We start from the raw sequence: 72,089 nt of genomic DNA on the forward strand, positions 1-72,089 counted from the left end.
CTAGGAGATTGACGACCTCTTAGTTGATTAAGCGCCAATTTACTGAGCCTTAGACCTAGTTTCGGCCTTAGGGAATCACGCGCTAGGAACCTCAGGAGGGTAAGTAGGGTTAATCGCCTTGAATACAAGTGACTTGGATTAGGTTTTACTCAATAGACTTGATAATCTATCTTAATTATTATCGATCATTCCATGTTCCTTCGAATAGTTTCATTAATGAAAGATCAATTAGGGGTAGAGTAATTTAGTTAGGCTTAGAATAACTTAGCTAGAATTAGATAACTTAGTTAGAATTAGATAATTTAGCTAGGATTAGCACAATTCAACCTAGGAGTAGATTAATTTAACAAAACCAAACTCAAAACCCCCTAAGCCTAGATAACATTCGAGATCGAGTAGCTTGATACTTGCAGAAATAAATCCTGTGGACGATAACCTGGACTTAAACTGGAAATTTATTACTTGATAACGACGGGGTACACTTATCCCTCAGATCGGGTTCTTCACGGAATCCGCATCAAGTTTTTGGCGCCGTTGCCGGGGATTTATTTCTTCTGCAATATCGAACCAAAGGTCGACTTGTTAGTTTAGGCATTCTTTGTGAATACTTACCTTGTTAATATCATCCATATTTGTATATATATATACTTGTTTATAATCATGATTCTTTGTACTACATACCTATACCGATTATATTTGTTTGTATACACTTATTTATATATATTCATTTATGATAGCCATCCTTATTTATACTTACGCTTGTATATATTTGTTTGTACGAATATGTAGCTATCAACTTCACCTATACGTGTCTGTATATGTTTATCTGTACCATTCTTATACTTGTACAAAACTGTATGATTTGTATGATTTTCTTTCAGCTTTCATTTATTTCTGTATTTATCTTTTCTCAGCGTATGCCTACGAGATCAGCAAAAATACCGGTTGTCCCTCTTAACCTTGAACTTGAACGTAGTCTTCGCAGGAGGAAACAGATCGGAAAGCTGAAGCAAGACGAGATCATCGAGCCTATCGAGCCTGTCAAGATGACTGACAATGAACGGAACAATGAGAATATCGGACCAGAGAGCGACACTCGTCTGATGAGTGAGATCATGGCACCCCACTGACATCAGCATCTGTCAGGCATTGCTGCTCCAAACATTCCAGCAAACACATACGAAATCAAGTCTGGTATAATTCACTTGATCCAACAGACTGGATTGTTTGGAGGAGAAGCACATGAAAGCCCGAATGATCATCTGGATCGCTTCCTAATGTGCGCAGACACTGCAAGGACCAACGGGGTTCCCCAAGATGCTGCTAGGCTGAAACTTTTCCCATTCTCTTTGACAGGGCAAGCTTTGGAATGGCTGAGAACACTGGAGCCTGGTTCAATCACAACATGGGCAGGGTTGGAGAAGGAGTTCTTGTCCTACTACTTCCCTCCCTCGAAAACAGCAATGCTCAGGGGTGAGATCACATCCTTCCACCAACCTGAACATGAGGCGCTCCACACATCTTGGACTCGATTCAGGAAAATGCTGCGCATGTGCCCTCATCATGACATACCCAAGCATCAGTTAGTGAGCGTCTTCTATCACGGACTGACACCCACCAACAGAGCCATTGTTGACTCCGCAGTGGGTGGAGATTTGTTTAGAAAGACAGCAGCAGAGGCATATGACATGATCAATGAGCTGGCCAGAAAGAGTGTGCAGTGGCAAGAACAGAAGCTCGCCGGCCCCACTAGGCAGCGGGTATTTGCTGTGGAAGAACAGGAGCAAAATCCAGTTGTTGCAGATTTGAGTAGGAAGATGGATGTACTGTTGGCTACGCTTAGCCGACCTCCCACCTGTGTGCACTGTGGCGGTGACCACAATGGTAAGGATTGTCAAGCAGGTAGCCCTTTCGCTGGAGATGGGGTGGAAATGGTAAATTATGTTGGGGGGCAACCAAGATATAATCAGAATTACAATAACGGTAACCCCAACAACTACAACTCCTACAACAACAATGGCAACTATAGGAGGCCTCAGCACCCGAACCTCTCTTACGGGAATTCAAATCAGAATGTGCTCCGACCTCCTAACGGATTTGTTCAAGAGCATAGAGAGCAGGGGCTTGGCATGCCCCCATACCAACAGCATAATCAAGGGCCAGTGCAACACCCTAAGGAATCTGACGAAGTGATCACCCTTCTGAAGGAGATCTCAGCTAGGCTTGCCAACAACGAAGCCTTCTGCAAGGACTTGAGCAATCAGGTGGCTCAGATTAATAGGGACAGGCAGGAAAGGCCACAGAGTTCTCTCCCGAGCACAACGGAGAAGAATCCAAAGATCCTGAGAAAGGATTGAGTAAGGGGGAGAAATCGGGTTCTCATCGGTTTTAATCCCAAGTTTGAACAATTTGATTCTGCAATTTTCTTTTCTCTTCTTTTATTTTGCTCTTATTTCCTTTTGTTATTTTGGTTAATTGAATTTTGATCTTGTTTGTTTACTGTCAAACTTTGTTCCCCCGCACTCTATAAAAAAAAAAAAAAAAAGAATTTCGCCCAGCCGAGGCGAATTGGGCACTGCCCAACTCACCGGGTTGGTCGGCCGAGCCAGCCGGCTCAGCCGACAAGGGCTGTTCGGGATTTTAAAAAAAAAATCCCGAACCAAAAAAATATGAAAGAAGGAAAAGAATAAGAAAAAGAAAAAAAAACAAAAAAAGGGGGGGATGACTCATCATCCCCTTCCCCACCTTCTTCTTCCCTTCTCTCTTCTTTCTTTTCTTTTTATCACAATTTTTTTTTTCTTTTCATTCTTCTCTTCTCCTTCTCTTTTGCTTCTTCAAAAACCTAACCCCACAAATCCTTCATTCTAACCCGAATTCAAGATATAAGGAAATATGGGTCGGAAAGGAAAAGCTAAGATCGTCGTCGAGAACGAAGCCGAATCGGAGGTCGAGTTCGATGAAAGCCTCCAAGCTAAGTATGATCCACCCTTTGGCCTTATTGATGAGCGTGAGGGTCTTTTGTATGATAGGTTTTCCAAGCAAGACCTTGCTACACATATAATTGTCGATCAAACCTATTTATCGAGTCTAGGTCTAAAGAAGGATTTCAATGAACTCCTCAAATTCCACGGCTGGTATAAACTAGCCACAACCCAGACTCCAGTTTATCACAATTTCACCATAGAATTCTTGACAACTTGGAAAAAGGAGCTACCCTTGGGCGGTGGGAAGCATTCCTTTAGGTTAAACAGTAAACCTTACCGCATTGATGCTACCACACTAGCAGCCTTAATGGGGGTTTATAATCACCCAGAGGCAATCTCAGACTTTGAATTGCCTCTAACAAAAGATATAGCTTGGGAGCAACTCACAGGCATATCAAGCTTTAACTCCCAGACTGCTAGCCCGGGCGCTCTCCGAGACCCGCTGCTCAATCTCGTCCACAAGTTTGTGGCCCATAACTTGTTGGGCAAAAACGAGAGCAATAAAGTCTCAAAGACGGAATTGCTCATATTATGGTGTGTGGCCAACCACAAACCCGTGGACACTGTCAAGGCCGTGTTTGAAGGCTTCTCGAGCCAAACAAGTAGAAAACGTGGTTCCCTAGGCCTTGGGCATCTAGTGACCAACCTGCTTGAGAGCCAATTCAAGAACTTAGATAATCCCGAAATTGCTATTTATCCTACTCTGCTAAACTCCAAGTTTTTGGGGAAATCTACTTTTCAAGAAGTTTTAAACAGGAACCCAACTAGAGGAGCGAGCTCCAGCGGAGGAGGAAGAAAAAGAGCACGAGTTCCACAACAGAGAAGGGATAAAGAACCTGAGGAAGAAGAACCTGCAACGGCAGGAGACCAAAGGGAACACCAAGCGTCAGGGACGGAGGCCCAGTTCCAAGCCATCAACACCATGATGGCAGAAATGCGGGATCTTAACCTTCGGACTTTTAACACTGGTCAACAGATGGACCAACGGTTCACCAACTTTGAGCAGAATATGGACCGAAGGCTTTCGGGTCTTGAATACGTAGCGGCTGATTACTGCGAGCGCTACAACATGCCTTGGCCTTACCCCCGGCCGATCAGTAAGTTGTCTTCTCCACCCTAACTTTTTACACTCGTATTTCATGATCTATAATGCAATGTTGGAACTTATTGCATATTTTAAGTGTGAGGAGGAGGGGTAGACAAACTTACAAAAATTGTATAAATTTTTAAATTTTTGCTGCGTCGTGTCTAGTTTAGGTTTGCGTTTTGGCGTTTTATTATGTTTTTGCATATTTAGGACCTAAAACTGTGAACCTCCTTCGAATCTAAACTTCGTTATTTGTCTTTAAGGGCTGAAAACCGAATCTAAAATTGCATGACAACTAGTTTAGGCATAGGACACAACTCTTGTATCTGTAAAAGCATGAGCTACAGTTTGCATTTAGACCATACTTTTGAAGAAATGCTAAAATCATTACTTAGGTAGATAACTTAAGAATTGAAGGCATGTGATATTAAACTTGAGTTTGGGGAAAACTAGTAAACACAAATTGAAACCCAAAGAATTGTGAGCTGAATTTGAGCCTAAGAGCGAACATCAAAAAGCTCTTTTCCTTGACATTTTTGTGTGAATGCTTTGACTTGTGGAAGATTACAGATTTTGCACCTAATACTGTGTTGAACCTACATGCAATGATTTGAGATGATAAACGATGAATCAGCCTCATTAGAATTAACCTTTTCTTTACCTTGTTTTTCTTTTTCATCCACTCTAGGAAGCCCCTTTGAGCCGACATTTTTGTAGTTTGTAGATTTTTCTTTCGTTCTAACCCGTTTTTGCGAACCACAACTTGGTTCGCTACTTAACCTTTGTTTTTGCAAAGCTCAAATTGAGCCTTTGTTTTTCTCTAGCGCTTTATCGTTGTTTATGGCATTATAGTAGCAAGCCAAAAGGCTAAGAAGTGAATGAGCATCACTATTCCAAAAGAAAAAAAAAGAGAAGAAGAAAAACAGAAAAAGAAAAAGGAAAGAAAAGAGACGAACAAAAGGGAAGAACTCCATTCCCCAGTTCTTAGAAAAATCAAAAACGTCTCAAAGAAAACATCCCAAAAAGAAAACAATAAGGGACGAATAAAAAGCTCAATCACTTCATATTTGCTAAAGCCATTTAAACTTTGTTGTTGTAGCGCTAGAACACTTAACCTTTGTTGTACCTTTAACCCTCTAACCACATTACAACCCCAATTAGAGGCTGTTTTTGATATCATTGGAGTCATATAGCATAGTAGAGGAACTCGGATGAACGTTCAAAATCAACGTAATCCTAAGCAAGAATATAAGCCGAGAGTAAACACTTTAGCCACCAAAATTGTGTGAATGAGTGAACTACCTATGGTGAGGTGTTTTACTTAGCGATCCCCTCAAGCTCGTTCAATTGAACATGTGTCCTTTTACTTAAAGCTATGACCTATTGTAATTGAAATGCGGCTTTTGGATATCGTGTCTCTACTTTGTATTTCCGAATGCATGTAATTACAGATGCTCGAAATTGTGTCAAGCACCTAGTCAAACTGGGAAGTTTTCTAGCTTGCTTGCGATGGCGGGTTTAGTTTTTTTTAGTTTACTTGGGGACAAGTAAAGTTTTAAGTGCGAGGAGGTTTGATAGGGGTCAAAAACCCCTATCTTTGGGTACGGTTTTAGGACGGTTTTTAGGTTTATTTGGCTAATAAGCGAGCAATTCTCGCATTTAAATGCTTTTGTGTGAGTTAGTTAGAAATTGGAAGCATTCTATTTACCTTTCGTCGTTTAGGCTCGTTTTGTGATCAATTTAGGCAAATACGGCCGAAATAACACGCATATTAGAATTCCGTTATCTTTTGAAGCTAATTGGTCCGTCAAAAGTCGCACCAAACGAAGCGTTTGCTCAAAATAAGCGATTGACGGATCAATTCGGCTTTTAGACTAATGTTTTCTGGAGTTTTTATGCGTGTGCAGGTGTAAGTTCGGACGAAAAAGGGTTTGGAAGTCATCCGGCACGGATCGAGCGCGCTTCGAGCGAAAACGCTCGGCGAGCAGGGCCCCCCGGGCCATTTCTACTCGCCGAGCAGGCCTCTGGAGGCCTGCTCGCCGAGCAGGCCGCCAGAGGCCTGCTCGGTGAGCAGGGCGCCAGGCGCCTGCTCGGCGAGCAGGGGCTGCTCGTCGCAATTCTGCTCGGCGAGCAGACTTGCAGGAATTGGTCAAAAAGACCAATTCCGCCCCCACGAAGCCACATTCGACCCCACGTCTTCCTACACCAACTAGAACACGAAAATAGGTCAAAACGAGGCTCGAGACGCGTCTATAAATAGGGTTTTCAATTGTAATTCATTATCTTTCGTTTTTGTAAATTATTTAAGCTTTCCCCTTGTAATTCCTCTCCATCTTCTCCATCTTCCTCAAACTCCATTGAAGCTCCTTCAAAGCTTTCTACCGAGGAATTATCAAGGTCCGTCCTTAAGATCAAGTCGCCGGCTGCAGAGTAAACAGGTTCCCTGAAAGGGATTTTTGTATCTTCTTTCATCTTTCTATGTTTGTACTCTTTGATACAGTTGCCGAACTTGTCTTATTGTATCTTGTGACAATCATCTCACCTTTAATAATAATTTAGCTCTTGTTTTGTTCTATGTTTATTGTCTAATTCTTGTCTTACGCTTTATTCAATTGGTTTAACTCATTCAAAAGCCCCAAAATCTAGTAGGCACATATTGCGAGCTGAATCTGACCTAGTCAGAGCCTAGGAGATTGACGACCTCTTAGTTGATTAAGCGCCAATTTACTGAGCCTTAGACCTAGTTTCGGCCTTAGGGAATCACGCGCTAGGAACCTCAGGAGGGTAAGTAGGGTTAATCGCCTTGAATACAAGTGACTTGGATTAGGTTTTACTCAATAGACTTGATAATCTATCTTAATTATTATCGATCATTCCATGTTCCTTCGAATAGTTTCATTAATGAAAGATCAATTAGGGGTAGAGTAATTTAGTTAGGCTTAGAATAACTTAGCTAGAATTAGATAACTTAGTTAGAATTAGATAATTTAGCTAGGATTAGCACAATTCAACCTAGGAGTAGATTAATTTAACAAAACCAAACTCAAAACCCCCTAAGCCTAGATAACATTCGAGATCGAGTAGCTTGATACTTGCAGAAATAAATCCTGTGGACGATAACCTGGACTTAAATCGGAAATTTATTACTTGATAACGACGGGGTACACTTATCCCTCAGATCGGGTTCTTCACGGAATCCGCATTAATATTCCTGTTGAGAAGAAATAGAGGCTTGCTTTTCTAAGGACGCCGATGCAGTAGAAGTTTGTTGGCGTTTGAAGAATTTCAGCTTGACTGTAGAGGGGTCCTTGGTTGGCTTTAAAATGACAAAGTCAGGAAGAGTTGGTGGTTGCACAGGAGGTTCACTGATAGGCTTCTCACTGGCCTTAACCAACTTTCTTCTTCTACGAGGTGGAGTGACAATTTGAATAGGATCTCCTGAGTGAGAAGGAGAAGATTCTTGTTGCTCATCATGAGGCTGGTCAGCTTGCTCTTGGACTTGATCAACATTGTGTTGGTCAAGTACTTGCTCATCTCCAGCAGCCAACCCAGTATCGGCATGCTCAGTCTCACGTTCACTGGCTGTCTCCTCAGAGTCCTCAGCATCATCCTGATCGTTGGCTTCTTCTTCTTCTTCTTCTGAACTGTCACCATCGAGTTCTTCTTCAACTTGTTCAATGAACTGATCGTCCAAATGCACCTCAGTTTCGTCATGCTCAGCTACTGTACCTTGACACTAGGTGAAGTGGGAGTCACCAGGTACAATGATGTCAGTAGGTATAGCGTCGATGGGAGTCAGTGTTGAAGGCTTCTGCTTCTTCTGAGGTTGCTCAGCAGCTTCCTCAGTTCCAGGCTCACCTTGCCTGCTTCGTTTCTCAGCTGAATTACCAGCTGACTTCTGCCTTTTAGCTGGAGACTCAACATCTTTGGAAGGAGTCTCAGCAGCTTTCCTTTTACGGTAAGCTGGGGCCTTAGTCCTTTTAACCTGCTTGGGAACATCAGTTTCCTCAGCTTGCTGTTCAACACCCGTAGCAGCAGCAGCTTTTGCTTTCTTCAGAGGTTGACCAAACTTTAGTGCTCTCAGCGAAGCCGCTGTCATTTCAGAACCCTAAGTCATCTCCTCTCCTTCGAGATCAACCTTGTGGTCAATTAGGATTCTAGTGATGATCGATCCTAACCTCAGCATTACCAGTACTGCGTAGGAAGCCATCGACAAGGAAAACTGGCATATTGATTGGCGTGTACGTCAGCATATGCCATATGAAGCATTGCTCGAAGTTCGTTGCTAAGGTAGTGCAGTTGATCTTCGGGTAGATGAAATAGGTCAGCAGATAATGAGCCATCTTCTGGTGATGACCCATAGACGAACTTGAGACTTCTCTTGAGTGGCCTTCAGGTTTACAGAATTTTACTTCGTACCCAGTTCCATCCTGATCTCCGGATCTCCTCAGCCTTGCTCCTTCAGTTTTTAATTTGAGCAGATTTCCTAAATAGAGAGGGTTGATGAAGATGGTTTTCTCTTTCACCACTGTACACAGATAGTCAGGGTTGTCATTAGCTACGCGGAGGTTGTGGTAAAACTCCTTTACCAGGTCAGGGTAGGTGGGATCCCTAATGGAGAACAACTCGGTCCATCCATTCTGTGAAATCCACTCACAAAAGGGTTGTTCGTTCTGTATGAAGGCTTCAGATACCCATCTTGAGGGCTCAACCTTCCATTCCCGTACGTTTTCGAAGACCTTTGTGTAGGTCCTGACATTCTTTCCCTTACCAGAAGAGGAATGGCTAGCTTTTCCTTTGCTGGGTGTGGGAGGATTTCGTGTAGGTTCACCGAAGCTGGGCTTTTGGTGGCCGGCATCGGACATGTTGAAGGAAATCTTAGTCATTGTTGGAGATGGGAAAGCTTGGAGGGTTTTTTAGAGAGAAAGAAATTCTTTGCCAGAGAGTTCGATAAGCGTAAAGAATAAAAATGGGGAATTACCCATTATTTATAAAGGTGAGGAATGGATCTTATCGAATCCATGTGTCAGTTTTGCCTCGGGATTGTGAACCGACAATAATCCTGGCGTTTATGACACATTCGGCGCGTACGTCATCCTAGGTGGCTATACGCGTGCTTTTGCATTTAATATAACGGATATAACACTCAGCATTTAGAATACTAATCGTTTGATATTCTGAGTGGCCAGTATTGCATAAAGGGATGATTTCTAAGTTTAGGTTTAACCTAACTTACTCAGTGTGCAAGTTTACTAAGTATTTGATATTCAAACAATTTCTATGAGTTACTCAGCAAAACCAATCATTCAGCATAGTAATTCACTCAACATGCATATTCATTTAGTACAGGAATTTACTGAAGAGGATTAAACATACCAATAGCTTCTCTCAGTATGCTGAACTGCTCACGGGCCAGTGGCTTCGTGAAGATATCAGCAAGCTGCTCGTCCGTTGGGACAAAGGTCAGCTTGATCTCACCCTTAAGTACATGGTCTCTAATGAAGTGATGTCTGATGCTGACATGCTTCATTCTGCTGTGTTGAATTGGGTTCTTTGAAAGATCAATTGCACTTTTGTTGTCACATTTGACTTCAATTGTCTTCGTTTGAACACCATAGTCTTCAAGCTGTTGCTTAATCCATAGGACTTGAGCAACACAATGACCAGCAGCAATGTACTCAGCTTCAGTGGTAGACAAGGCTACTGACGCCTGCTTTTTGCTGAACCAGGATACAAGACAGCTTCCTAAGAAGTGACATCCTCCAGAGGTGCTTTTACGTTCCAGCTTATCCCATCCATAGTCAGCGTCAGTGTATCTGATGAGTGTGAAATCATGAGTATTGGGATACCATAAACCTGCGTTCACTGAGCTTTGCAAATATCTAAGTATTCTTTTTACAGCAATGTAATGAGATTCCTTAGGGTTAGATTGATATCTAGCACAGTAGCATACTGAAAACTGAATGTCCGGTCTACTTGCTGTTAAGTAAAGTAGAGAGCCTATCATACCTCGGTATAATTTGCTGTCTACCGACTTACCATTCTCGTCAGCGCATAGGACAGTGTCAGTGCCCATAGGAGTGGATATTGGCTTGCAATTTTCCAAATCATATTTCTTTAGTATCTCCTTAGCATATTTGGCTTGACTGATGAAAATGCCATTCTTTCCTTGTTTAATTTGAAGACCGAGGAAGAAGTTGAGTTCTCCCATCATGGACATTTCGAACTCAGTCTGCATTTGTTTGCTAAACTCCTTGCACATTGATTCGTTAGTTGCACCAAATATTATATCATCAACATAAATTTGGGCCAGCAGGGTATCTTTACCCTTTTTCTTAATGAATAAGGTTGTATCAGCTTTGCCTCTGACGTAATTTCTAGTCAGCAGGAAACTGGTCAGCCTCTCATACCAAGCACGTGGTGCTTGCTTGAGGCCGTACAGAGCCCTTTTGAGTTTATAAACATGGTTTGGGAATTTTGGGTCCTCAAAACCTAGAGGTTGATTAACATAAACCTCCTCGTTTATAACTCCATTAAGAAATGCATTTTTGACATCCATTTGGAATAATTTAAAGTTCATGTAAGATGCATATGCACATAGAATTCTAATTTCCTCTAGCCTTGCCACTGGGGCAAAGGTCTCACCGTAGTCAATACCTTCTTGCTGACTGTAGCCCTGAGCTACAAGTCTTGCTTTGTTTCTGACCACGTTCCCTTGTTCATCCATCTTGTTTCTGAAGACCCATCTTGTTCCAATGGTCTTCTGACTCTTTGGATGAGGCACTAGCTCCCATACATAGTTTCTTCTGAATTGATCGAGCTCCTCTTGCATTGCGATCATCCAGAATTCATCGTACTCAGCTTCAGCAAAATTCTTCGGTTCTTGAACTGAGACGAAGGCCACGTTGCCGAGATACTTCTTGAGTTGATTTCTGGTCATCAGGGTATTCCCAGCAGAATCAAGGATCGCACTCTCTGAGTGCCCTCTTGGGATCCTTATCTCTTTAGGTAGATTGATGTCTTGTGCTTTCTGTGTTTCAACAATCTCTGCAGAAGTAGATGGGTCAGTGAAAGTAATCTTAGGTTCACTCTTACTCTTGGTTAGCCTTTCAGTGAATGACTCAGTAGCTAGTTCTGGGTCAGCGGGTACTGAGTGTGGATCATCTTCAGTCAGCGGCTGGTATCTACCTGCAGGGTTAGTTTCGTCGAACTCCACATGTATTGACTCTTCTAAAACTTGAGTTCGCTTATTAAAAACTCTGTATGCTTTGTTGTTTGTTGAGTAGCCCAAAAAGATAGCCTCATCAGCTTTTGAGTCAAACTTTGCTAAGCTATCTTTGGTATTTAAAATAAAACATTTACAACCAAAGGCACGAAAGTATCCAATATTGGGCTTTCGTCCTTTCCAAAGTTCATATGGGGGTTTCTTGAGTATAGGTCTAACTAGAGCCCTATTAAGAATATAGCACGCTGTGTTAACAGCCTCTCCCCAAAAATACTTTGGAAGCCTATGCTCATCCAGCATTGTCCTGGCTATTTCAACCAGAGTTCTGTTCTTCCTTTCAACAACCCCATTTTGTTGAGGTGTTCTAGGAGCAGAAAAATTGTGGTCAATGTCGCTGGCTTCACAGAATTCAACAAACTTTTGGTTCTTGAATTCTCCACCATTATCGCTACAGATGTGAGCTAATTTTAGGTCTTTATCATTTTCAATTTTTCTAACCAAATTTGAAAATGTCTCAAAGGTCTCATCCTTGCTACTGAGCAAGATGACCCAATTGTACCGAGAGAAGTCATCTACAATGACCAAGGAAAATCTTCTTCCACCCAGACTCAGCGGCTAGACTGGACCGAAGAGATCCAAGTGTAGTAATTCTAACGGACGCTTAGTTGAGACAATATTTTTGCTATGAAAAGATTTTTTGGTTTGTTTTCCAGCTTGGCAAGCGTGGCATAATTGATCTTTTTCAAATTTAAGTTCAGGCAGTCCCTCAACCAATTGCTTTCTTGCTAATTTGGTCAGGAGGTCCATGCTTACATGACCAAGTCTCCTGTGCCATAGCCAGGAATTTTCTTCCTTTGAAACTAAGCATACAGTTTTTGAAAACTTTTTCTCTAAGTCTAGCATAAAGACATTATCTATCCGATGGGCAGTTAAAATTAACTCATTTGATTTACCCTCGTATATTTTACATCCAGTAGCATCAAATATAACTTTTCTCCCATTGTCATATAGCTGAGCTACGCTGAGTAAGTTATATTTGAGTCCGCTGACTAGGGAGACAGATTCAATAGTAGGATTACCTCCAATGGTTCCTGGCCTTACTATCTTACCCTTCTTGTTGTCTCCAAAACTTACGCTCCCTCCTCGTTTACGCTCAAACGTGATGAACTGAGTTTCATCACCCGTCATATGCCTTGAGCATGCGCTGTCAATATACCACATCTTTGACTTCTCGGCACACCTCAGGCTTACCTGCATTGTAACTAGTTACTTTTAGGTACCCAATTCTTTTTGGGTCCTTGCTTGTTAGGTGCAACAGGTAAAGCATCATATTTTATTTTATGGCGACATACATGGACAGTATGGCCATTCTTTCCACAGAAGTCACAGCTGACCTTCTGTTTAGGATGTTTTACTAACTTGTCAGCACCCCAGTGCTGAGTGTGCCAGCACACCTTAGTGGTGTGTCCTTTCTTCCCATAAAAGTCACACTGGACTTTTCGCTGGGGATTCCATCTCTACTAAGTACCTTGGTACTGAGTTCTCAGAGGAATGTTACTTTTATTTGTTGGAAATTAGGCTAAGGTATAGCAGCGGAAATATAAAAATTTTAGCCTACTTCCTTTTAACCATAGGATCCGTTAATCGTTATTTCATATAAAGAGGGATAAGAAGGAATACCTCTTGAAGAACAATCTACCGTTGTTAGAGAAGCGCCCTTAATTCTTCTCCGAGATTCCAAGCACGAAGTATAACACGGTGAGGTTAAGATGGAATCAACCCTTATGAGATGCAACCAAAATAGATTGCCTCTAATTAACCAACACAAGATCAAAGAGAAAAGGAGATGAATGAAATTAATCAATTGACGGAAGCCGTATGAATTCTTGTCCAAGAACTTGGGGATGCGAATTCACTTTCTCGCTCTTAATGTAGGTTTCAAAAATCACATAGAGGGGAGGTTATTGGCTTGGTCAAAATTCACACATTAGGGGGTATATATAATAACTTGTATCTAAACCCTAGTTAGATAGGAATAGGTTACTTAATAGGAATTCCATTCGGAATAGGATTCCTATTTATTATCTTATAATATATCTAATATATTTAGGATAATAATAAATAACCTAATTGGATAATAATAGGAGTATATTAATCTAATTAAAACTCCTAATTTAATTATCTCTCTTAATTAATTTAATTCACAAACCCAATCAAATTAGGATTAAGAGAATTAAAATAATTCCTAACTTATTATGTACAAATTTCGGCCACCCCTAATTAAATGGGCCTTACTGGGCTCATTTGGGCTTCCATCTATTAATGACATCCATCTCTCTTTTGGTTCCAAGTCTTATGTGTGATCCATTAGGTTCTTACTACTTCTGGCCGTATGCAACTATTAAATTAATTTCTTCAAGAATTATATTTAATCCTTGCATAACGGAATGATGTACTGAGTATGTTATTGGCAAGTCTGTAATCATTCCCCCAGAGTCCGTTAAGAAGACAAGTTGATTCTGTCGTTAACCCTTCCATATTAGTTACAGTATAATTCGATCCTTTATCAACTACATCCTTGAACTGAATCTTATGACTATGGGTGATGTCAAGTCACATATAGCGAGACGTTCATTTTACTTGTTCAGGCCGAGTCAACTCAAATAGATAGGTTAAGTGAAATCTGTATTTCAAGTCTTAAGCTATCACCTTGCAAGGATTTAGAGCCGAGTCTTCCACAAGCGATCCTTGGATATATCTCCCATTAATCGGGAGTGATAAATGCTCAATCAAATGTATAACTACCCTGACATTACCTCCTGTGACACCCAACCTTTGCAGTTCACATCCCAGAGTCATATCTGTTAAGGATCGTGGGACCACAGGATCAAAGTCTCACATTCACTAATTCAGGATGACCAATTAACATTCCTTTGAGTCTGAGGATTACTTATACCTATTAATACCAATGAGATGAACAGGTGACAAGGATGAATCTACCCATCCTGTTATCTCAAATCGGATCCCCAATCCTAATGAACGACATTTCATCGGATCTATGTAACTGTCCAGATATCTATATATATGAAGCTTGTGAGATCAGCTTTCTGTCGGACAGAAGACATTGTTACATACAAGTCTCAATAGTGATATATCAATCCTAAACATATCACTTGACTTGGGGTGGTTTTAAGTTTATCAGTTTATTATAAAGTTTTGTCTCACTTCATGCTTGTATGAACACTTTATAATCACTTTAAACAAACTTACGGATTTCCTTTTATTAGACTTTATTTAGTGCTTAAAAGGGATTGCATTTATATAGTTATAAAACATATATCTCATTAAAACAAATGATATAAAGAACAATTCATTTACATTAAGTTTGTATCCTGCAACAATTGTCTATAGGACACTAAACCCCAACATACTCCCACTTGGACTAAAGCCAATTGTTTCTAAAACTTATCCTAGTAGAAGTTAAATGACGATCATGTACTTTCTGGGTTAAAGGCTTTGTCAACGGATCTGCAACGTTGTCCTCTGTAGGTACTCTTTCTATTCTCACATCTCCTCTAGCCACAATCTCTCTAATGATGTGGTATCGCTTTAGGTAGTGCTTGGATGCATTATGAGACCGTGGTTCCTTTGCTTGCGCAATGGCTCCATTGTTATCACAGTACAGAGTAATGGGATTGACAATGTCAGGCACCACACCTAGTTCTGTAATGAACTTTCTAATCCAAACTGCTTCCTTTGCTGCTTCCGCAGCAGCAATGTACTCTGACTCGGTCGTAGAGAAAGCTACGCTTCCCTGCTTGGAACTTTTCCAACTGACCGCGCCCCCATTCAAGATAAACAGGTATCCTGATTGGGATTTAAAATCATTCTCATCTGTGAGATGACTAGCGTCTGAAAATCCTTCAATTTTCAGATCTCCTTCTCCGTACACTAGGAACATATCTTTAGTCCTTCTCAAGTACTTAAGAATGTTCTTGACGGTAATCCAATGCTCGTCTCCCGGATTCCCTTGGTAACGACTCGTTACAGATAACGCGAACGCTACGTCAGGTCTAGTGCATAGCATAGCATACATAATCGAACCGATCGCGCTGGCGTACGAGACTACAGCCATGCGTCGTTTGTCATCATCAGTTTTAGGACATTGATGATTGTTTAACTTTACTCCATGTACCATGGGTAAGTTACCTCATTTCGATTCAAGCATGCTAAACCGATTTAGCACCTTTTCAATGTATGTAGCCTGTGAAAGACCAAGCAGTCTTCGCGATCTATCTCTATAGATCTTTATACCAAGTATATAAGCTGCTTCACCAAGGTCTTTCATTGAGAAGTTACCGGATAACCATACTTTCACCGACTGTAGTAGAGCAATGTCATTTCCCATTAATAATATATCGTCCACATATAGTATGAGAAATGCTATAGAGCTCCCACTTGCTTTCTTGTAAATGCAAGCTTCTTCGCAATTTTGTTCCAAACCAAATTGTTTTATGGTTTCGTCAAAACGCTTATTCCAGCTTCTAGACGCTTGCTTGAGTCCATAAATGGATCTCTGAAGTTTGCAAACTTTATTTGCATCCTTCGATATGAAACCTTCAGGCTGCATCATATATACATCCTCAAGCAGGTTTCCGTTTAGGAAAGCTGTTTTCACATCCATTTGCCAAATCTCATAATCAAAATGATCGGCAATTGCAAGCATGATTCTGATTGATTTGGACATAGCCACAGGAGAGAAAGTTTCGGCATAATCAATTCCTTGCTTCTGACGATATCCTTTCGCTACTAACCTAGCATTGTATGTGCTAATCTTTCCATCCATGTCAGTCTTCTTTTTGAAGATCCACCTGCACCCGATGGGTTTTATCCCTTCGGGTGGATCAACCAAAGTCCACACTTGGTTAGTATACATGGAATCAATTTCAGAATCCATGGCCTCAAGCCATGCTTTAGAATCTGGACTAGTAAGGGCCTCTTCGTAGTTTTCGGGTTCGTCGTCTAATACGGGAACCTCGTCATCATCTCCCACTAGAAAACCATATCTAACTGGGAGTTCACGAACTCTTTGTGATCTACGAATAGGTGGCACTGTAGTCTCATCTGATGGGACTACTTCGGGTACCTCAACCGCCTCCGTTGTTTCAGTCGGTGTTTCTTCCTCTTGAACTTCGTCAAGTTCAATTACGCTTCCCTTTTGTGTTTCTTTGAGAAACTCTTTCTCTAAGAAGGTTGCGTGTTTGGATACTATTACTTTCTGATCATCTGGATGATGGAAGTAATACCCTACGATTTCTTTGGGATATCGAATGAAAAAAACATTTATCAGATTCAGAATCTAATTTGTCGGACGCAATGCGTTTGAAAAACGCTGAACAACCCCATATTCTCATAAATGAGAACACGGATTTCCTACCAATGAACAATTCATATGGTGTGGAACTAGCGGATTTAGTTGGTACTCGATTTAGGGTGAAGAGGGCAGTTTCTAGGGCATAGCCCCAGAACGTCTTTGGAAGCAAGGCCATGCTCATCATGGATCATACCATATCTAATAGGGTACGGTTTCTCCTCTCGGATACACCATTGTGTTGTGGTGTATAGGGAGGTTTCCATTGTGAGCATATCCCACATTCAGTTAGATAATTCAGAAAATCATCTGAAAGATATTCGCCACCTCGATCGGATCGAAGTGTCTTTATTTTCTTTCCTAATTGATTTTCTACTTCATTCTTGAAGCATTTGAACTTGTCAAAGGCTTCTAATTTGTGCTTCATCAATTAGATGTAACCATATCGAATATGGTCATCTATGAAGCTTATGAAGAATCTGAATCCTCCTCTTGCTTGGACTGACATAGGACCGCATACATCTGAATGAATAAGTCCTAGAGTGTCTGATACACGCTCACCTTTATTGCTAAAGGGTGTCTTTGTCATTTTACCTTTTAAACATGATTCGCATGTTTCCAATGATTCAGGATCAATTGGATCTATAAGCCCATCTGAATGTAGCTTTAGCATGCGTCTCTTGTTTATATGACAATGCCACAAGTAAGTTGAATTATCTAGCTTATGTCTTTTGGTATCAATTGCGAAAACAGAAATCAACACATAAATCCCATTTTGTGATATTCCTGAGAAATAGAAAATCGAATCTCTATAAAAATTGCAACGTTTGTTCTTTATAGAACATACCAGATATTGGAGTACCGGCTTTTCCCTTATGGAGGGTAGCTCGGTACAAAGAACAATTTCTCTTCCAATGCCCCACGTCACCACAATAGTGGCACTTTCCTTTGGGCTTCTTCACTTCCTTTCCCTTAACTTTAGTGGGCATGGCTTTCTTACCTTTCTTGGGATGTTTAGGATTGGGAGAATTCCCTTTCCACTTCTTTGATCCCTCTATGAAAATAGCCGGTATTGCCTTGTCTTTCTTCATATTGGGCTCAACTGACTTGAGCATATTTGCAAGCTCTTCAAGAGAGGTTTGCAAGTCATTCATATGATAGTTCATGATGAACTATGAATAACTCTTTGGGAGGGATTGAGGAATTAAGTCTACACTTAGTTCGTTATCCATCGCGAATCCAATACTAGAAAGTTTGGTAATGTAGCCAATCATCTTGACACAATGTGTCATGACTGATGTGCCCTCTTGCATCTTGCAACGATATAACAGCTTGGATATCTCGTAGCGTTCGCACCTGGTTTGTTTCCCAAACAATTCCTTTAGGTGCATGATGATGGAATAGGCATTCATCTCCTCATGTTGCCTTTGTAATTCCGATGTCATCGATGCAAGTATGATGCATCTGGCATGATCGTCATCAGCCTTGTGCTTCTGATAAGCATCAATTTCCTCAATGGGAGCATCATCTTCAGGGACAGGGGGTTGCGGAACCAGTTTCTCGAACTTCAAAACAATTTTGAGGTTGCGGAACCAGTCGGTGAAGTTTGAACCATTCAATTTGTTATCGGTAAGAATGTTTTGCAGATTGGTTTTAGTCATGATTTTAAGAGTGTATGTTTAAACAAAACCTGAGAGTGAGAAAGAGTAAACGTATGTCATTCATTTGCTTTAAAGTATAACAATCTAAAATTACCGGCCTTTTAATTTATTTCAGATTGCTCCCACTATTTTGCCAAATTAATAACCCTCCATATTAATTCAAAGAATTTCACAAATCCTTTAGTGAGCTAGGATCCTAACTCCTGAGATTTCGCCTTGACTTTAGCCAACAAGCTAGTCCCATTTGTTAGGTAGATTCATGCAATCAATCACATCTCGAATGTGATTCCTAGGTTATTGGGTTACTAACCACATTAGTAACTAATATGTCATTCATATTAATCCCAACCATCTTGCCCATTAGTTTATGACAACATGAGTTTGCCCATCCAATTATCATAATCTAATTTAAGTATTACCCCATATTCATGAAAAAACGATTTTCGATAATTTAGGTGTTACCATAAGACCCCGAGCTTGAGTTTACCCAACAACCCAAAGGCCCCCAGTACTGCCGGCTGAATTATAATATTAGGGAGGGGCAACCGATTTTAATAACTTGCTTATTTACTTAACTTTTTAATGAGGGATTTTCATTTAAGTCTCATAATCTAATTTAGTCTTGATTTGCTTTAGCATACATCAGACACACATACATACATACATTGGCGTTATGGACATATCATCTAAATTATTTCGTCGAGCCAGAGACGGAATAAAAGGCCAAACCTAAGGAAATACTAACTATTACATATTTCTATTTAGGTCCTCTGTCTTCTCCATGGCGCCTTGAAATTACATATTAATTTCTATACTACTATAAGAAGACTTCAACTGAATTGAAGGAAATTAGATGAGAGGAGAAATTACAATAGATAGTAGAAAGGCAGGACGCGCATGCCCTATTTCAAAAATACCAAAAGACTAAAAGAGGGTCCAAATATGTCCATAACTCCAAACATGCAAAGACTCAATTAAATAAATTTAATTGGTTGATTACATAACCGTCTTATGTAATATTTAGGTTAATCACATTAACTCGTCAAATTAACTTTCATCCAATTTTACATCTTATCGTTTCGTATCTTTATATTAATCCTTAGATTAATATAACCATATAAAACGTCGATTATGCATGTCCCAATTATTTTGATTTCAATTCATTTAACGCTTTGATTTACAACTTGGTAAAAACAAACTTTTAAACGAATTTTTCATTCGATAATCAAAACAGAAAACTATTGATTTTCGAAACATATATATATATATATATATAAATTATTTACAAGCCGATTTTAACAGTTAAAATCAAGTGGGATTCGGGCCGGGGGCCCGAAACTGGGCTGCTGCCGTTTGGCAGCAGCCCCGCGGCTGCGCACGCGGCTGGTCGCGCCGTGAGGCGCGACCCGAGCCGCTGTCGTATTTTTTTTAAAAATATAAAAATATATATATATATATATATATATATATATTAGATTTTAAAATGATTTTAAAAACGATTTTCAGAAATAGGAAAAACTACAATAGATTTCCGTTTTATCTTTTAGAATTAATAAAACTAGTTTTATTAACCTAACTATAAAACAAATAGATTTTGTTGGAAATTAGGCTAAGGTATAGCAGCAGAAATATAAAATTTTTAGCCTACTTCCTTTTAACCATAGGATCCGTTAATCGTTATTTCATATAAAGAGGGATAAGAAGGAATACCTCTTGAAGAACAATCTACCGTTGTTAGAGAAGCGCCCACAATTCTTCTCCGAGATTCCAAGCACGGAGTATAACACGGTGAGGTTAAGATGGAATCAACCCTTATGAGATGCAACCAAAATAGATTGCCTCTAATTAACCAACACAAGATCAAAGAGAAAAGGAGATGAATGAAATTAATCAATTGACAGAAGCCGTATGAATTCTTATCCACGAACTTGGGGATGCGAATTCACTTTCTCTCTCTTAATGTAGGTTTCGAAAATCACATAGAGGGGAGGTTATTGGCTTGGTCGAAATTCACACATTACGGGGGTATATATAATAACTTGTATCTAAACCCTAGTTAGATAGGAATAGGTTACTTAAAAGGAATTCCATTCGGAATAGGATTCCTATTTATTATCTTATAATATATCTAATATATTTAGGATAATAATAAATAACCTAATTGGATAATAATAGGAGTATATTAATCTAATTAAAACTCCTAATTTAATTATCTCTCTTAATTAATTTAATTCACAAACCCAATCAAATTAGGATTAAGGGAATTAAAATAATTCCTAACTTATTATATACAAATTTCGGCCACCCCTAATTAAATGGGCCTTACTGGGCTCATTTGGGCTTCCATCTATTAATGACATCCATCTCTCTTTTGGTTCCAAGTCTTATGTGTGATCCATTAGGTTCTTACTACTTCTGGCCGTATGCAACTATTAAATTAATTTCTTCAAGAATTATATTTAATCCTTGCATAACGGAATGATGCACTGAGTATGTTATTGGCAAGTCTGTAATCATTCCCCCAGAGTCCGTTAAGAAGACAGGTTGATTCTGTCGTTAACCCTTCCGTATTAGTTACAGTATAATTCGATCCTTTATCAACTACATCCTTGAACTGAATCTTATGACTATGGGTGATGTCAAGCCACATATAGCGAGACATTCATTTTACTTGTTCAGGCCGAGTCAACTCAAATAGATAGGTTAAGTGAAATCTGTATTTCAAGTCTTAAGCTATCACCTTGCAAGGATTTAGAGTCGAGTCTTCCACAAGCGATCCTTGGATATATCTCCTATTAATCGGGAGTGATAAATGCTCAATCCAATGTATAACTACCCTGACATTACCTCTTGTGACACCCAACCTTTGCAGTTCATATCCCAGAGTCATATCTGTTAAGGATCGTGGGACCACAGGATCAAAGTCTCACATTCAGTGATTCAGGATGACCAATTAACATTCCTTTGAGTCTGAAGATTACTTATACCTATTAATACCAATGAGATGAACATGTGACAAGGATGAATCTACCCATCCTATTATCTCAAATCGGATCCCCAATCCTAATGAACGACGTTTCATCGGATCTATGTAACTGTCCAGATATCTATATATATGAAGCTTGTGAGATCAGCTTTCTGTCAGACAGAAGACATTGTTACATACAAGTCTCAACAGTGATATATGAATCCTAAACATATCACTTGACTTGGGGTGGTTTTAAGTTTATCAGTTTATTATAAAGTTTTGTCTCACTTCATGCTTGTATGAACACTTTATAATCACTTTAAACAAACTTACGGATTTTCTTTTATTAGACTTTATTTAGTGCTTAAAAGGGATTGCCTTTATATAGTTATAAAACATATATCTCATTAAAACAAATGATATAAAGAACAATTCATTTACATTAAGTTTGTATCCTGCAACAGTTGTCTATAGGACACTAAACCCCAACATTATTTGGAACCTTTAGTTGGTTCTGGAGTTGTGACGTCCTTTCTCAGTTTCTTTGAAACTGATTGGACTTCAGAGACAGACTCATGTATGATTTTCATGTTATCATGCAGAGTTGAATTGTCCTGAAGAAGGAATCTGAGGTAACTCAGTTTGACCTCTTCCACTTCGTCACAGCGCCTGCTGAGTGCTCTAACTTTCTTATTACACTTCTTGACAAGTGTGTAGAGATCACTCAGGGCATTAACCATATCGTTTCTGAGCTGGGGAAGAGAAATTACCTCATTTGATTGCTCCTCGTCATCTGATGAGACGGATGGGTCAGCATGCTCAGAGACGCATGGCTGAGCAAGTTCGTCAGCCATGAAGCATATCTTCGCTGACTCGGTGGCCTCAGCTTCTGTAGATGAAGACTCATCACTGTCGTTCCAAGTAGCCACCATTTCCTTCTTTCCAAGTAGCCACCATTTCCTTCTTCCCGCTCTTCTTGTCTTTCCTCAGTGTGGGGCAGCTTGACTTAATATGGCCAGTTTGATGGCACTCAAAGCATGTAATGGGCTTTGAGCTATCCTTTTTGTATTTGCTGTCGCTTGAGTCAGCTTTATACTTATCAAACTTTCTGTAAGGCTTCTTAGAATATTTGTCGTTCTTCCTGAATAGCCTTTTCATCTTCCTTGTGAACATAGCCATCTCCTCATCATCAGTTGAGCTCCTGTCAGTGGAGTCAGCTTTCATGACAAGTGACTTCTGCTTCTTGTCTTCAGATTTTTCTTTCACCTCGAAGTTCTTCATAGATATTTCATGGGTCAACAACGAGCCGATGAGTTCGTCATATTTGTAGGTGGTTAAATCCTGAGCTTCCTCAACAGCGGTCTTCTTTGCTTGCTAGTCTTTAGGAAGACTCCTGAGTATCTTTTTGACTTGTTCTTCCTCAGTGAAGATTTTCCCAAGTCTCTTGAGCTCATTAATGATGTTGGTAAACCTTGCATTCATGTCTGAAATTCCCTCATCATTGTTCATCTCGAACAGCTCGTACAGTCTCATCTGCTGATTCACCTTGGACTCCTTTACTTTATTGGTTCCCTCGTAGGTGACTTCCAGCTTTTTCCAGATCTCTTGCGCCGACTCACAACCTGAGATTTTATTATATTCTGCAGCATCAAGCGCACAGTGAAGCATATTGATAGCCGAAGCATAGTTTTGGATCTTCTTAAGATCATCCTCTGTCCATTAGGCCTCAGCTTTTACAACTGTTTGGCCAGCCACAACTTCGACAGGTACAAATGGGCCTTGGACTATAGATAGCCAGGCACTCATGTTTGTAGCCTGAATGAAATTTTTCATCCTATTCTTCCAAAAGGTATAGTTTGACCCGAAGAATAGGAGAGGCCTAGTAATGGACAGCCCTCAGGCAATATCTGAGTTGTTTGGTTTCCAGGGAGAAACCGAGTGCTGTTTTTGCCCATGGTAGGGATCAGCTCAAGGTTGTTAGACCTTTTATAGTGAGCTTTTAAGCTCTGATACCACTTGTTGGTCCCTTATAAGGTTGCAAGTATAGTTCCAAGGGGGGGGTTAGGAACTATTTAAACTTTTTCGCAATTAGGGCAGACTTCTTTTTCTAAGGAAAAATATTTTAATAGCGGCGCTGAGTAAACAGTAAGATACTGGCTTAGTCAACTGGTGACTAGGTCAGTTTCTTAGCTTGAGTCAGGAGATAGTACTTAGAGTCTATTCCTGAGCTCAGATGTTCAACGCGCATAACTCAACTTGACCTCTTTACTTGGTCAGTTTTGGTTATTTCAGGCAAGCAATATGTATAAGGAGTTAAAGGTAAGAAATACTTTACTCAGCAGATTTATCCAGGTTCGGCTTCTTCTAAGCCTACGTCCTGTCCCCGGAACACGTTCCGAGATTTCGAATCCTCTACTGAGCTCTTTAAAGGTAGAGCCTCAAACCTTTTACAATCTTAGCAACTGAGTATAACAAGAGTACCTTCCTCTATACCTCTACTCAATCCTAATCTCTCGCTGAGTACTATAACCGAGTACTCAGCCTCTCCTTTTTATTTTTAGAAATGATAAGTGTTTGTCCTATACAATGATTTGCTAAGACACTTTAGATGACTGAAATAATCACTCTAGACTTTTACACAAATATAAGAAATGTAGTGTAAGATTGCTTTGCTTCTTTGCTTGCAGAACTTGTGTAGAAATTTGGTCAGCGTAATGGCTTGATCAAGTTCTGTGTTGAATAAAGCTTCTGATGGCACTATTTATAGAGACGTCTTGAGGCATCGGTCATTTCGAATTTCGAAATAACCGTTGGAGGGAAACGGCTTCCTGTCGTTGTCATCCTGACTTGCTCAGAGCTCTCGGCCAATCAGATTCACGTATCTTCTGTCCTCGATTAGCTTTTGGTCAGCTCGGCAGAGTGTCTCTCCATTTATGGTAACGTCAACTAACAGCATACTGTGTGATGCGTCATCGGTGAAGACTCACTAAGGGATAAGTGTACCCCGTCGTTATCAGGTAATAAATTTCTGGTTTAAGTCCAGGTTATCGTCCACAGGATTTATTTCTGCAAGTACCGAGCTACTCGATCTCGGATGTTATCTAGGCTTAGGGGGTTTTGAGTTGGTTTGTTTATATTAATCTACTCCTAGGTTGAATTATACTAATCCTAGCTAAGTTATCTAATTCTAACTAAGTTATCTAATTCTAGCTAAGTTATTCTACGCCTAACTAAGTTACTCTACCCCTAAGTGATCTTTTACCAATGCAATTAACCGAAGGAACATGAAGGGATACGATGATAATGAAAATAGAATGTTTAAACAATTGAATTGAAACCTAAGTCACTTGTGTCCAAGGCGATTAACCCGACCTATCCTCCTAAAGTCTCTAGTTCGTGATTCCCTTGTAAGGCCGAAACTAGCTCTAAGGCTCAGTAATTTGGGCTTAATCTTCTATAGGGTTGTCAATCCTATAGGCACTGACTAGGTCAGATTCAGCTCGCAATATGTGCCAACCTAATTTTGGGATTATCGAATGAGTTAAACCAATCAGACAAAGCGTAAGACAAAGATTAAAACATCAAAGATGGAAACATTGTCACGAAGTTACAATAAACCTAGAATTCATAGCATGTATCAGAGGCTAGACAGAATGTAAAAGAAGAAAAATCCCTTTCAGGGAACCTGTCTACCAATGCAGGCGTCTTTCTAGGACTTAAGGATGAAGCTTGAGTAATCCTCGGTGAATGGAGCTTCGAAGGTGTCTTCAATGGAGGTTTGAAGGATATGGAGGAGGTGGAGAGGATTTCTCAAGGTGAAAAGCTAAGTAAGTTACAAAGGAAAAAGATATCTAATTTACATTGGAAAAACTCTATTTATAGACGCGGCTCGGGCCCTTTTCTTGACCTAATTCGTGTCCTTATTGATGTAGGAAGTCGTGGGGTCCATCGTGGCATCGTGGGGGCGAAATTGGTCTTTTTGACCAATTCCCGCAGGTCTGCTCGTCGAGCAGGGCTACTCGCGACGAGCAGCCCCCTGCTCGCCGAGCAGGCCTCTGGTGGCCTGCTCGGCGAGCAGGCACAGTGCCTGGGCAGTGCCTGGGCGGTGCCTGGGCGGTGCCTGGGCGGTGCCTGTGCGGTGCCTGGGCAGTGCCTGGGCGGTGCCTGGGCGGTGCCTGGGCAGTGCCTGGGCGGTGCCTGGGCAGTGCCTGGGCTGCTCGCCGAGCAGCGCCCGGGCTGCGCGCCGATGCTCAATTCGCCGAGCGACTGCCGGGGGTCCCCGAGACACGATTTTTGCCTGAAATTGATCATGTTTTAACCTGCACACGCACATAAAATCCAAACAACATTAGTCCAAGGGCTAAATTGACCCGCCAATCGCTTATTTGAGCAAACGCTTCGTTTGGTGCGACTTTTGACGGATCAATTAGCTTCAAAAGATAACGGAATTATAATATGTATGCCATTTTGTCCGTATTTGCCTAAATTGATTATAAAACGAGCCTAAACAACGAAAAGTAAATAAAACGTTTCCAATTTCTAACTAACTCACACAAAAGCATTTAAATGCGAGAATTGCTCGCTTATTAACAAAATAACGCTAAAACCCGTCCTAAAACCGTACCCAAAGATAGGGGTTTTTGACCCCTATCAAACCTCCTCGCACTTAAAACTTTACTTGTCCCCAAGTAAAAAAAAAACTAAACCCGCAATCACAAGCAAGCTAGAAAACCTCCCGGTTTGACTAGGTGCTTGACACAATTTCAAGCATTTGTAATTACATGCATTCGGAAATACAAAGTAGAGACACGATATCAAAAAGCCGCATTTCAATTATCATAGGTCATAGTTTTAAGCAAAAGGACACATGTTCAATTAAACGAGCTTGAGGGGATCGCTAAGTAAAACACCTCACCATAGGTAGTTCACTCATTTCACACAATTTTGGTGGCTAAAGTGTTTACTCTCGGCTTATGTTCTTGCTTAGGATTACGTTGATTTTGCACGTTCATCCGCGTTCCTCTACTATGCTATATGATTCCGATGATATCAAAAACAGCCTCTAATCGGGGTTGTAATGTGGTTAGAGGGTTAAAGGTACAACAAGGGTTAATAGTTCTAGCGCTACAAAAACTAAGTTTAAATGGCTTTAGCAAATATGAAGTGACTGAGCTTTTTATTCATCCCTTATTATTTTCTTTTTGGGATGTTTTCTTGAGACGTTTTTTTATTTTTAAGAACTGGGGAATGAAGTTCTTCCCTTTTGTTCGTCTCTTTTCTTTTCTTTTTCTTTCTTTTTTTTCTGTTTTTTTCTTTTTTTTTTCTTTTTGGGATAGTGATGCTCATTCATTTCTTAGCCTTTTGGCTTGCTACTGTAATGCCATAAACAAAGATAAAGCGCTAGAAGAAAACAAAGGCTCTATTTGAGATTTGCACAAGAAATTGGGTTAAGTAGCAAACCAAGTTGTGGTTTGCAAAAACAGGTTAGAACGAAAGAAAAATCTATAAACTACAAAAATATAGGCTCAAAGGGGCTTCCTAGAGTGGAGAAAAAATAAGGTAAAGAAAATGGTTAATTCTAATGAGGCTGATTCATCGTTTATCATCTCAAACCATCGTATGTAGGTTCAACACAGTATTAGGTGCAAAATCTGTAATCTTCCACGAGTCAAAGCTTTCACACAAAAATGTCAAGAAAAAGAGCTTTTTGATGTTCGCTCTTAGGCTCAAATTCAACTCACAATTCTCTAGGTTTCAATTTTGTGTTTACTAGTTTTCCCCAAACTCAAGTTTAATGTCACATGCCTTCGATTCTTAAGTTATCTACCTAAGTAATGATTTTAGCATTTCTTCAAAATTAGGGTCTAAATGCAAACCTTAGCTCATGCTTTTACAGATACAAGAGTTGTGTCCCACACCTAAACTAGTTGTCATGCAATTTTAGATTCGGTTCTGAGCCCTCAAAGACAAATAACGAAGTTTAGATTCGAAGGAGGTTCACGGTTTTAGGTCCTAAACATGCAAAACCTAAATAAAACCCGGAAAACGCAAAACTAAACTAGACACGACGCAACAAAAATTTAAAAATTATACAATTTTTGTAAGTTTGTCTACCCCTCCTCCTCACACTAAAAATATGCAATAAGTTCCAACATTGCATCACAAACCATAGAGTAGAAGTGCAAAAAGTTAGGGTGGAGAAGACAAATTACTGATTTTAGCGCAATCGCCAAAAGCTTGACGATTTGCGGTGGCAATTTATTTTTTTTATTATTATTATTTATTTATTTATTTCAGCTTCGTTCGGGAAAAAAATCCCGAACCGCTGCTTATCTCGGCCGAGCAGCGGGCTGGGCGCAGTGCCCAGCGGCGTGCTGGGCGCCAGCGCCCAGCTCGTGGCGAGCAGGGCCCTGCTCGCCGAGCTCGGCCTCTTGGGGCCAATTTTTTTTTTTTTTTCTTTTTTTTAAATTTTATTTTAAACCTTAAAACTTTAAAATAAAAAATAAAAATAAAATAAAATAAAATAAAATAAAATAAAACTAAACAAATAAAAAAATATTTATTTATTATTTTTTTTAAACGAACACTTTCTAAAAAAAAACGTAAAAGAAAACTAAAAAGACTAAACTAAAAGATCAATGTATAATCTAAATAAAACAAACCTGAAAAGTTTTATTAAAACTTGGGTTGCCTCCCAAGAAGCGCTACGTTATAGTCGGTGAGCTCGACATAGAATTCCCGCCTAGGTGTATGCTTCTACTCACGTTAGGAATTCAAATTCCTGAATAAATAATCCGTACCTGCAAAACGGATTATCAGTTTCAAAGAATTTTAATAAAAACAACGTATAAAATTTAAATAAGTTATGAAAAAATTTAGTTTGCTCCCTTTTTGATTCTCTTGGTAAATCAAAGAGAATGGAAATTTCTGGACTTAGAGCAAAATCGAACTCTTCTATTTTTGGATTCTTCTCTAGAGGCTCAATTTCAACTGATTCCTCAATTAATATTGAAACTTTCGGTTTCTCATAATTAGGGATCAGTTCTTCATTGTTAATGGGAAAAGTTATTACCTTATCAACCTGAGCTACCAAATTGGGTTCTTTAATTGATTCGTCCGCGGTTGAATCAACTAGGATCCCTTTTTGTATGCATAAATTTTTAATTGAGGCATACAAATCGTCAGTTTGATCTTCGTGAGTAGATAGAAAGTTAAGCAAATGCGTAATAGACTCCTTATTTCCATTGTTTCTAGCCATTTTCTCAAAAAAGAAGAATCATTAGAAATAACAATAAAAATTAGAAACAAATATTCACAAAAAGAAAAGTATAAAGGATTATATATAAACAAGTATAAACGATTATAAACAAAGGATATTCATAATGAATGCCTAAACTAACAAATCGACCTTTGGTTCGATATTGCAGAAGAAATAAATCCCCGGCAACGGCGCCAACAACTTGATGCGTCCTCGGTGAAGACTCACTAAGGGATAAGTGTACCCCGTCGTTATCAAGTAATAAATTTCTGGTTCAAGTCAAGGTTATCGTCCACAGTATTTATTTCTACAAGTACCGAGCTACTCGATCTCGGATGTTATCTAGGCTTAGGGGGTTTTGAGTTGGTTTGTTTATATTAATCTACTCCTAGGTTGAATTATACTAATCCTAGCTAAGTTATCTAATTCTAACTAAGTTATCTAATTCTAGCTAAGTTATTCTACGCCTAACTAAGTTACTCTACCCCTAAGTGATCTTTTACCAATGCAATTAACCGAAGGAACATGAAGGGATACGATGATAATGAAAATAGAATGTTTAAAAAATTGAATTGAAACCTAAGTCACTTGTGTCCAAGGCGATTAACCTGACCTATCCTCCTAAAGTCCCTAGTTCGTGATTCCCTTGTAAGGCCGAAACTAGCTCTAAGGCTCAGTAATTTGGGCTTAATCTTCTACAGGGTTATCAATCCTACAGGCACTGACTAGGTCAGATTCAGCTCGCAATATGTGCCAACCTAATTTTGGGATTATCGAATGAGTTAAACCAATCAGACAAAGCGTAAGACAAAGATTAAAACATCAAAACAATTGAATAAACAAGAACTATAATATATATCAAAGATGGAAACATTGTCACGAAGTTACAATAAACCTAGAATTCATAGCATGTATCAGAGGCTAGACAGAATGTAAAAGAAGAAAAATCCCTTTCAGGGAACCTGTCTACCAATGCAGGCGTCTTTCTAGGACTTAAGGATGAAGCTTGAGTAATCCTCGGTGAATGGAGCTTCGGAGGTGTCTTCAATGGAGGTTTGAAGGATATGGAGGAGGTGGAGAGGATTTCTCAAGGTGAAAAGCTAAGTAAGTTACAAAGGAAAAAGATATCTAATTTACATTGGAAAAACTCTATTTATAGACGCGGCTCGGGCCCTTTTCTTGACCTAATTCGTGTCCTTATTGATGTAGGAAGTCATGGGGTCCATCGTGGCATCGTGGGGGCGAAATCGGTCTTTTTGACCAATTCCCGCAGGTCTGCTCGTCGAGCAGGGCTACTCGCGACGAGCAGCCCCCTGCTCGCCGAGTAGGCGCCTGGCGGCCTGCTCGGCGAGCAGGCACAGTGCCTGGGCAATGCCTGGGCGGTGCCTGGGCGGTGCCTGGGCAGTGCCTGGGCGGTGCCTGGGCAGTGCCTGGGCTGCTCGCCGAGCAGCGCCCGGGCTACGCGCCGACGCTCAATTCGCCGAGCGACTGCCGGGGGTCCCCGAGACACGATTTTTGCCTGAAATTGATCATGTTTTAACCTGCACACGCACATAAACTCCAAACAACATTAGTCCAAGGGCTAAATTGACCCGCCAATCGCTTATTTGAGCAAACGCTTCGTTTGGTGCGACTTTTGACGGATCAATTAGCTTCAAAAGATAACGGAATTATAATATGCATGCCATTTTGTCCGTATTTGCCTAAATTGATCATAAAACGAGCCTAAACAACGAAAAGTAAATAAAACGTTTCCAATTTCTAACTAACTCACACAAAAGCATTTAAATGCGAGAATTGCTTGCTTATTAACAAAATAACGCTAAAACCCGTTCTAAAACCGTACCCAAAGATAGGGGTTTTTGACCCCTATCAAACCTCCTCGCACTTAAAACTTTACTTGTCCCCAAGTAAAAAAAAAAACTAAACCCGCAATCACAAGCAAGCTAGAAAACCTCCCGGTTTGACTAGGTGCTTGACAAAATTTCGAGCATCTGTAATTACATGCATTCGGAAATACAAAGTAGAGACACGATATCAAAAAGCCACATTTCAATTATCATAGGTCATAGTTTTAAGCAAAAGGACACATGTTCAATTAAACGAGCTTGAGGGGATCGCTAAGTAAAACACCTCACCATAGGTAGTTCACTCATTTCACACAATTTTGGTGGCTAAAGTGTTTACTCTCGGCTTATGTTCTTGCTTAGGATTACGTTGATTTTGCACGTTCATCCGCGTTCCTCTACTATGCTATATGATTCCGATGATATCAAAAACAGCCTCTAATCGGGGTTGTAATGTGGTTAGAGGGTTAAAGGTACAACAAGGGTTAATAGTTCTAGCGCTACAAAAACTAAGTTTAAATGGCTTTAGCAAATATGAAGTGACTGAGCTTTTTATTCATCCCTTATTATTTTCTTTTTGGGATGTTTTCTTGAGATATTTTTTTATTTTTAAGAACTGGGGAATGAAGTTCTTCCCTTTTGTTCGTCTTTTTTCTTTTCTTTTTCTTTCTTTTTTTTCTGTTTTTCTCTTTTTTTCTTCTTCTTGGGATAGTGATGCTCATTCACTTCTTAGCCTTTTGGCTTGCTACTGTAATGCCATAAACAAAGATAAAGCGCTAGAAGAAAACAAAGGCTCTATTTGAGCTTTGCACAAGAAATTGGGTTAAGTAGCAAACCAAGTTGTGGTTTGCAAAAACAGGTTAGAACGAAAGAAAAATCTATAAACTACAAAAATATAGGCTCAAAGGGGCTTCCTAGAGTGGAGAAAAAATAAGGTAAAGAAAATGGTTAATTCTAATGAGGCTGATTCATCGTTTATCATCTCAAACCATCGCATGTAGGTTCAACACAGTATTAGGTGCAAAATCTATAATCTTCCACGAGTCAAAGCTTTCACACAAAAATGTCAAGAAAAAGAGCTTTTTGATGTTCGCTCTTAGGCTCAAATTCAACTCACAATTCTCTGGGTTTCAATTTTGTGTTTACTAGTTTTCCCCAAACTCAAGTTTAATGTCACATGCCTTCGATTCTTAAGTTATCTACCTAAGTAATGATTTTAGCATTTCTTCAAAAGTAGGGTCTAAATGCAAACCTTAGCTCATGCTTTTACAGATACAAGAGTTGTGTCCCACACCTAAACTAGTTGTCATGCAATTTTAGATTCGGTTCTCAGCCCTCAAAGACAAATAACGAAGTTTAGATTCGAAGGAGGTTCACGGTTTTAGGTCCTAAACATGCAAAACCTAAATAAAACCCGGAAAACGCAAAACTAAACTAGACACGACGCAACAAAAATTTAAAAATTATACAATTTTTGTAAGTTTGTCTACCCCTCCTCCTCACACTAAAAATATGCAATAAGTTCCAACATTGCATCACAAACCATAGAGTAGAAGTGCAAAAAGTTAGGGTGGAGAAGACAAATTACTGATTTTAGCGCAATCGCCAAAAGCTTGACGATTTGCGGTGGCAATTTATTTTTATTATTATTATTATTTATTTATTTATTTCAGCTTCGTTCGGGAAAAAAATCCCGAACCGCTGCTTATCTCGGCCGAGCAGCGGGCTGGGCGCAGCGCCCAGCGGCAGGCTGGGCGCAGTGCCCAGCGGCGTGCTGGGCGCCAGCGCCCAGCTCGTGGCGAGCAGGGCCCTGCTCGCCGAGCTCGGCCTCTTGGGGCCAATTTTTTTTTTTTTTTCTTTTTTTTAAATTTTATTTTAAACCTGAAAACTTTAAAATAAAAAATAAAAATAAAATAAAATAAAATAAAATAAAATAAAACTAAACAAATAAAAAAATATTTATTTATTTATTTATTATTTTTTTTAAACGAACACTTTCTAAAAAAAAACGTAAAAGAAAACTAAAAAGACTAAACTAAAAGATCAATGTATAATCTAAATAAAACAAATCTGAAAAGTTTTATTAAAACTTGGGTTGCCTCCCAAGAAGCGCTACGTTATAGTCGGTGAGCTCGACATAGAATTCCCGCCTAGGTGTATGCTTCTACTCGCGTTAGGAATTCAAATTCCTGAATAAATAATCCGTACCTGCAAAACGGATTATCAGTTTCAAAGAATTTTAATAAAAACAACGGATAAAATTTAAATAAGTTATGAAAAAATTTAGTTTGCTCCCTTTTTGATTCTCTTGGTAAATCAAAGAGAATGGAAATTTCTGGACTTGGAGCAAAACCGAACTCTTCTATTTTTGGATTCTTCTCTAGAGGCTCAATTTCAACTGATTCCTCAATTAATATTGAAACTTTCGGTTTCTCATAATTAGGAATCAGTTCTTCATTGTTAATGGGAAAAGATATTACCTTATCAACCTGACCTACCAAATTGGGTTCTTTAATTGATTCGTCCGCGGTTGAATCAACTAGGATCCCTTTTTGTATGCATAAATTTTTAATTGAGGCATACAAATCGTCAGTTTGATCTTCGTGAGTAGATAGAAAGTTAAGCAAATGCGTAATAGACTCCTTATTTCCATTGTTTCTAGCCATTTTCTCAAAAAAGAAGAATCATTAGAAATAACAATAAAAATTAGAAACAAATATTCACAAAAAGAAAAGTATAAAGGATTATATATAAACAAGTATAAACGATTATAAACAAAGGATATTCACAATGAATGCCTAAACTAACAAATCGACCTTTGGTTCGATATTGCAGAAGAAATAAATCCTCGGCAACGGCGCCAAAAACTTGATGCGTCCTCGGTGAAGACTCACTAAGGGATAAGTGTACCCCGTCGTTATCAAGTAATAAATTTCTGGTTCAAGTCCAGGTTATCGTCCACAGGATTTATTTCTACAAGTACCGAGCTACTCGATCTCGGATGTTATCTAGGCTTAGGGGGTTTTGAGTTGGTTTGTTTATATTAATCTACTCCTAGGTTGAATTATACTAATCCTAGCTAAGTTATCTAATTCTAACTAAGTTATCTAATTCTAGCTAAGTTATTCTACGCCTAACTAAGTTACTCTACCCCTAAGTGATCTTTTACCAATGCAATTAACCGAAGGAACATGAAGGGATACGATGATAATGAAAATAGAATGTTTAAACAATTGAATTGAAACCTAAGTCACTTGTGTCCAAGGCGATTAACCCGACCTATCCTCCTAAAGTCCCTAGTTCGTGATTCCCTTGTAAGGCCGAAACTAGCTCTAAGGCTCAGTAATTTGGGCTTAATCTTCTATAGGGTTGTCAATCCTATAGGCACTGACTAGGTCAGATTCAGCTCGTAATATGTGCCAACCTAATTTTGGGATTATCGAATGAGTTAAACCAATCAGACAAAGCGTAAGACAAAGATTAAAACATCAAAACAATTGAATAAACAAGAACTATAATATATATCAAAGATGGAAACATTGTCACGAAGTTACAATAAACCTAGAATTCATAGCATGTATCAGAGGCTAGACAGAATGTAAAAGAAGAAAAATCCCTTTCAGGGAACCTGTCTACCAATGCAGGCGTCTTTCTAGGACTTAAGGATGAAGCTTGAGTAATCCTCGGTGAATGGAGCTTCGGAGGTGTCTTCAATGGAGGTTTGAAGGATATGGAGGAGGTGGAGAGGATTTCTCAAGGTCAAAAGCTAAGTAAGTTACAAAGGAAAAAGATATCTAATTTACATTGGAAAAACTCTATTTATAGACGCGGCTCGGGCCCTTTTCTTGACCTAATTCGTGTCCTTATTGATGTAGGAAGTCATGGGGTCCATCGTGGCATCGTGGGGGCGAAATTGGTCTTTTTGACCAATTCCCGCAGGTCTGCTCGTCGAGCAGGCTACTCGCGACGAGCAGCCCCCTGCTCACCGAGCAGGCGCCTGGCGGCCTGCTCGACGAGCAGGCACAGTGCCTGGGCAGTGCCTGGGCGGTGCCTGGGCGGTGCCCGGGCGGTGCCTGGGCGGTGCCTGGGCAGTGCCTGGGCTGCTCGTCGAGCAGCGCTCGGGCTGCGCACCGACGCTCAATTCGCCGAGCGACTGCCGGGGGTCCCCGAGACACGATTTTTGCCTGAAATTGATCATGTTTTAACCTGCACACGCACATAAACTCCAAACAACATTAGTCCAAGGGCTAAATTGACCCGCCAATCGCTTATTTGAGCAAACGCTTCATTTGGTGCGACTTTTGACGGATCAATTAGCTTCAAAAGATAACGGAATTATAATATGCATGCCATTTTGGCCGTATTTGCCTAAATTGATCATAAAACGAGCCTAAACAACGAAAAGTAAATAAAACGTTTCCAATTTCTAACTAACTCACACAAAAGCATTTAAATGCGAGAATTGCTCGCTTATTAACAAAATAACGCTAAAACCCGTCCTAAAACCGTACCCAAAGATAGGGGTTTTTGACCCCTATCACTGTGTCGTCTGAACTTTACCCAAAGTGGAAACACTTTGTCTGGAAGTTTTCCTTAGCCAGCTGCTGTCTCGTACGCTTTGTCGAATCAACTCAGCAGCTTCATTCCGAAGTTGTTCCTTGAAGGTCTTCTAGATCCTTCTTACGCTGAGTTGCGTTTTGTACACAGCGACACCGTTTTGACAGACACGGGCCGAGTTAACTTGAGTTGTTTGACTTGGGCCTTGACTTCCGTATTGGGCTTGGGCCTTGTGATTCTTGTGTCTTATAAACAATTTAACTCAACATTGAACAAACACATTAGTAGAATAAATCAAAGCTTTTAAACTTAATGTGATTAGAATATTTTACTTAAACAATTTTGTCAAATCAAAATTATGTGGAAAGGTGTTTCAACAGTAAGAGCCTCTTCGTAGTTTTCGGGTTCGTCGTCTAACACGGGAACCTCATTATCATCTCCCACTAGAAAACCATATCTAACTGGGAGTTCACGAACTCTTTATGATCTACGAATAGGTGGCACTGGAGTCTCATCTAATGGGACTCCTTCGGGTACCTCAACCGCCTCTATTGTTTCAGTCGGTGTTTCTTCTTCTTGAACTTCGTCAAGTTCAATCACGCTTCCCTTTTGTATTTCTTCGAGAAACTCTTTCTCTAAGAAGGTTGCGTGCTTGGATACGATTACTTTCTGATCATCTGGATGATACAAGTAATATCCCATAGTTTCCTTAGGGTATCCAATGAAGAAACATTTATCAGATTTCGAATCTAGTTTGTCGGACGCATGATGCGGATTTCGCGAAGAAGCCTCACTAAGGGATAAGTGTACCCCGTCGTTATCAAGTAATAAATTTCTGGTTAAGTCCAAGTTATCGTCCACAGGATTTATTTCTGCAAGTATCGAACTACTCGGTTTCAGGTGTTATCTAGGCTTAGGGGGTTTTGAGTTGGTTTTGCTAAGTTAATCTACTCCTAGGTTGAATTATACTATACCTAGCTAAGTTATCTGATTCTAACTAAGTTATTCTATGCCTAATTAAGTTACTCTACCCCTAATTAAGTTAAACTACTCCTAAATGATCTTTTACCAATGCAATTATCCGAAGGAACATGAAGGGATACGATGATAATGAAAATAGATTGCTTAAGCAATTGAATTAAACCTAAGTCACTTGTGTCCGAGGCGATTAACCCGACCTATCCTCCTAAAGTCCCTAGTTCGTGATTCCCTTGTAAGGCCGAAACTAGCTCTAAGGCTCAGTAATTTGGGCTTAATCTTCTACAGGGTCGTCAATCCTATAGGCACTGACTAGGTCAGATTCAGCTCGCAATATGTGCCAACTTAATTTTGGGATTATCGAATGAGTTAAACCAATTGAATGAACCGTAAGACAAAGGTTAAAGCATTAAAACAATTGAATGAACAAGAACGATAATATATATCAAAGATGGAAAATATTGTCACGAAGTTACAATAAGCCTAGAATTCATAACATGTATCAGAGGCTAGACAGAATGTAAAAGAAGAAAAATCCCTTTCAGGGAACCTGTCTACCAATGCAAGCGTCTTTCTAGGACTTAAGGATGGAGCTTGAGCAATCCTCGGTGAACGGAGCTTCGGAGGTGTCTTCAATGGAGGTTTGAAGGATATGGAGGAGGTGGAGAGGATTTCTCAAGAGGAAAAATTAAGAAAATTACAAAGATAAAAGATATCTAATTTACATTGGAAAAACTCTATTTATAGGCGTGGCTCGGCCCTCTTTTTGACCTATTTTCGTGTCCTTATTGGTGTAGGAAGTCATGGGGTCCATCGTGGCTTCGTGGGGGCGGAATTGGTCTTTTTGACCAATTCCCGCAGGTCTGCTCGCCGAGCAGGGCGAGCTGCTCGGCGAGCAGGGCTACTCACGACGAGCAGCGCCCTGCTCGGCGAGCAGGCGCCTGGCGGCCTGCTCGGCGAGCAGGCCTCTAGGGGCCTGCTCGGCGAGCAGGCATGGCCTACGGAGGCCCGCTCGTCGAGCGTTTTTGCCCGGTATGCCCTTGATGCTTGCCGACTGCCGTCGATGCCCTTTTTCGCCCGAACTTACACCTGCGCACGTACAGAAACTCTAGATAACATTATTCCAAAGGCTAAATTGATCCGTCAATCGCTTATTTTGAGCAAACGCTTCGTTTGGTGCGACTTTTGACGGACCAATTAGCTTCAAAAGATAACGAAATCATACTATGCATGCTATTTTGGCCGTAATTGCCTAGATTGGTCTTAAAACGAGCCTAAACAACGAAAAATAAATAAAACGTTTCCAATTCCTAACTAACTCACACAAAAGCATTTAAATGCGAGAAATGCTCGCTTATTAGCTAAATAATGCTAAAACCCGTCCTAAAACCGTACCCAAAGATAGGGGTTTTTGACCCCTATCAAACCTCCTCACACTTAAAACTTTACTTGTCCCCAAGTAAACTAAAAAAAACTAAACCCGCAATCACAAACAAGCTAGAAAACCTCCCGGTTTGACTAGGTGCTTGACACAATTTCGAACATCTGTAATTACATGCATTCGGAAATACAAAGTAGAGACACGATATCCAAAAGCCACATTTCAATTATCATTGGTCATAGTTTTAAGCAAAAGGACACATGTTCAATTAAACGAGCTTGAAGGGATCGCTAAGTAAAACACCTCACCATAGGTAGTTCACTCATTCACACAATTTTGGTGGCTAAAGTGTTCACTCTCGGCTTATGTTCCTGCTTAGGATTACGATGATTTTGCACGTTCATCCGAATTCCTCTACTATGCTATATGACTCCGATGATATCAAAAACAGCCTCTAATTGGGGTTGTAATGTGGTTAGAGGGTTAAAGGTACAACAAGGGTTAATAGTTCTAGCGCTAGAAAAACAAAGTTTAAATGGCTTTAGCAAATATGAAGTGACTGAGCTTTTCATTCATCCTTTATTTTCTTTTTGGAATGTTTTCTTGAGACGTTTTATTTTTTATTTTTTAAGAACTGGGGAATGAAGTTCTTCCCTTTTTGTTCGTCTCTTCTCTTTTCTTTTCTTTTTCTGTTTTTCTCTTTTTCCTTTTTTTTTTCTTTTTGGGATAGTGATGCTCATTCACTTCTTAGCCTTTTGGCTTGCTACTATAATGCCATAAACAAGGAAAAAGCGCTAGAAGAAAACAAAGGCTCAATTTGAGCTTTGCAAAAATCTTGGGTTAAGTAGCAAACCAAGTTGTGGTTTGCAAAGATAGGTTAGAACGAAAGAAAAATCTATAAACTACAAAAATATAGGCTCAAAGGGGCTTCCTAGAGTGGATGAAACAGAAAAAATAAGGTAAAGACAAGGGTTAATTCTAATGAGGCTGATTCATCGTTTATCATCTCAAATCATTGCATGTAGGTTCAACACAGTATTAGGTGCAAAATCTGTAATCTTCCACAAGTCAAAGCATTCACACAAAAATGTCAAGAAAAAGAGCTTTTTGATGTTCGCTCTTAGGCTCAAATTCAACTCACAATTCTTTGGGTTTCAATTTTGTGTTTACTAGTTTTCCCCAAACTCAAGTTTAATGTCACATGCCTTCAATTCTTAAGTTATCTACCTAAGTAATGATTTTAGCATTTCTTCAAAAGTAGGGTCTAAATGCAAACCTTAGCTCATGCTTTTACAGATACAAGGGTTGTGTCCTACACCTAAACTAGTTGTCATGCAATTTTAGATTCGGTTCTCAGCCCTCAAAGACAAATAACGAAGTTTAGATTCGAAGGAGGTTCACGGTTTTAGGTCCTAAACATGCAAAAAGATAAACAAAACCCAAAAGCGCTAAACTAAACTAGACAAGACGCAACAAAAATTTAAAAATTATACAATTTTTGTAAGTTTGTCTACCCCTCCTCCTCACACTAAAAATATGCAATAAGTTCCATCATTGCATCACAAATCATGAAGTACGAGTGTAAAGAGTTAGGGTGGAGAAGACAACTTACTGATCATCTTGAAGACGGAGGATTTGGACACCCGAAGTGTCTTTACCGAGATAAAGTTTAAGTCGATGTCCATTTACTTTCTGGGTGGTTCCATCATTCAACATAATCTCAACCATACCGGAGGGATGTGCGTCAAGAACTGAGAATGGTCCATACCATCTACTCTTGAGCTTGCCAGGGAAGAATCTCAAGGGGGAGCTGCTCGGCGAGCAGGGCTACTCGCGACGAGCAGCGCCCTACTCGGCGAGCAGGCGCCTGGCGGCCTGCTCGGCGAGCAGGCCTCCAGGGGCCTGCTCGGCGAGCAGGCATGGCCTACGGAGGCCCGCTCGTCGAGCGTTTTTGCCCGGCATACCCTTGATGCTTGCCGACTGCCATCGATGCCATTTTTCGCCCGAACTTACACCTGCGCACGTACAGAAACTCCAGATAACATTAGTCCAAAGGCTAAATTGATCCGTCAATCGCTTATTTTAAGCAAACGCTTCGTTTGGTGCGACTTTTGACGGACCAATTAGCTTCAAAAGATAACGGAATCATACTATGCATGCTATTTTGGCCGTAATTGCCTAGATTGGTCATAAAACGAGCCTAAACAACGAAAAATAAATAAAACGTTTCCAATTCCTAACTAACTCACACAAAAGCATTTAAATGCGAGAAATGCTCGCTTATTAACTAAATAATGCTAAAACCCGTCCTAAAACCGTACCCAAAGATAGGGGTTTTTGACCCCTATCAACGCAATGCATTTGACAAACGCTGAACAACCCCATACTCTCATGAATGAGAACACGGGTTTCATACCAACGAACAATTCATATGGTGTGGAACTAGCGAATTTAGTTGGTACTCGATTTAGGGTGAAGAGGGCAGTTTCTAAGGCATAGCCCCAGAACGTCTTTGGAAGTAAGGCCATGCTCATCATGGATCGTACCATATCTAGTAGGGTACGATTTCTCTCTCGGATACACCATTGTGTTGTGGTGTATAGGGAGGTGTCCATTATGAGCATATCCCACATTCAGTTAGATAATTCAGAAAATTATCTGAAAGATATTCACCACCTCGATCAGATCGAAGCGTCTTTATTTTCCTTTCTAATTGATTTTCCACTTCATTCTTGAAGCATTTGAATTTCTCAAAAGCTTCTGATTTGTGCTTCATCAAGTAGACGTAACCATATCGGGTATGGTCATCTATGAAGCTTATGAAGTATCTGAATCCTCCTCTTGCTTGGACTGACATATGACCGCATACATCTGAATGAATAAGTCCTAGAGTGTCTGATACACGCTCACCTTTATTGCTAAAGGGTGTCTTTGTCATTTTACCTTTTAAACATGATTCGTATGTTTCCAATGATTCATGATCGATTGGATCTATAAGCCCATCTGAATGTAGCTTTAGCATGCGTCTCTTGTTTATATGGCCTAAACGACAATGCCACAAGTAAGTTGAATTATCTATATTATGTCTTTTGGTATCAATTGCAAAAACAGGAGTTTTGTCATCCAACACATAAATCCCATTTTGTGATATTCCTGAAAAATAAAAGATCGAATCTTTATAAAAATTGCAACTATTGTTCTTTATTGAAATATGAAAACCGTCGTCAACAAGACGGCTAATAGAAATAATGTTGCGAGACATTTCAGGAACGTATAAACAATTCCTTAATTCTATTACAAGCCCAGAGGGCAAAGATAAAACATAATCTCCAATTGCGATGGCAGCAACTCTTGCTCCATTTCCCACTCGTAAGTTTATGCTTCCTTTCTTTAGTTCCTTAGTCTGTTTTAGCTCCTGCATATTTGTACAAATATGAGATCCACATCCGGTATTAAGTACCCAAGATTCAGACAGTGAAACTGTATTTATTTCAATATAAAACATACCAGATGTTGTAGCACCGTTATTTTCCTTCTTGTGGAAGGTTAGGTACTCCACGCAGTCCCTCTTCCAATGCCCCAAGTCACCACAATAGTAGCATTTTCCTTTGGGCTTCTTTAATTCCTTTCCCTTTGTTTCAGTGAGCATAGCCCCATTGCCTTTATCAGGATGGTTTGGATCGAGAGAGATCCCTTTCCTTTTTCTCGATCCTTCAATAGCAAGGGCCAGTATCTCCTCGTTTTCTTTTTATAATGGGCTCGACTGACTCGAGCATATGTGCAAGCTCTGCAAGAGAGATTTTCAAGCCACTCATTTGGTAGTTCTCGATGAACTGTAACTCTCGGGGATGGATTGAAGAAGTAAGTTTTCACTTAGTTCATCATCCATCGCATCTCCAATACTAGAAAACTTGGTGATAAGGCTGATCATTTTGGCACAATGTGCCATTACAGATGTGCCCACCTGCATCTTGCTTTTGTATAACTCCTTTGTTATTTCGAAGCGCTCGCACCGAGTTTCATTTACAAATAACTCTTTTAGGTGCTTGACCATGGAATAGGCATCCATATCTGAATGTAGTTGCCTTTTAACTTCCGGTGTCAAAGCTGCAAATATGATGTCTCCTGTCTGATCATCATCAGATTTGTGCTTCAAGTAAGCATAAGATTCATGGTAGGAAGCATCATTCGTTGGGTAAGGGGGTATCGGTGTATCACGTACATATCCTTTCCTCTCGAACTTCAAAACAATTTTGAGGTTGCGATACCAGTCGGTGAAGTTTGAACCATTCAATTTGTTATCGGTAAGAATGTTTCGCAGATTGGTGTTAGTCATGATTTTAAGAGTGTGTTTAATTAAACCTGAGAGTGAGAAAGAGTAAACGTATGTCATTCATTTGCTTAAAGTATATCAATCTAAAATTATAGGCCTTTTAGTTTATTTTAGATTGCTCCCACTATTTTGACAAATTAATAGCCCTTCATATTAATTCGAAGAATTTCACAAATCCTTTAGTGAGCTAGGATCCTAACTCCTGAGATTTCGCCTTGAGTTTACTCAATAAGCTAGTCTCATTCATTAGGTAGATTCATATAATCAATCATATCTCTAATGTGATTCCTAGGTTATTGGGTTACTAACCACATTAGTAACTAATATGCTATTCATATTAATCCCAACCATCTTGCCCATTAGTTTATGACAACATGAGTTTACTCATCCAATTATCATAATCTAATTTAAGTATTACCCCATATTCATGAAAGAATGATTTTCGATAATTCAGGTGTTACCATAAGACCCCGAGCTTGAGTTTACTCAACAACCCAAAGGCCCCCAGTACTGCCGGCTGAATTATAATATTAGGGAGGGGCAACCGATTTTAATAACTTACTTATTTACTTAACTTTTTAATGAGGGATTTTATTTTAGGTCTCATAATCTAACTTAGTATTGATTTGCTTTAGCATACATCAGACACATACATTCACATACATTGGCATTATGGACATATCATCTAAATTATTCCGTCGAGCCAGAGAAGGAATAAAAGGGCAAGCCTAAGGAAATACTAACTATTACATATTTCTCTTTAGGTCCTCCGTCTTCTCCATGGCGCCTTGAAATTACATATTAATTTCTATACTACTAGAGAAAACTTCAACTGAATTGAAGGGAATTAGATGAGAGGAGAAATTACAATAGATAGTAGATAGGCAGGACACACAGACCCTATTTCAAAAAATACCAAAAGACTAAAGAGAGGGTCCAAATATGTCCATAACTCCAAACATGCATAGACTCAATTAAATAAATTTAATTGGTTGATTACATAACTATCTTATGTAATATTTATGTTAATCACATTAACTTATCAAATTAACTTTTATCCAATTTTACTTCTAATAGTTTCGTATCCTTTTATATTAAACTTTTAGGTTAATATAACTATAAAAAACTTTAATTACGCATGTTCCAATTATTTAGATTTTAATTCATTTAACATTTTGATTTACAAATTGGTAAAACAAACTTTTAAACAAATTTTCATTCGATAATCAAAACAGAAAACTATCAATTTCTGAAATATATATATATTTAAATATAAAACGATTTTAAACCATTTAAAATCAAGTGGGTATCGGGCCGGGCCCGAGAGTGGGCCACTGCCGATTGGCAGCGGCCCTTAGGGCGCGCGGGACGCCGCTGCCTTGCGGCAGCGGCACCCCAGCTCCGCACGCAGCTGCTGCCGCGAGGCAGCAGCCGCGCGCGACAGCGGCCAGTCCCGCCGCGAGGCGCGACTCGGCCCGCTATCGCGTTATATATATATATATATATTTTTATTGATAAATATATATCTATTACTATTATTAAAGCAGAAACCTCACTTGCCATGTGTCACTCTAATAATAATTTATCTGATGTGTCATTTTGAGGATTTTCTGAATTTTAATTTATTTCTTCTAATTTTACTCACTCTCTCTATCAATGTAGAGTCCGCCCCTCTCCCTCTCAATCTCTACCCTTTCAACTGCCACCCTCAACTTCTCTTCATCACTCCCTCACGATAGCAAGCATTTGCAGACCCTTTCAACTTCTCTCCTATTCTCTTTTGGAACAATTCATCCTTGCTGAGTTTCATTCCTATTTTTCCTTGCTACCTCTCTTTCTTCCAGTGATTTTGTTTTCCCTTTTTGTGTTCTGTTAACTGAAGTTCTGTTTGTATAAATTTAGTTATCTTTCCTATTCATTTATTTAGTATCATTTTATGAGGTTGAATATTGTGAAGATAAAGAATAGTTTCAGGTTGAGCTTCCAGCATATGCAATTACTAGAGTGAACAATGAAGGGGATTTTACCTCCATTTTGATCCAATTGGCCATTCTAGCTTTTGGGTATTTGATAGTCATGCCAGTGAGTCAAACTTGAATCTTTTTGCTTTTGTAATATGATGATGGTGAATTAATTTGAATGAATCTGATGCAGTCTATAATCATGAATTGGCTTAGTGTAAGATGGTACAGAAAAAAGCTGCTAGAGATGTACTTGCAATTCATGTTTGTCTTCCTCTTCTTTCCAGGGTAAACTTTCATTTCCTTTCTTTATAAAGATTCAACATTTGTGTTTGTTGTAATGTTTGTAATTACTAAATCTTCCAAATCCTCTCTTCCATATACCGATGAAGTTCATCTCTAAATTGGCAGCAACCACTCATGTAATTACTCATTTGCTGATTTAATTGGATTTTTCATACTGGAATTAAATTCATTACTAATTCAATTTGTGGACATGCAGGGAAGGACTCAGCAAGAGATATATAGCAGGCTCCAATGAAGTTTGATTGATGCAACCCTACTTCTACCTCCATCAATTGTGTTTTCTGGATTAACTATTTGTCACGGCGGAGCTTTTTAATTTTTATGTTTTGGTAATTTCTCTAATGATATGTCTTTTAAATTAGGCTTTTGGTTTCATTTGGCTACTACGCTTTAGATTCATATCTTACCAAATGAATTTGCTTTCAATCCGTGTGGTGTGTAACTTATAGTTGGTTTGGTAATGAAACTTATTCAAATGGCCTATTTCTCTCCTTTTCTCAGTAGCCTTTGTTTTTCTCACCTCCCACTACATTTTCTACAGGTGTTTGAGTTATAGATGAAGGATATCTCTTACAGGTGAGTTTACCATGCTTAGTCATTACTCTTGCTCCCTTCTTAATCATTAAATGTCTGCTTAGTCATTACTAATTCATCTGCACTTTCTTTGGAAGTCTACTTCACTACCTTTTCAGTAGTTAAAATGTTTAGTACCTTATTTAGTTTCTTTGGGATTGTAATTTGAAGATTAAGGTGATCTACTTTGCAATTGTTTCATGAGATTCTTAACTCTGCATCATGAACACTATTTTTTATTCAGATGAAACTGTAATGTTGCAAGTTCCAGAACCGAAGCTTTAATTAAACCAGAATCCATTTTTAATTTGTCAGTTTGCATAACTAGGTACTCGTGTTATAAGTTGAATAATCTTCCTATTTATAGCTATTTTGTTGATTTCCATTTTGCAAAGATTATAAACACAAATCAGCTAATGGGAGTCAGAAAAATTATTTAATTATTGCAGGTGGAGAAGACAAGACAATTTAATTAACCTAAAAATACTTTGAGTTGTCATTGGTATATTTACTGTTATTCAATGAGTTTACTGAAGAGTTGAAATCTTTTTTAGTTTAAAGCAACACAATAGCATAATGAAATTTCATATAACTTGTATCTTGTGGCATAAGATTCAAGGCGATGCGAGGCCAGATTGACAATGCTTTTGCACGGGATGTCTTAATATACGATGATTATTTTATTGGATTTTTATATGTTCCTTTAATAAGGTTCTACAATATCAATATAGTTCGTCAATTACTTTATAGCCGTCTTGTATGCCTACTTTGTTTTTTTACAAAGTAAGTCTTATTTTATGTTAAGAGTGTCGGTTTATACTTTCAGGACTTAATATATCATTTGTCTTCTTAATCTATTACTATTATTAAAGAAGAAACCTCACTTACCATATGTCACCTTAATAATAATAATTTATCTGATGTGTCACTCTGAGGATTTTTAAAAATTTTAAATTTATTTCTTCTAATTTTACTAACTTCCTCAAACAACGTGGAGTCCGCCTCTCTCCCTCTCAATCTCTGCCTTTTCAACCGTCACCCTCAACTTCTCTTCATCACTCCCTCAACCTCACGATCTTAGCTCTCTCTCTCTCACACGGCTGTATTAACTTCTTCTCTCCCTCAACTGCCTTCTTCCCTCACCCAAATATGATTAATCTTAGTTGGGTTCTCTGAAGAATTCTACTTGGTTCAATTACGAACTTAAGTTCCTTTTGATTTCTTACTATTTCATTTGTCATTCTTCTGTATTTCAGACAAGTTTGATCTTTTTATGCTTCAACCCTCTTATTTTTTTTATTCACTTTGATCAATAGACTAAGAAGACACACAGGAGTGGAAGCCCAAGGGACTCTCCAGGTTTGATTTCGTTTGCCAAGTTTAAATTAATTGATTGGTTATGAAACTTTAAGTTTTTATTTTGCTTATTTACAATTTTATTTTGTGATACAGCTAAGGGATAGCTAACTGGAAAGGTCAGGAAGTTAAAGGATTTCCCAAAGCATTTGTCTCTGTACAAATGTGAGTTTTTTGCATCCAATCTCTCATTGGTATTCTCTATTTTACATCTCTCTTTATTCACAATTGAATCTGCTAATTAAGATTACGATTCACAATTGAATCTACCCAAAGCTTTAGGTAATTAAATGTTGAGATCTGATGTGTTCTTTTTAATTTTGATATATATTTTGTGCTTGACCCTCTGTTTGTGGCATCTTCTTTAAGTTGCTGAACATGTTAATTTGACGAGTTCGTCTAATTAAAGAAGTTCAAGTGATCTTTTAATGTTATCTGAGAATAACTCCAAATAATTTACTATATGATTTTATACAATTATGATGAATTGTTTATAGGTTTTGTCTATGTAGAAAGTTTTAGTTTTTTCACAGTTTTAGCTTTTTAGGAAGCTTCAGTTGTTTGTCTCTCTCCCTACTGTCTCTCTTCAGTTCGGCTGTTAGAATAACAACAATATGCTCATCATTATTTCCTTGGTTAATGTTTCCTATCAGTATCTGTAGATGGCAAGGCATATTACTTAGCAACAAACCATGGTGTTGTTAACAGCAAAAAGCTCTTCTTCGGCCTGTCAAATCTAGCAAGTCAATTGGCAAATACTGCCCCAACAGCCATGAACAGGAAATCTATCTAGAGTTTCAATAATCTTAACAATTTTTATGACACCAAATAATTTATGAGAGTTTTGGAACATTTTAGGTTGGTCATGAGGAAAATAAAGAGGTAATGGACAGTCCGAATAACACTTTTGTCTTTGAAATTTGCAGGTTGCACAGGCTTGGGAAGTGCCACACTTGGGTCATACCTCAAGCATCAAAATAAGGAGAAAAACAAGCCACTAGGTAAAAGTAGTATGTGATTTATTATTCAAGAAATAGGTAGAAAATTACAGAAAATTGAAAATTGAAAATGGTAAACTGAACAGTTCTGTTATCAACGGATTTTAAGGATATGAAGAGAGAGTATTTGGGAAGATCTAGAGTTTGTTCTCCTTTGTTCTCTGGTACACTATATGGCTTAAAGACCTTTTCCAGTTAGCGAAAACTATCATGCTCTTACTGGTATGTGTAATTTATTAAATGATCTAGCAAATGAAGCAAAGGCCAGTGATCGGATTTGATGCCTTCAAGACCATTTCCTTATGCACATATTCTTAAGAATTTTGTGCTTTATTCAAATTTCCTATAACTTTTAATGTCAATCTCTGCATTTATTTTTTTAATTACATAGTCTGCTTTGATTGGGTTTACATATTCTTCTGCAAGTGCTTACATGTATTAATGCCTCAGTATGGTATTTTTACTGAATTTCTTTTGTGGTATGCTTTGAAGTGTAGTTTACTATTGTGATTAATTGAAAAGCTATGCTTTGAAGTGTAGTTTACTATTGTGATTAATTGAAAAGCCATTACATTGAAGAGTTATGGTCATCCGAGGTTGTTGCTATGACTAATGTGTTTCTCTTAGAAAACATGTTGTGTGTAGGTTTATGCTTGATTGTATTATTGAATATTTGATAGGCTAGATTTAGAGGGTGTTTGTTTCTCCTCTTTTTAACTCCTGTTTGCTGATTCTCTTCTAAATGGAGATATAATGTTGTTTGCTTAGAGTTGGGAAATAGCTCCTGATCTATTACTACTATAAAAGCAGGAACCTAATTGCCACATGTCAAGCTAATAAAAGCTTAACTGATGTGTCAATTTCATAAAATGATTTTTTAACTTTAGATGTTGAACTCCAACTTGAATCCTCTCATTGCCAAATGATTTTTTATCCTTCTATCCTTTAATGGTTAATTGGTGGTGTTGGCATTATTATTTTTAATCCACTAGGTTTTTACTGATATATGATCCATTAGTTTGGTGTGTTTTCAGGTATAGACCTCTCATGTTTATCGCTAATACTTTTGGTTCAAACCCTTAGATTTGGCTGAGACTCTAGCATTTTCAAGTTGAAAATTTGTAAATAATCTTTGATTTATATCAATTGTTCACAGCTATATCTGAAACTGAATTGGCTGAAACTGATTGATGATTTTCATATCATTGCTGCAATGGAATGGCTTAGAATGCACAATTTTTAGATGCAATCTTTCTTTAAGTTCAATCTCTTGATGAGCCTTATATTCTGTACCAGGCGTGTGCCATGAAAGCATGTGGCAACTTTGCTATTCTAGGGACAACAGGTAGTTGGATAGTGCTGTTCAATCTTCAATCATGAATTAGCCAATGCACATATCTGGATGCAGCAGAAAGAAGAAACTGCGCCCATTAGGGAGAAGTTATTGGAGTTGCTTGTGATTCCACAAATGCCCTAATGATAAGTGTAGGATACCATGGAGATGCGAGGTCAGTAAATAGTGCACATTTTGAAGGCAAATTGCTTTTTTCAATAGTTATTATTCAGATTCTTCTCCATATTGTTATGGCTATGATTACATTAGGATACATCTAGAAGGCTAGAAGGAAAACCAAGTCTATCTATCTATTTGATTAGGTTTTATTCATAGCTTATTGGTGAATCACAACATTAAAATTTGTGTTATACAATCATTTTGTAAAAACATTTGCTAAGAAATGAAATTTTGGATTTTCACTCTTAAAAGTAGATGTATGTTTCAGGTTTGCTTTCCTGTTCCGATTATGTATTTTTAAATTTGAAATGAATGATCTTTTTATAGATTTTGACTGAACTCCTTTAGCAACAACATCAGACAGATACTTAAGACTATATTAGCATATAGGATGAAATATGTTTTCTTCTTCTTCTTCCAAATTATAGCAAAAGTTAATTACCTTAAAATAATTCTATTTCCCATGTTGTATTTCATACAGATTGCAAGTCCATCGTGCAACACTGATTGATGGTTTGGAAGTGGTTGTTAAGGTTCAAGACGAGGGCATAAAGTCAATTATTTTGGAGGTTTTCCTCTCTTTGGCTCATAAGAGTTGAAAACAATTGCTGAAGGTTTGAAATATGGATTTATCCTTTTTTCATGCATTGTTATGCAGGACATAAAGAACTATAAGGCAATTGTTGACTAGATAGCATGGGCAGGACCACACTATGCTCTTAATCCTATGATTGATGAATGGTGGAAAGAAGCTTAAGAGCTCGACTTTAATACCAAAGCTGGTATTATTTGATTCTTTTTAGATATTTATGTTAAGGAGGTTCATTTTGTCAAATTGACAGATTAAGTTTGTCATCTTTTAGTGAATTTATCTACCTGACTTAAAAGTTCAGGTCAAATTTATTAATAAATTCTAATTTAATGGAGTAAAATCCAATCATCTGGGAAGAGAAATCAATTCCAGAACTGCTGACTGCAGATGAGCATATTAAGTTCCCAATTATTGTTGAGTTATGTTGTACAAAAACGCAAACTGAAACAGAGAACCAATAATGAAAACGGAAAAGAAACGCAAATAGACACAAAACGTGAAAACGCCAATGAAGAAGATAGTTGTTGAGTAGTTTCTTGTGCACAGCCATGGTTCAGACGGTAACACAATGTTAAATGGTCATCACATTGGCATATTTTTTGTAGTAATGTGGTAGTAATATGGCCTTAACCGATGCAAATGCATTTTCATAATGCCCATACCATAAGGGACATATACCTCCTTTGTGGGTAGATACAGTAGCTCTAGACATTACCATGTCATTTTTGGCTTGAAATGTAACTGTTAGAAAATTTCTTGCATGTCCAGATATGTGACGTTGCAAGTTGTAACTCAATAAAATAAATTTTATTGGAATTTGACTTCCCAGGGACGGATATAGGAGGCTAGGAGAAAATTTGTTATCCTCATTTTAGTGTCCCTTTCCATGTCCCTCTCACAAAAAGTGATCCATTTTAATTAAAATAATATATTTTATAAGCCAAGGGGACCCACATGATTAAAATGGGTCACTTTTCGTGAGAGGGACATGGAAGGGGACACCGAAATGGGGACAACAGATTTTCTCCCCAGGAGGCCGGGCCCCTATGGCTGCCGGAACCACCAAGGCTACAAGTAGTTTTGGCCTCCTCTGTCTCCACAAAATTTGAGGCTATAGCCTGAGGTAGTTTCGGCCCTCTGTCTCCAATGAATTAGCACCACAAAATTGGTACAGGTCCTATTAATCTCTCTTTAAATCCAAAATCTAATTTTTTTTTGTCTGTTATAGGTCCTCTCTAAATCTAAAATTCTAATTTTTTTAGCCCGTTAGACACCTCTTGATCCAAATTTCTAAAATTTATTTGAAATCCAAATTTTTAATTTTTTTTTTTTTGGCTTATTAGGCCCCTAAATCAACTTTTTCTATTAGATACGTTCTTTTACATGTTAAGAATCTTAAATACGTAGCTTAATTTTGAAAAATTTTACATTGGTACTTAACATTTAGTTCTTGACCATTCAGATTATAACACATATATATACGGAAAAAAATTGAACAAGTTCGATTTAACAAAAACAATTTTTTTACACACCACGTGTAAAATCGTCCCCCAACCGAACAATCCCATATTCGTGTTTGAGCCTTATATTCTTTTCTTAAGATAATTTGAAAGTCATTTCAACATGTATTAGATCGTTTTATGCAAACAAATTTGTCATATTTTAGGATATAACTTTCTAAGGGATATTATATCAGCTTTAATCAGTGCTGGAAAACAAATACAGTCTTTCATGACATGTCTTAGGGAAATTGTATCAACTTTAGTACCTCTAACCAAGAGGGCCTAGAAACTTTGAATGTCAAATTGGGACGCCATTGTGAGTATGAGGCCCTCATGGAGAAGAATTTAGGAAAAATAACTTTTAAATTACACCATGAGTCGTTCAATTTTTTAATGCTTTGTTATGTTATTATATCTCCGTGAAGGCATCAGAGAATAATGTCAAACTAATAAGTTCTCTAGCTCTTTTTAATTTACTAGAAACTCTTAATATGTTTAAAATATAATAGTTGTATGTTACATATTGTTTGTATTCAAAGAAAGTTATTGAAAAAAATATTCAAAAGTTTTTAGTACTCTCTCCATTCCTTTGTATAAAAATTGATCTAGAATACTGATTTATTCAAACATTACAACTAAAACAGACGTAAAATTTAATAAAAAATCGCTGCTGCTTGGGGGGCGAACTCTGGCCTCTTGATTTCAACTCCACACTGCTTACCACTGAGCTATTTACTTTCCTTGTATATTTTGTCGCGCGCTAATTAATATACCAATGCCCTTGTAGCTTCCATTGTTTAATATTTGATGCATGCACTTATTAATATTGATTAAATTCGCATAATAATTATTAATAGAAAAAAACAAATGTGCATAATAATTAATTATTAAAAGAAAAAAACCAAGAACATGCTCTAATTTCTTATTTATTTAATTCCTCTATATTTTTGTAATTTATATTTTAAATTGTTAAAGACGATGTTCTAAATATTGTTACATATGTTCTAAACTTTATAATTTGTGTTCGAAAAAATTAAGATAATGTCTTAAAATTAAGATAATTTGTGTTCTAAACATTAAGATAATGTCTTAAAAAAATAGTAATTATATGGGCCATTTTTTTTGTTCAAAAAAAAAAAAACTCACATTCTAAATAACATAACGTATGTTCTAAAAAACATAACATATGTTCTAAAGTTTATAGTTTGTGTTCCAAAAATTAAGTATAATTTTCTAAAAAAAGCAGTAAATATCTGAATCGTTTTTTCACTTGTTCTATAATATAATTTATAACTCATGTTCGAAAAAACATAACACGTGTTCTAAAAAAACATAACGTATGTTCTAAAAAATATGTCGTACGTTCTAACTTCATAGTTCGTGTTTTAAAAGTTAAAATATATGTTATAACGTATGTTTTAAAAAATATATAGTTTGTGTTGTAAAAATTAAGTATAATGTTCTAAAAAATCAGTAGATATCTGGATCGTTTTTTCATTTGTTCTATAATATAATTTATAACTCATGTTCGAAAAAACATAACACATGTTCTAAAAAACATAACATATGTTCTAAAAAATATGTTGTACGTTCTAAACTTCACAGTTCGTATTTTAAAAGTTTAAAATATATGTTTTAACGTATGTTTTAAAAAATATATTTTCTTATATAACATAAATTACAAAAATATAAAGGAATTAAATAAATAAGAAATTGGAGCATGTTTTTGGATTTTTTTTCTATTAATAATTCATTATTATAGACATTTTCTTTCTATTAATAATTCATTATTATGCAAATTTCTTTTTTTTCTATTAATAATTTATTATTATTCACATTTAATCAATATTAATAAGTGAATGCATCAAATATTAAATAATAGAAGCTAAAAGGGCATTGGTTTATTAAGCAGTGTACAACATAATATATAAGAAAAGCAAATGACTCAATGGTAAGGAGTGTGGAGTGTAAGGGAGGAGGCCAGGGTTTGACCCCCCCAAGCAGCAGCGTTTTTCAGCGTTTTTTTTTAAATTTTCTACCCAAAACGACGTAGTTTTGGGTAGTTCTCACCTAGGAAAGAGTTCTCAAAAGAGCCCTCTCCTATATATATATATATATATATATAATATCAGATTTTAAAACGATTTTAAAAACGATTTTCAGAAATAGGAAAAACTACAATAGGTTTCCGTTTTATCTTTAGATTTAATAAAACTGATTTTATTAACCTAACTATAAAACTAATAGATTCTGTTATAATGATTATCAACCGAAATAATTAGGAACATACGCATAATCAATTTTGATTAATAATTAATTAAAACTTATTTATCCTTAGGATTAATTAATCAAAACTTATTTATCAATTAACCTAACCATAAATATTTATTCAATCCTATTGAAAAAACTTCTAAATTTTCATATATGAAATAACGGATTTAACGATGGCTCTGATACCACTGTTGGAAATAAGGCTAAGGTATAGCAGCGGAAATATAAAATTTTAGCCTACTTCCATATAACCATAGGATCCGTTAATCGTTATTTCATATAAAGAGGGTTAAGAAGAAATACTTTACGATGAACAATCTACCGTTGTTAATGAAGTGCCCACAACTCTACTCCGAGTTCCCAAGTACAAAGTAAAACACAAGAAGATTAAGTTAGAATCAACCGTATGAGATGCAACCAAAATAGATTGCCTCTAATTAATCAACACAAGATCAAAGAAAAAGGGAGATAGATGAAATTAATCGATCGATGGAAGCCGTATGAATTCTTGTCCACGAACTAGGGGAGTCGAATTCTTTTCTCTCTCTCTCTCTTGCAAAAATCGAAATTCACAAAGGGAGTATATATGCTTAGTCGAAATTCTATGTAGTAGGGGGGTATATATAATCACTTGTATCTAAACCCTAGTTAGATAGGAATAGATTACTTAATAGGAATTCCATTCGGAATAGAATTCCTAATTATTATCTTACTATATATCTAATATATCTGGGATAATAATAAACAACCTTATTGGATAATAATAGGAGTATATTAATCTAATTAAAACTCCTAACTTAATTATCTCTTAATCAATTTAATTCATATTCCTAATCAAATTAGGATTAATAAAATCAAAATAATTAATTACTAATTATATATAAATTTCGGCCCCCTTTATTTAAATGGGCCTTACTGGGCTCAATTGGGCTTCCATCAATTAATAACATTCATCTCTCTTTTGGTTCCAAGTCTTATGTGTGATCCATTAGGTTCTTACTACTTCTGGGCGTATGCAACTATTAAATTAATTTCTTCAAGAATTATATTTAATCTTTGCATAATGGAATGATGTACTGAGTATGTTATTGGCAAGTCTGTAATCATTCCCCCAAAGTCCGTTAAGAAAACAGGTTGATTCCGTCGTTAACCTTTCCATATTAGTTACAGTATAATTCGATCCTTTATCAACTACATCCTTGAACTGAATCTTATGACTATGGATGATGTCAAGTCACATATAGCGAGACATTCGTTTTACTTGTACAGGCCGAGTCAACTCAAATAGATAGGTTAAGTGAAATCTGCATTTCAAGTCTTAAGCTATCACCTTGCAAGGATTTAGAGCCGAGTCTTCCACAAGTGATCCATGGACGTATCTCCCATTTATCGGGAGTGATAAATGCTCAATGCAATATATAACAATCCCGTAATTACTTCTTGTAATACCCAACGTCTACTGTTCACACCCTAGAGTCATCTCTGTTAAGGATCGTGTTACACCAGAGTCAAAGCGTCACATTCCGTAATCCAGAATACCAATTAACATTCCTTTGAGTCTGAGGATTAGTTATACCTATTAATACCAATGAGATGAACAAGTGACAAGGATGAATCTACCCATCCTGTTATCTCAAATCGGATCCCCAATCCTAATGAACAACGTTTCATCGGATCTATGTAACTGTCTAGATATCTGTATATATGAAGCTCGTGAGATCAGCTTTCTGTCGGACAGAAGACATTGTTACATACAAGTCTCAACAGTGATATGTCAATCCCAAACATATCACTTGACTTGGGGTGGTTTTAAGTTTATCAGTTTACTATAAATTTGGTCTCACTTCATGCTTGTATGAACATTTTATAATCACTTTAAATAAACTTACGGATTTCCTTTTATTAGACGTTATTTAGCGCTTATAAGGGATTGCCTTTATATAGTTACAAAACATATATCTCATTAAAACAAATGATGTAAAGAACAATACATTTACATTAAGTTTGTATCCTAGAACAATTGTCTATAGGACACTAAACCCCAACATACTCCCACTTGGACAATTGTTTCTAAAACTTATCCCAGTAGAAGTAAGATGACGATCATGTACTCTCTGGGTTAAGGGCTTTGTCAACGGATCTGCAACGTTGTCCTCTGTAGGTACTCTTTCTATTCTCACATCTCCTCTAGCCACAATCTCTCTAATGATGTGGTATCGCTTAAGGTAATGCTTGGACGCATTATGAGACCGTGGTTCCTTTGCTTGCGCAATGGCTCCATTGTTATCACAGTACAGTGTAATGGGATTGACAATGTCAGGCACCACACCTAGTTCTGTAATGAACTTTCTAATCCAAACTGCTTCTTTTGCTGCTTCCACAGCTGCGATATACTCTGACTCGGTCGTAGAGAAAGCTACGCTTCCCTGCTTGGAACTCTTCCAACTAACCGCGCCCCCATTCAAGATAAACAGGTATCCTGATTGGGAATTAAAATCATTCTCATATGTGAGATGACTTGCATCTGAAAATCCTTCTATTTTCAGACCACCTTCTCCGTACACTAGGAACATATCTTTAGTTCTTCTCAAGTACTTAAGAATGTTCTTGACAGCAATCCAATGGTCGTCTCCCGGATTACCTTGGTAACGACTCGTTACTGATAACGCAGACGCTACGTCAGGTCTAGTGCACAGCATAGCATACATAATCGAACTGATTGCGCTGGCGTACGGGACTACAGCCATGCGTCTTTTGTCATCATCGGTTTTAGGACATTGATGATTGTTTAACTTCACTCCATGCACCATGGGTAAGTTACCTCGTTTCGATTCAAGCATGCTAAACCGATTTAGCACCTTTTCAATGTTTGTAGCCTATGAAAGACCAAGCAGTCTACGTGATCTATCTCTGTAGATCTTTATACCAAGTATATAGGATGCTTCACCAAGGTCTTTCATTGAGAAGTTACCAGATAACCATACTTTTACCGACTGTAGTAGAGCAATGTCATTTCCCATAAATAATATATCGTCCACATATAGTATGAGAAATGCTATAGAGCTCCCACTTGCTTTCTTGTAAATGCAAGCTTCTTCGCAATTTTGTTCGAAACCAAATTGTTTTATGGTTTCGTCAAAACGCTTATTCCAGCTTCTAGATGCTTGCTTGAGTCCATAAATGGATCTCTGAAGTTTGCAAACTTTATTTGCATCCTTCGATATGAAACCTTCATGCTGCATCATATATACATCCTCAAGCAGGTTTCTGTTTAGGAAAGCTGTTTTCACATCCATTTGCCAAATCTCATAATCGAAGTGAGCGGCAATTGCAAGCATGATTCTGATTGATTTGGACATAGCCACAGGAGAGAAAGTTTTGTCATAATCAATTCCTTGCTTCTAACGATATCCTTTCGCTACTAACCTAGCTTTGTAGGTGCTAACCTTTCCATCCATGTCAGTCTTCTTTTTGAAGATCCACCTGCACCCAATGGGTTTTATCCCTTCGGGTGGATCAACCAAAGTCCACACTTGGTTAGTATACATGGAATCCATTTCAGAATCCATGGCCTCTAGCCATGCTTTAGAATCTGGACTAGTAAGAGCCTCTTCGTAGTTTTCGGGTTCGTCGTCTAACACGGGAACCTCATTATCATCTCCCACTAGAAAACCATATCTAACTGGGAGTTCACGAACTCTTTGTGATCTACGAATAGGTGGCACTGGAGTCTCATCTAATGGGACTCCTTTGGGTACCTCAACCGCCTCTGCTGTTTCAGTCGGTGTTTCTTCTTCTTGAACTTCGTCAAGTTCAATCATGCTTCCCTTTTGTGTTTCTTCGAGAAACTCTTTCTCTAAGAAGGTTGCCTGCTTGGATACGATTACTTTCTGATCATCTGGATGATAGAAGTAATATCCCATAGTTTCCTTAGGGTATCCAATGAAGAAACATTTATCAGATTTCGAATCTAGTTTGTCGGACGCAATGCGTTTGACAAACGCTGAACAACCCCATACTCTCATGAATGAGAACACGGGTTTCCTACGAACGAACAATTCATATGGTGTGGAACTAGCGGATTTAGTTGGTACTCGATTTAGGGTGAAGAGGGCAGTTTCTAAGGCATAGCCCCAGAACGTCTTTGGAAGTAAGGCCATGCTCATCATGGATCGTACCATATCTAGTAGGGTACGGTTTCTCCTCTCGGATACACCATTGTGTTGTGGTGTATAGGGAGGTGTCCATTGTGAGCATATCCCACATTCAGTTAGATAATTCAGAAAATTATCTGAAAGATATTCGCCACCTCAATCAGATCGAAGCGTCTTTATTTTCCTTTCTAATTGATTTTCCACTTCATTCTTGAAGCATTTGAATTTCTCAAAAGCTTCTGATTTGTGCTTCATCAAGTAGACGTAACCATATCGGGTATGGTCATCTATGAAGCTTATGAAGTATCTGAATCCTCCTCTTACTTGGACTGACATAGGACCGCATACATCTGAATGAATAAGTCCTATAGTGTCTGATACACGCTCACCTTTATTGCTAAAGGGTGTCTTTGTCATTTTACCTTTTAAACATGATTCGCATGTTTCCAATGATTCATGATCGATTGGATCTATAAGCCCATCTGAATGTAGCTTTAGCATGCGTCTCTTGTTTATATGGCCTAAACGACAATGCCACAAGTAAGTTGAATTATCTATCTTATGTCTTTTGGTATCAATTTCAAAAACAGGAGTTTTGTCATCCAACACATAAATCCCATTTTGTGATATTCCTGAAAAATAAAAGATCGAATCTTTATAAAAATTGCAACTATTGTTCTTTATTGAAATATGAAAACCGTCGTCAACAAGACGGCTAATAGAAATAATGTTGCGAGACATTTCAGGAACGTATAAACAATTCCTTAATTCTATTACAAGCCCAGAGGGCAAAGATAAGACATAATCTCCAATTGCGATGGCGGCAACTCTTGCTCCATTTCCCACTCGCAAGTTTATGCTTCCTTTCTTTAGTTCCTTAGTCTGTTTTAGCTCCTGCATATTTGTACAAATATGAGATCCACATCCGGTATCAAGTACCCAAGATTCAGACAGTGAAACTGTATTTATTTCAATATAAAACATACCAGATGCTGTAGCACCGTTATTTTCCTTCTTGTGGAAGGTTAGGTACTCCATGCAGTCCCTCTTCCAATGCCCCAAGTCACCACAATAGTAGCATTTTCCTTTGGGCTTCTTTAATTCCTTTCCCTTTATTTCAGTGAGCATAGCCCCATTGCCTTTATCAGGATGGTTTGGATCGGGAGAGATCCCTTTCCTTTTTCTCAATCCTTCAATAGCAAGGGCCAGTATCTCCTCGTTTTCTTTTTATAATGGGCTCGACTGACTCGAGCATATGTGCAAGCTCTGCAAGAGAGATTTGCAAGCCACTCATTTAGTAGTTCTCAATGAACTGTGAGTAACTCTCGGGGAGGGATTGAAGAAGTAAGTTTTCACTTAGTTCATCATCCATCGCATCTCCAATACTAGAAAACTTGGTGATAAGGCTGATCATTTTGCCACAATGTGCCATTACAGATGTGCCCACCTGCATCTTGCTTTTGTATAACTCCTTTGTTATTTCGAAGCGCTCGCACCGAGTTTCATTTACAAATAACTCTTTTAGGTGCTTGACCATGGAATAGGCATCCATATCTGAATGTAGTTGCCTTTTAACTTCCGGTGTCAAAGATGCAAATATGATGTCTCCTGTCTGATCATCATCAGATTTGTGCTTCAAGTAAGCATAAGATTCTTGGTAGGAAGCATCATTCGTTGGGTAAGGGGGTATCGGTGTATCAAGTACATACCCTTTCCTCTCGAACTTCAAAACAATTTTGAGGTTGCGATACCAGTCGGTGAAGTTTGAACCATTCAATTTGTTATCGGTAAGAATGTTTCGCAGATTGGTGTTAGTTATGATTTTAAGAGTGTGTTTAATTAAACCTGAGAGTGAGAAAGAGTAAACGTATGTCATTCATTTGCTTAAAGTATATCAATCTAAAATTATAGGCCTTTTAGTTTATTTTAGATTGCTCCCACTATTTTGACAAATTAATAGCCCTCCATATTAATTTGAAGAATTTCACAAATCCTTTAGTGAGCTAGGATCCTAACTCCTGAGATTTCGCCTTGAGTTTACTCAACAAGCTAGTCTCATTCATTAGGTAGATTCATATAATCAATCACATCTCTAATGTGATTCCTAGGTTATTGGGTTACTAACCACATTAGTAACTAATATGCTATTCATATTAATCCCAACCATCTTGCCCATTAGTTTATGACAACATGAGTTTACTCATCCAATTATCATAATCTAATTTAAGTATTACCCCATATTCATGAAAGAATGATTTTCGATAATTCAGGTGTTACCATAAGACCCCGAGCTTGAGTTTACCCAACAACCCAAAGGCCCCCAGTACTGCCGGCTGAATTATAATATTAGGGAGGGGCAACCGATTTTAATAACTTACTTATTTACTTAACTTTTTAATGAGGGATTTTATTTTAGGTCTCATAATCTAACTTAGTCTTGATTTGCTTTAGCATACATCAGACACATACATTCACATACATTGGCATTATGGACATATCATCTAAATTATTCCGTCGAGCTAGAGACGGAATAAAAGGGCAAACCCAAGGAAATACTAACTATTACATATTTCTCTTTAGGTCCTCTGTCTTCTCCATGGCGCCTTGAAATTACATATTAATTTCTATACTACTAAAGAAAACTTCAACTGAATTGAAGGGAATTAGATGAGAGGAGAAATTACAATAGATAGTAGATAGACAGGACATGCATGCCCTATTTCAAAAAATACCAACAGACTAAAGAGAGGGTCCAAATATGTCCATAACTCCAAACATGCATAGACTCAATTAAATAAATTTAATTGGTTGATTACATAACTATCTTATGTAATATTTATGTTAATCACATTAACTTATCAAATTAACTTTCATCCAATTTTACTTCTAATAGTTTCGTATCCTTTTATATTAAACTTTTAGGTTAATATAACTATAAAAAAACTTTAATTATGCATGTTCTAATTATTTAGATTTTAATTCATTTAACATTTTGATTTACAAATTGGTAAAACAAACTTTTAAACAAATTTTCATTCGATAATCAAAACAGAAAACTATCAATTTTTGAAATATATATATATTTAAATATAAAACAATTTTAAACCATTTAAAATCAAGTGGGTATCGGGCCGGGCCCGAGAGTGGGCCGTTGCCGATTGGCAGCGGCCCTTAGGGCGCGCGGGACGCCGCTGCCTTGCGACAGCGGTCAGTCACGCCGCGAGGCGCGACTCGGCCCGCTGTCACGTTATATATATTTTTTTTATTGATAAATATATATATATATATATATATATATATATATATCAGATTTTAAAACGATTTTCAAAACGATTTTCAGAAATAGGAAAAACTAAAATAGATTTCCTTTTTATCTTTAGATTTAATAAAACCGATTTTATTAACCTAACTATAAAACTAATAGATTCTGTTATAATGATTATCAACCGAAATAATTAGGAACATACGCATAATCAATTTTAATTAACAATTAATTAAAACTTATTTTCCTTAGGATTAATTAATCAAAACTTATTTATCAATTAACCTAACCATAAATATTTATTCAATCCTATTGAAAAAACTTCTAAATTTTCATATATGAAATAACGGATTTAACGATGGCTCTGATACCACTGTTGGAAATAAGGCTAAGGTATAGCAGCGGAAATATAAAATTTTAGCCTACTTCCATATAACCATAGGATCCGTTAATCGTTATTTCATATAAAGAGGGTTAAGAAGAAATACCTTACGATGAACAATCTACCGTTGTTAATGAAGTGCCCACAACTCTACTCCGAGTTCCCAAGCACAAAGTAAAACACAAGAAGATTAAGTTAGAATCAACCGTATGAGATGCAACCAAAAATAGATTGCCTCTAATTAATCAACACAAGATCAAAGAAAATGGGAGATAGATGAAATTAATCGATCGATGGAAGCCGTATGAATTCTTGTCCACGAATTAGGGGAGTCGAATTCTTTTCTCTCTCTCTCTTGCAAAAATCGAAATTCACAAAGGGAGTATATATGCTTAGTCGAAATTCTATGTAGTAGGGGGGTATATATAATCACTTGTATCTAAACCCTAGTTAGATAGGAATAGGTTACTTAATAGGAATTCCATTCGGAATAGAATTCCTAATTATTATCTCACTATATATCTAATATACCTAGGATAATAATAAACAACCTTATTGGATAATAATAGGAGTATATTAATCTAATTAAAACTCCTAACTTAATTATCTCTTAATCAATTTAATTCATATTCCTAATCAAATTAGGATTAATAAAATTAAAATAATTAATTACTAATTATATATAAATTTCGGCCCCCTTTATTTAAATGGGCCTTACTGGGCTCAATTGGGCTTCCATCAATTAATAACATCCATCTCTCTTTTGGTTCCAAGTCTTATGTGTGATCCATTAGGTTCTTACTACTTCTGGCCGTATGCAACTATTAAATTAATTTCTTCAAGAATTATATTTAATCTTTGTATAACGGAATGATGTACTGAGTATGTTATTGGCAAGTCTGTAATCAATGCCCCAGAGTCCGTTAAGAAGACAGGTTGATTCTGTCATTAACCTTTCCGTATTAGTTACAGTATAATTCGATCCTTTATCAACTACATCCTTGAACTGAATCTTATGACTATGGATGATGTCAAGTCACATATAGCGAGACGTTCGTTTTACTTGTACAGGCCGAGTCAACTCAAATAGATAGGTTAAGTGAAATCTGCATTTTAACTCTTAAGCTATCACCTTGCAAGGATTTAGAGCCGAGTCTTCCACAAGTGATCCATGGACGTATCTCCCATTTATTGGGAGTGATAAATGCTCAATCCAATATATAACGATCCCGCAATTACTTCCTATGATACCCAACGTCTACTGTTCACACCCCAGAGTCATCTCTGTTAAGGATCGTGTTACACCAGAGTCAAAGCGTCACATTCCGTAATCCAGAATACCAATTAACATTCCTTTGAGTCTGAGGATTAGTTATACCTATTAATACCAATGAGATGAACAAGTGACAAGGATGAATCTACCCATCCTGTTATCTCAAATCGGATCCCCAATCCTAATGAACAACGTTTCATCGGATCTATATAACTGTCTAGATATCTGTATATATGAAGCTCGTGAGATCAGCTTTCTGTCGGACAGAAGACATTGTTACATACAAGTCTCAATAGTGATATGTCAATCCCAAACATATCACTTGACTTGGGGTGGTTTTAAATTTATCAGTTTACTATAAATTTTGTCTCACTTCATGCTTGTATGAACATTTTATAATCACTTTAAATCAACTTACGGATTTCCTTTTATTAGACTTTATTTAGCGCTTATAAGGGATTGCCTTTATATAGTTACAAAACATATATCTCATTAAAACAAATGATGTAAAGAACAATACATTTACATTAAGTTTGTATCCTAGAACAATTGTCTATAGGACACTAAACCCCAACACCAGCTCGCCCGAGCTGGCCCAAAGGCCTGCTCGCTCGAGCAGGCCCCTAGAGGCCTGCTCGGCGAGCTGGCCTAAAAAGGCCAGTTCGACGAGCCGTTTTGCCCTGCATGCTTCCGCTTGGTTGCTCGGTGTTCCACGATGTGATTTTCGCCCGAATTTATCCCTGCGCATGCATGAAAACTCCAAATAACATTATTCTCGGGGCTAAATTGACCTGCCAATCGCTCATTTTAAGCAAACGCTCCGTTTGGTGCGACTTTTGGCGGATCAATTAGCTATAAAAGATAACAGAATTATATCATACATGCCATTTTGGCCTTATTTGCCTAAAATGATCAGAAAACGAGCCTAAACAAAAAAAAAAGTCAATAAAAGATTTCCAATTCCTAACTAACTCACACAAAGGCATATAAATGCGAGAATTGCTCGCTTATTCATGAAATAACACTAAAACCCGTCCTAAAACCGTACCCAAAGATAGGGGTTTTTGACCCCTATCAGTATGCTTAGCCTTTTTATGAATGAATGTTATTATTTGATGATGTTCTTAAATGCATGTTTGAATACATTTGTCTTAGTGATTAATAAATGATGGGGAACTTCTTTCATTATAATATATCTCTCACTAAACTTACAAAACCTGAAATAGGAATATAAGGGGATTGTATCAAGGGTTTAAAGGGAAATGTGCTGGTCCCGTGTAACGTGATAATATTAGTTCCAATGGGGGGTTAGGAACTATTTAAAAAATTTCACGTAAGGCTGACTATTAATTTTGTACTTAGACTTTCTCGAAGTCTTTTAGCACAGTGGAACTGAGTAAGTTTTAGATACAAGCTTAGTCGACAGGTGACTAAGTCTGAATCTATCCTTGAGTCAGGAGATAGCACTTAAGTCTATTCCTGAACTCAACTTCTCAGTTCACTCAACTCAGCTTATGTTCCTTTTAGTGTTTAACTAGGCAGTGTTATAACAAGCAATAATTTAAGGAGATAAGGGTTAGAAAGATATTACTTAGCAGACGTATCCTGGTTCGGCCTCTCCGCCTACGTCCAGTCCCCAGAATTCCTTCCGAGCTTTTTAGAATCCTCTACTGAGCTCTTTAAAGGTAGAGCACAAACCTTTTACAATAGCAAGCTGAGTATACAAGAGTACCTTCCTCTATTCCTCTACTCACTCCTATTTCTACCGCTGAGTACTATGACCGAGTACTCAGCTTCTCCTTTCTATACTTCTAGAAATGATAAGTGTTTGCTTGTCCTAAACAATAATTACTAAGACACTTTAGATGATTTAGATCACTCTAGACTTTTACACAGAATTGGAATTGGTGTAAGATTTTGCTTTGCTTTTCTTACAGAACTTCGAATATCAATTTGGTCAGCATTTCGACTTGATTGAAGATCTGCATTGAATGAAGCGTTTGAGTGGCCTATTTATAGTGACACTTGATGCATCAGTAATTTCAAATTTCGAAATAATCGTTGGAGGGAAACGGCTTCCTACCGCTTTCACTCAGTACGTGCTCAGCGTCTTTGGCTAATCAAATTCTTGTATCTTCCGTCTTCGGCGGTGCTCAACAGCTTTTTGTCAGACAAACAGAATGTCTCCACATTTATGGTAAAGTCTTCTAGACAGCTTTCTGCGTCTTCTGAACTTTACCGAAAGTAGAAATACTTTGCCTTCAAGTTTATTCGGGTCAACCGCTGACCTGACTTTCTTGTCGATCAACTCAGGAGCTTCATCTTGAAGCTTTTGGTCGAAGGCTTCTGGATCCTTCTCTTTGCTGGGCTTGCGTTTTACTCAGTACGAACTGCATTTTGATCTGCTTGGGCCGTAAGGCTTTGATTCTTTGTGGGCCTTTGGGCCATTTAACTTAATGACTTAAGAATTAAATAACTCAACATTGAACAAACACATTAGTATGAATAAATAAAAGCATTTAAATTTAATGTGTTTAGAATATTTTTAGCATGGAGATTTAATTTAAATAATTTTGTCAATTCAAAATCATGTAGAAAGGTGTTTCAACAAACTCCCCCATTTTGATGTTGGCAAAAATATTCAATAAGGAACTCGGTGTTGAGCTCCCCCATGATAGCTGACCTTCATTTATTAAGATACTCCCCCGTATGGGTTGAACCACTGACTTAGTTTTACTTTAAACATTTTAAGGTTTAATCAAGTAAGTCTAAGGTCAGTTTTCAGAGTAAGGTCAGTACTTGGAACATTTTTACTTTACTCAGTTTTGATATTACGTTAAGCGGAAGATTAATTTCAGATATCAGAGTAGGCTGAGTGAATCAGTTGGGACTGAGTAGTTTTACTCAGAGGCCAAGTACTTGATTTAGTTTTTATGTTTACAAGCTTCAGTTTCCGTGTTCAATGAGTTTGAGTAAGATGATATGTGAGAAAGGTCATGAATCTAGATCAACACAGCAGATATGTATAAAACGATAAACAGATAACACAGTTGTTTTAGAAGAAGATACGATAATATTTAACTCAACAAAGTAAGAAACATGTCAGCAGCAAATACACAAGTTAAAAATATCTATCACCTAATGTTGACAGAAACTTGGTTCGATTTGGGCTTGGTTTGCTGACTTGACTTCGTTGTATCTTGTTGCTGAGGTTGAGTGCTGGGAGGGACAACAGAAGTGGAACAAGGATGTTTCTTCGTTTGAGTTCCTGCTCGGTGTTTGTCTTTCTCCCCCTTTTTGCCAGCATCAATAGGCCGAGGGACAGCAGCATAAAACTTCCCTTGATCAACAACACGAGTTAGCAGTGTTGAATATTATTGGAATTGACTCGTACTATGTTTAAGCCCATCAAAAACTTTGATACCACCAGCCATATCGGATGCCGGAATCTCCATATGAGAGCTGAGGACGCTGAGTATGAACTCAAGTGACTTGCCCATCCAGGTAATGGAGTCCTTCATTTTGGCGTAGGACTGATGATACATCCTGAGCAATGCAGCATCATAGTGACTGATTGGATTGATGTGTGACATGCTGATAAGTGGACTTGGCGAGTTGGAAGATTTCAGATGACTTCGCCTGGTCCGTTTGCATCTCTTCTCTAGATAAGCTTAGCATGCGAATAGCTTCAGCGATTTGCTCTATTGTGCATTGAGAGGAAGAGGAAACCAAGTCTCTAGTGGCAGTCAGCTCTATGAAGACTTGAGCTACTTGAGCTGACTGAGCTACACCGGAGTTTGTGGCAGATAAGGCATTCAGCTTTCCTTCAATGGTATCCATGTGATGCACCATGTGCAGATGAAGGTTAGCCATCTTTGTAGCAACTCCTGCTTTGGCTGCTGAGCGACCATATCGGTTAGCACACACAAAAGCTCGTTAAGACTTTTTAGTTCAGTCAGAAGTTGCGTTATGGTGCTCAGTTGAGTAGGCTCAGCAAAAGGACACTCAGCATCAGAGGCATGAGTGCGTTGGATGTCTGCGATCAGTTCTTGAGCAGCTAGTAGGATTCTTCTCCCAGAGTGGGAAGTAGTCAGGAAACTCAAGGGGTCAGCTGATGAATTCTCAGGAACTGAACTCTGGTTGGCAGCAGGTGTTTGGACATTTGATTGCTCACTAGGATTGGAGGTGCCTTCTTGATTAAGTGAAGGTTGAGAAATTGGCGTGGCAGACTCAGTGTTGAGACCAGCAACAAGTGCTGACTGATTTGCTAACTGCTTAGTAGGAGGATGGTGCAGTAGCATTATCTACCTGCTCAGTGTCATTCTGGAGCTGAGTATGGACTTGTGGAGGAGTCAGCTCGAGATTGTCCTGAGCAGGAGTTTTCTTACTTACTTGTTTATGGACTTGAACAGTAGGTTCTTCGATCACTTGCTCAGTTGATGCATAAGCAGCGGTGTCGGCAGACTTCTGACCTTGTGGAGCGTCAGCTTCGGCATATTCCTGACTGTGAGAAACAGAGGCTTGTTTTTCCTTGACTGGACTGGGCTTTGCAATTGATTTTGAAAAGAAGTTGAAATCCAAAGCAGTCAAGTCGACAATAGGGTCATACAGTGGAGAGTCATCCAGAATGTCAAACACGGGTGGTTTGCGTGACTTCCTTTTGAACCTTTTCTCACTCCCTCCTTTGGATAGGTTTGGGGAAGGGAGTCGGTCAGGAGAATTTGTGTTTGTTGACTCAAGATGGACGTCCTCAGCCTCAACAGTTGTTGGTAACTCAGTGTCAACAGTTGGGGATTCAGTTTTAGGCTCAATAGCCGATTCTTTGGTAGTTGATTTGCTCGGTGCAGTCTTCTTAGTCTTCTTAGCAGAGACAGACTTATTTTGCTGACAGCTGGGAGTTTGTGCACTTTTATTAGGTTCCTGAGCTCGCAGGAAGAAGGAGTCGTCTGGAATAGAAAAATCCAGAGGAGTTGCATTGAATGGTGTAACTCAAGAAGCCTTCTTCCTCTTCAAGTGTGGCTCAGTGTCCTCCGGTTAATCCTCAACCACATGGACATCGGCAGGTCGTTTTTGGGCAGCCTTAGCAGGCCCAACTTTCTTCTTAGCCAACTCAGCGGGAGAGGGTTTGGCCAGCACCACTTTAATTCTCTTGGTAGTCTGTATTGCCGGCTAAGCTTTCTGTGCAGCTAACGTGTCTGCTTTTCTCTTTTTCTCTTTACTAGGCAGCTCAACTTCCTCTTCATCTTCTATCACAGTTTCCTTTCCTTTCTTTGATTTAGATTTGAAAAGGAAGGTTGTGTTCTAGTCCAGCAAGGATTTCAACTGTGATTTCCGTCCCTACTATGCTTGAAGGAAATTAAGGCTAAGGTATAGCAGTGGAAATATAAAAATTTTAGCCTACTTCCTTTTAACCATAGGATCCGTTAATTGTTATTTCATATAAAGAGGGATAAGAAGGAATACCTTTTGAAGAACAATCTACCGTTGTTAAAGAAGCGCCCACAATTCTTCTCCGATTTCCCAAGCACGAAGTATAACACGGTGAGGTTAAGTTAGAATCAACCCTTATGAGATGCAACCAAAATAGATTGCCTCTAATTAACCAACACAAGATCAAAGAGAAAAGGAGATGAATGAAAATTAATCAATCGACGGAAGCCGTATGAATTCTTGTCCACGAACTAGGGGATGTGAATTCACTTTCTCTCTCTAATTGTATGTTTCGAAAATCACAATAAAGGGGAGGGATTAGGCTTAGTCGAAATTCACTTATTAGGGGGGGTATATATAATAACTTGTATCTAAACCCTAGTTAGATAGTAATAGGTTACTTAATAGGAATTTAATTCGGAATAGGATTCCCAATTATTATCTTATAATATATCTAATATATTTAGGATAATAATAAATAACCTAATTGGATAATAATAGGAGTATATTAATCTAATTAAAACTCCCAACTTAATTATCTCTTAATTAATTTAATTCACAAACTTGATCAAATTAGGATTAATGGAATTAAATAATTCCTAACTTATTATATATAAATTTCGGCCTCCCCTAATTAAATGGGCCTTACTGGGCTCATTTGGGCTTCCATCTATTAATGACATCCATCTCTCTTTTTGGTTCCAAGTCTTATGTGTGATCCATTAGGTTCTTACTACTTCTGGCCGTATGCAACTATTAAATTAATTTCTTCAAGAATTATATTTAATCCTTGCATAACGGAATGATGTACTGAGTATGTTATTGGCAAGTCTGTAATCATTCCCCCAGAGTCCGTTAAGAAGACAGGTTGATTCTGTCATTAACCCTTCTGTATTAGTTACGGTATAATACGATCCTTTATCAACTACATCCTTGAACTGAATCTTATGACTATGGGTGATGTCAAGTCACATATAGCGAGACGTTCGTTTTACTTGTATAGGCCGAGTCAACTCAAAAAGATAGGTTAAGTGAAATCTGTATTTCTTACTCTTAAGCTATCACCTTGCAAGGATTTAGAGTCGAGTCTTCCACAAGCGATCCTTGGATGTATCTCCCATTAATCGGGAGTGATAAATGCTCAATCCAATGTATAACTACCCTGACATTACCTCCCGTGACACCCAACCTTTGCAGTTCACACCCCAGAGTCATCTCTGTTAAGGATCGTGGGACCGCAGGATCAAAGTCTCACATTCAGTAATTCAGGATGACTAATTAACATTCCTTTGAGTCTGAGGATTAGTTATACCTATTAATACCAATGAGATGAACGGTTGAAAAGGATGAATCTACCCATCCTGTTATCTCAAATCGGATCCCCAATCCTAATGAACGACGTTTCATCGTATCTATGTAACTGTCCAGATATCTGTATATATGAAGCTTGTGAGATCAGCTTTCTGTCGGACAGAAGACATTGTTACATACAAGTCTCAACATTGATAATCAATCCCAAACATATCACTTGACTTGGGGTGGTTTTAAGTTTATTAGTTTATTATAAAGTTTTGTCTCACTTCATGCTTGTATGAACACTTTATAATCACTTTAAACAAACTTACGGATTTCCTTTTATTAGACTTTATTTAGTGCTTAAAAAGGGTTTGCCTTTATATAGTTATAAAACATACATCTTATTAAAACAAATGATATAAAGAACAATTCATTTACATTAAGTTTGTATCCTGCAACAATTGTCTATAGGACACTAAACCCCAACAATGCTTTCTTCACCTTTAAAGCTGATCTGATGATCCTTGAGGATCTCGGTGATGAGTGATCCCATTCGAAGAGCTCCAATGCTTTGTTGAAATGTTCCGATTAGAAACACAGGCATGTTTAGAGGTTTGTAGTTCAGCATGTGCCATAGGAAACACTGCTCGAAGTTGGATGCGGAAGATGTGGCATTGACCTTTGGGAACAAATAGTTGGTTAGGAGATAGTGGGTGTGTCTTTGATGCTGACTAATTGAGGTGCACGATACTTCAGCTTACAGAACTCAGTTGTGTACTTGACTCGTTTATAGTCACTGGTTTTCCTTAATTCAGCTCCTTTTGCCTTTAGGTCTAAGAGAATGGACAGGTATGAAGGGTCGATGATGATTTGTTTCTTGTTTACATATGTGACCATGAAATCAACATCGTCTGTTGCAACCAATAGATTTGTGTAAAACTCAGTCACTAACCTCGGGTAAGTCAGGCCGTTGAGAGAAAAGAGTTCGGTCCATCTGTTCTTGGATACCCAGTCGCTGTAGGGTTTCTCAACTTTGACGAAGCTCTTGGAGAACCATCATGAAGCGATGAGATCAAGGCCCTCAACATCCGAGAATACAAATTGAAAGGTTCTCTCCTTAGGTTTCTTACCCTTGTCCTTCTTCTTGTTTGAAGGAGTTGAGTGTTCAGTGCTTGGGTCAATTCCAAGGATGCTGACTTCATCCATGGGTTTGTCGTGCCGACCATGACCAGTTTGAGCCTCTTCTTCTGAGGTTATGTCATACTCCTGCTCAGGAGATTGATATCTGATCGGTTGTCTTTGTATTGATCATCGAAGAGGTTAGACATGATGTTCTTGAAGAGTTCTTAGGAACTTGTCGAAGAGTTTGAGATTTGAGAGATAGAGAGAGTTTGAGTGCGAAAATCAAGCGTAGAAGGTGAATAGTGAGAAATCTTTCACTATTTATAGCCGGTAGGTGTTGATTTGATAGGTCGGGGAGAATAGTGGGAATTTGAACCATCAGTAGTCAGTCATTAATGAAATTAATTGCGACAGATGGCGCGTGGTTTTACTAATGATGATGCTTACGTCATCCTAGAGGCTACTTAAATACGCGTGCAAACCCTAATTGTGCAAGTTGCTTTACTCAGCAACGTAGTTACTCAGCAGTTCAAGTGCTAAGTGTATAAGTCAGTTTTATAACTTTGTATGGTAAAAGCACTCAGCATGCATAGAAATTCAACATGTAACAAATCACTCAGCATGAATGATACTTAGAATTTATTGAAGAGGATTAAACATACCAATAGCTTCTCTAAGTATGTTGAATTGCTCACGAGCCAGCGACTTGGTGAAGATATCGGCAAGCTGCTCATCCGTTGGGACATAGGTTAGCGTGATCTCACCTTTGAGAACATGGTCTCTAATGAAGTGATGCCTTATGCTGACATGCTTCATCCTGCTGTGTTGGATTGGGTTCTTTGATAAGTCAATGGCACTTTTGTTGTCACATTTGACTTCAATCATTTTGGTCTGAACACCATAATCTTCTAGCTATTGTTTGATCCAAAGGACTTGGGCAACACAGCTTCCAGCAGCAATGTACTCAGCTTCAGTGGTTGGCAAGGCTACTGACGACTGTTTCTTATTGAACCAAGACACAAAACAGCTTCCAAGGAAATGACATCCTCCTGAAGTGCTTTTTCGCTCCAGCTTGTCTCGTCCATAGTCAGCGTCTATGTATCCGAGAATTGTAAAATCATGTGTGTTGGGATACCATAAACCTGCATTCACTGAGCCTTGCAAATATCTAAGGATTCTTTTTACAGCTATGTAGTGAGATTCCTTAGGGTTAGATTGATATCTAGCGCAATAACATATTGAGAACTGAATGTCCGGTCTACTAGCTGTTAAGTAAAGTAAAGAGCCAATCATACCTCGATATAATTTGCTATCTACTGACTTACCACTTTCATCAGCGCAGAGGACATTGTCAGTGCCCATTGGGTCGATATTGGCTTACAGTTTTCAAGTTCATATTTCTTCAATATCTCCTTAGCATACTTCGTTTGACTGATGAAGATGCCATTCTTTTCTTGTTTGATTTGAAGTCCAAGGAAGAAGTTGAGTTCTTCCATCATTGACATTTCAAACTCAGTCTGCATCTGCTTACTAAACTCCGTGCACATAGATTCATTAGTAGCACCAAAAATGAAGTCATCAACATATATTTGAGCCAGCAAGGTGTCTTTACCCTTTCTCTTAATGAATAAGGTTGTATCAGCTTTGCCTCTGACATAATTTCTAGTCAGCAGGAAACTAGTCACCCTCTCATACCAAGCACGTGGTGCTTGCTTGAGACCGTACAGAGCCTTTTTGAGTTTATAAACATGGTTTGGGAATTTAGGATCCTCAAACCCTGGAGGCTGATTAACATAGACTTCCTCACTTATAACTCCATTAAGAAATGCACTCTTAACATCCATTTGAAACAATTTAAAATTCATGAAACTGGCATATGCGCACAATATTCTAATTGCTTCAACCCTTGCCACTGGGGCGAAGGTCTCACCGTAGTCAATACCTTCCTGTTGACTGTAGCCTTGAGCTACAAGTCTTGCTTTGTTTCTGACTACATTCCCTTGTTCATCCAGCTTGTTGCGGAAGACCCATCTTGTTCCTATGGTCTTCTGGCTTCTTGGGTTTGGCACCAAGTCCCAAACATCATTTCTTTTAAACTGATCAAGCTCTTATTGCATTGCACCCATTGATAGGGGTATTTTACCCCTATCTTTTAGCGTTATTTACTGGTTAATTTTAGAAGAAATAAATAAGTTTAATTACAAAAATAGAGTGTTTTAATAAAATAACGAAATAAAAATAAATTCCGTACTTTTGGTTAATTTTCCTTATGTTTGATTAATATTAGAAAATAAAACGTCAAGTTAACTCGGCTCTTGAGAATTGTATTTCAGGTATGAGCAAGGAGTGGAAATCTACCAAAATACGTGGGGCGTATCACTCCTCACGCGGGGCGTGGAACACTTAGTCAGAAATAATTGCCTTATCCGCAGACTCCACGTGGGATCC

At 38.1% G+C, this 72,089-nt stretch overlaps 1 long non-coding RNA gene across 5 annotated transcripts; it reads left to right on the plus strand.

Moving 5' to 3' along the window:
* Positions 1–45,368: 45,368 nt before the first annotated feature.
* LOC136203229 (uncharacterized) lies at positions 45,369–49,230 on the plus strand. 5 transcript variants are annotated; one of them, XR_010674753.1, is made up of 7 exons: positions 45,369–45,849; positions 45,943–46,011; positions 46,500–46,847; positions 46,931–47,323; positions 47,367–48,352; positions 48,839–48,926; positions 49,016–49,230. It is a non-coding gene; the product is annotated as an uncharacterized lncRNA (long non-coding RNA). The 5 variants fall into 5 exon arrangements; XR_010674754.1 differs by having other exon boundaries at positions 46,931–47,008; positions 48,141–48,352; XR_010674751.1 differs by lacking the exon at positions 46,931–47,323 and having other exon boundaries at positions 45,369–45,679; positions 45,807–45,849; positions 48,141–48,352.
* Positions 49,231–72,089: the final 22,859 nt, after the last annotated feature.

Source organism: Euphorbia lathyris, chromosome 8 (genome assembly GCF_963576675.1).
Source record: "Euphorbia lathyris chromosome 8, ddEupLath1.1, whole genome shotgun sequence".
Lineage (NCBI taxonomy): Eukaryota > Viridiplantae > Streptophyta > Magnoliopsida > Malpighiales > Euphorbiaceae > Euphorbia > Euphorbia lathyris.